The sequence below is a fragment of the Botryllus schlosseri genome, chromosome 6, assembly GCF_051294905.1.
Source record: "Botryllus schlosseri isolate E-star chromosome 6, Bs_hap1, whole genome shotgun sequence".
NCBI classification, from domain to species: Eukaryota; Metazoa; Chordata; class Ascidiacea; order Stolidobranchia; family Styelidae; genus Botryllus; species Botryllus schlosseri.
In genome coordinates, this window is record NC_137241.1 from 9,847,620 (window position 1) to 9,919,708 (window position 72,089).

The 72,089-nt window shown below is 40.0% G+C and overlaps 1 protein-coding gene across 1 annotated transcript; it reads left to right on the plus strand.

The window, feature by feature from the left end:
• Positions 1 to 3,092: 3,092 nt before the first annotated feature.
• LOC145441647 (atlastin-1-like) lies at positions 3,093 to 52,549 on the plus strand. The gene is made up of 3 exons (XM_080319557.1): positions 3,093 to 3,326; positions 5,738 to 5,887; positions 52,352 to 52,549. Exons 1-3 carry the CDS (start codon positions 3,114 to 3,116, stop codon positions 52,547 to 52,549), a joined length of 561 nt encoding a protein of 186 aa, XP_080175683.1. The 5' UTR covers positions 3,093 to 3,113.
• Positions 52,550 to 72,089: the final 19,540 nt, after the last annotated feature.

Consider the following 72,089-nt stretch of genomic DNA (forward strand, 5'->3'; position numbering starts at 1 on the left):
TGCTGAAGGTTATTGCATATATAATAGCATCTTATGAAATACGTCTAAGGCGGAGCTACCCCTCAAATAACTTGCTCCAGCTCCGGCTCCGGCTGAATTTTATGTAGAGCTCCGGCTCCGGCTCAAGGTCCGGTAAAAATGCACGGCTCCGGTTTCCGGCTCCGGCTCCTAAGCCTTTGATACAATTGTCCTGCGTGGGTGTTACAATTGCCCTGGGGTAAGGAGCGATTATAAAATTTGAGCGACGATTTTCGCGACCCAAAATTTCCATGATTGAATATTGATTAAGATCCATTTTAGTTTTTATATCAACTATCGAGTTGTTGGCTTCTTTATATAAAAGTTTGGAAATAAAATATCCACGAGAAAAACGCGTAATGTTCGAAAATACAAAAACTGTTACAATAATCCCCGGTCTCCCCTACTGAAATTAAACGCTTCTCGATACTGAAAGTTAAGTTACTAATGAGAAATATAGTTATAAATATCGTGGCATACGAAACATATAGTAAAATGCTACCATGGTTACTGGACGTAGCACATTTATGAACTCATGATTATCCCACAACATTGTCACCAAGTGGATTGAAATCGGTATGGTCGCAAAAATACCAAAGTGTCGTTTATGTGATGAATAAAAGGCATTATATTATTTGTGGCATAAACGGTACATATTCAACTTTGACATCTTACATTATGTTATGACGTCATAATGAGTGATAATCGATTACTAGACTCTGGGCATATTGCGTGATTCAAAATCGAATCATTCAGGTTCTCGATTTTGCCCAGCCCTAGTCCTTTAACCTCCAAAATTAGGCCTAAATATTGCGTTGTTACGGATTTTGGCATAGTGACGCAAGAGTCGCGAGCGGCAGTAAACAGCGCACGGTTACGGTACAACATACAGCCGATTTTGTGTATGTTGTACCATTACCATGGTGTCGAGGACAGTGACACAAACTATAGATGACTAACCTACGGATAGATACGCAACAGCCGTCGTCACACTCTCTTGCCCGGAGGAAATTAGTGCTCAGCAATCTGAACGCAGCAAAATTGCTAATCCCATAGTTGATCTTATTTGAAAGCTACTGTGGCGCTGATTCTGAAAATATACATTAAAAGTTCATGGAGGGAATGGAACCAGCTCGAAATAGCCTTCAAAGTCTGAAAATCGGCATTGTTGCTAACAATGGCAGAGACGCAGCACAATGACCATAACAATGGGCCTTGCATGGTTGCGATTGTTTACAACAATGCACATTTTCAGATTTTGAGGGGAATTTTGAGTGGGTTCCGCTGCCCTGATCAGATTTTAATGCATATTTTCGAAAACAGTGCGACAGTAGCTTTCAAATAAGATCAACTTTATTCAATTTGAGCGCTCAGGTCATCAGCTATGGGATTAGCAATTATGCTGCGTTCAGATTGCTAAGCAGTAATTTCCTCCGGGCTAGCAAGCATGACGACGGGTGTTGCGTATCTATCCGTAGGTTAGTTATCTATACAAAGGTCACGAAGGCTTCAGTTTGTCGAAAGGATGAAAAACCCACATGTTTGTGTTGAGGCTTTTGCCTTATGTATTGGAAAATAAGGTGCAAAACGATCAAGGAAAGTAAGCACATTAAAGCTCGCTACCTCATGAGTCATGATACGTTGCTCCAGCTTGTGTTCTATTTTTTTTCGATTTCCCATTTTCTGTCTCGCGAGTAAATGAGAAGAGCAAATAAACTCACGATACTGTGTGTTCTGCTCTTTAGCTCAGTGTAACTTGAGAATCATTAACAGTTTAATAACCGTAAAGCAGCTTTTTAGACTACCACATAAATCTGAGTTTTTATGGCATCCCACGACCCGAGCCTCACCTATGAAAAGGATTGGCGGCGCGTCGTAAATTATACAAGTTTTTACAATTGCGTCGCAACTACAAAAGTTACAGTGCCTTGAATTTCCTATTAGGTTTATGTGAATTATATCACGTCAGCAAAAATAACAATTGTTCCCGATTTTCATTCGCACTCATCCGGATTTTTCATTCGCACTGCAATTGTTTTTCGTTCGCACAATTGCGAACCGTCACCCGGGTATAAAAGCTAGCATATTAAAAACTATTTTCCACTTATTCACCAAAAAAATTGTTTGAAGCTGGCCCGGGATGCTAATATAGGGTTTCAAGACGTTAGTGTAATAGCGGACGGCCATAATGTACAAAACAAGTATACGATCTACAATGGCCATAACTGTCGTGCCCCAAACCCCCAATCGGAGGGAACTCTAAGGGTCTCAAATTTCTTTCGGTATCATTTGTTGGAGGAGAATTATTTGACTTGAAAATCGATGTCGGGCTTCGCACGATATCCCTATTATAGAGATAAATTAATAAATATGATTAGTAAGAGAAAAGTGCTCATATTTCAGAGAAATATAGGCATATCGGGGCCGGTGAATACCACGCATTGCACAGGACTACTACTCTACGACAAGGGTGGGCAATTATTTTTCTTCGCGGGCCAAATGAGTAACAGAAAATATGTTAGCGAGCCGAGTCGAAAAGTTTAGCTATATCATCGAGGGTGATAATTTTATTTCTAAATTGGAAGCAGTGAATTGCATAGTTAATAAATGCTGCTCAGTGGATGAGTTGATAATGAGAAAATGACGGATAACAAAAAAAAATAATCCATTTATTTGCCGTCATAATTCGAAACAATGGTAAATTTGATACATTTTGAATTCTCTACAATCTACGTTTTATATTTAGATATAAAATGTATTTGGGATACTACAAAACTTATTGTCTTGATCGCTGCCTTCCTAACAGCTTGGTGACATCGATATATATAATATATATACATCTGTCTTCATGAGGTCCAAAGTCACATTGAATAGCGCGCAGCGAGAAGAAAATTGCAAGATTTATTATAGTCTCTCGAAAATTTAGGAGTCAATTTTCACCCCCACACATACTAATTTAATTACGTGTCGACAGCCGCACAAATTTCCTTTTACGGCCGCAGGTTGCCAACCCCTGCTGGTTATGCGACATTATAATATGTGGCTATTCCGAAAATGTCATAATTTGACAGGTTATTATCGAGCAGAAAATAAACATGTCATTGCAAAACATTGGAAACGAACATCCTATTCCATTATTAGAAGACGTTGACGGAAAACTGATGTTCAGAAGAGACAACCTTGAAACGCTTTTTGAATCGGAAGCATTGAAGAACAAACAAATAGCAATAATTTCTATTGCTGGAGCGGTGCGATTGGGAAAGTCTTTTCTTTTAAACCTGTTTCTGCATTATTTTCGGATCAAAGGGGTAAGAGATATATTACATCTACCAAACAATGATCTGCTGTAATAGGTTTGTTTGTTTTGTGGTATTGATGGTGTTTGTCGACTACTATGGTCACTTACACCCGGCCGATATTATTCAACTTCATTCCGTAACTGCCGACTTACAGCACGGCTCACTTCTAGGCTTGTTGTAAGACACCGCTTACGCGGATGAGGTGTCGAGGAGGAGCCTAGATAAATCGCCAACACTTAGGTATAGGAATTCTGAAGTTGACCTCGGTTGGACTCGAACCCGCAATCCATTAGTGTTGCTGCCGCGGATTATACCACTGCCCTATCTGGTCCCACTGGTGTAATAGGTGTTTCGATCCATTTAGTGCAGTGGTTCTTGACCCCTATGGTCGCGATACAAATTCTGATCACTGAGACATTTTGATGACGAATCTAAAATTTGACTGTTTCCTGTTGGCACGATAACCAGCATATAATATGGCTACAATACGTCTTCCTTTAGAAAGATTTGTCCTCATTTTTCAGGTTTTTGAAAATGTTCTCGTTTTTGGCATGTTTTTATTGTTTTTTTGATGTACTTTTTTCTAAGTCATGACGGCACGCATATTTAATTGTGGCGTGATAGTGAATTCATATTCATAAATGAAAAATATAGGGTAACATATCTCCTTTGATTAAATACGCTTCCAAGCCCTGACATATACGGACCAAAAATATCTTTAACCAGAAGTAGATCGTCTTGCAGCATTTCTACGGTCGTTTTTCATCATCATCATCGGTGTCCACTCTGTACCAATGATGTATATCTACGAACTATAGCTGTTGGACCTACTATTTCGAAAGTTGCAACCACCCCGTATCGTATACCTTGACTATATCGGGTGGTAATCGTTGTCCATAGGCTCATACAACATGATTTTTTGAAATTATTCACTCAATTATTATTATATGGCATAATTATACAACTTGAAAGGCCTTTGTTTGAAACACCATTTAAAAATGTTTTTAACAAAGTGTTTTAAACAACCATTTGTTTTAGAAGCAAACCCACTAGCAATTTAATGGTAATGAAACTATCTTGGTTACTTTCGCACCTTATTTAACGTCCACTTGTAAAGTAATAATTATATTTATAATACGAGCTTTCGGAGCGCCACTCCTTCATCAGGTGTTAAAGTGACAATAACGCAGAAAAATATTGAATCCAAACAAATACCCATATTGTGACATCATTATTATGTAATGTTAGTAAGACCAAGTCAGATACCGGTAATTCATGCAGCGGTTATAACTAGGGCAAGTTTTTGTTGCAGTCAAATCCGTAAAATATTGCACTTATTTTTCAAAAAGGTTGCATGTATTTTTCACATAATTTGCACTAAAAAGTTGCAACTATAGACAAAGTCCTTGAAATTACTAGTGTATGAGATACTTGAATCGATCCATATCCGAGGCACTGTAGTTAAACTCAATGTTGGCGACATCAACAAAATCAATAGCCTGAACAAATTGACCCAGTGAAAATATAATTTTCAATAGCCTGAATGTACGTCAAATCAGAACGGACCTCAAATTTAGACGACAGTGAAACAATCAAGCGAATAATATACATACTATATACTTTTGTTCAGCTAACTTCGCCTAGCGTTCATTTTTATTATTGAATTTTCACGTCAAAGTTTGCCAATTTGATTATCGTTTGAATATCTTTCTAGATGCTTGTTATTATGTCCCTAATTCTTGATAAGGGGCATACGAAAAGTCTTTGAGTTAATAAATTCCATGCTGCAATGAATGAAGTTCTAAAAGAAATATTTACATATAGTGCCAAATATTTCCAGTAAAAATTATTTGGAGAAAAAATCAAAAAAAAAATGCAAAATGTTGCATGAAAAATCGGAAAAGTTGCAAAAAGTTGCATGAAAAAATGGAGAAAAGTTGCCATATAAGATTCCTCCAAACAACTGGAAACACCATACTACATAGCTTCTTAGCATATATGAGGATGACGGAAACTGTGAAAAAGTTGCACAAAAGATGCAAAGACTTGCCCTATAGTTACAACAAAGAGAACGACTGAGGATTACATTATGAGCTATACTGAAAAACGATAGACAGTCACCTATATGTATACGTCAACGAACTATTTTAAAATTTTAAAGGAACACCTCTCTTCCCTTTGTATTTATTATTGAAATTGAATCACTTACTACAATTCTCCAGTTGCGTTTTAACATGAAATTTGTTTAAATGCAGTGTAGGCTACCCTATGGAAATAGCATCCACCATACCCAATCGGAATAATATGATATGGAACTCTTATGTCGTGGTACTTCATAATATATATTCTTTGAATATCAGCCCAATTATCACATATTTTATATAATCAAAATGGTCATGAAAATTTTTTGTAAATTTTAGTGGAAGAAAAGAGACGGCGAATGGTTACGCGACTGGAGTTCACGAGAAAATCCAGGATTTGATTGGCGTAGTGGAGATGAAGGTCATACCCGCGGTATAGTGGCTTGGGGACAGGCGATTGTCGTAGAACGACCTCGTGATGGAGTTGAAGTAAGTAAATTACAGACCACGGCTGAAAGAAATGATTTGAATTCATAAAATTTGATCGGATGTTATTTGTAACCATTCGAGTCGGGTGAAAAAGTCGAATTTTTGAGTAGGCCTACTGTAATTATTCGCTTCGTGTAAGTGGCGAAATAACGCAGTGGTATAATCCGCGGTTGCAATACCGACGGTCGACTTCAAAATTCCTATACACAAGTTTTGGAGGTCAATCTAGGCTCCTCCTCGCCAGAGTTGGATCAATTACAATAATTCAGTTTAATTACAGGCTACAGGACAGTCAATGAAATGTAATCAAACGATTCTGCTACACAGAGCTGAGTGAGGATGATGAAATGTAATGTGTAAGGCGTCAGCGATAAGGATCATACCGATAAGATATGTAAAACTAAAATAAATGCAAAAGGAAAAAACTTCCTGATAACTACGAATTCCAACATTTTTGTTTGCAGTTACATTTTCACTTGCTCGGAAAATGTTAGATTGCATTTGATGGACATTAGCGTGCAAAAATGTCAAGCCTCAGTAAATTTGGCCAAGATTGGTGGTAAGATTGGGATAACATGTCAACAAATGCGTGATCAAGTTTTGATGAAGCCTTGGTTAGAAGCTTTAATTTCTTTTTGCAATTGTTGCAGCAAGCCTCGGCACTGGTCAGAGATTTAAAAATGAAACTCTAACCGTGGTGTAGGAAATGGTTCAGCACGGGTTTCAGAAGAGTTTATTTGCTGTTCATTCATTTTGATATACTAAGATGTAGTTTAGCCCATTGGTTCTCCAACTTTTTTAGACACGCCCCCTTTATGACAGTGAAATATTTCGCGCTCCCGGATCGTCATATCACACAATGAAACCAGAATGTTAGCAATCCTTACAGATAGTTTGATGGTATAGAAGGTTATGACTGTTGATGAGAGAATCCGCCAATATTAAATTCGGACTATACACAAAGCAATAACAATGAAACGGAGGTGAATCGCGCCAAGGCCGAAACATTTCAGTTTACCGGAGCTTCGCGCCCCCCATCAGATGCTTTCACGCCGTTCAAGGGGGCCACGCCCCCCAGGTTGAGAACCACTGGTTTAGCCTATATTGTAATTCAAAAAGTTTTATGTTGCTACTGAAGTATGGGGAACAGTTTTGCATAGCTAAATTATCTAGTTATAACGCAGCACACACAGAACACCGATGCAAATATAGTCTAAATCAGAAGTCTCAAACACGCGGCCAGCCAGAGCATTTTGTGCGGCCCGTGACGACATTTTAGATTTTTTCGCCACATTTCCAATTCATGATGACAAAACCTGACCCTTAGACGTCTCGGGACTGAAATTTGTGAGTTGGACTTGGACGCGACCTTTTTTAGAATTACTCAGACTCGGGCTAACTCGATGGCAAAATGAAAATGACTCGAGTGGACTTGGAGTGACTTGGAATGCCGTAAATTTGTTAGAACCATGGACGCAACAAATTAATCGCGTATCAGGGGAATAGTAGGGAAGATGTGGTACCGACGGATCAAAAATTGGAAAATGATCGCTGGCCCCGAAATGTTCAGCCGAAAACAGCAGATCTTTTGCTGGCTCAGCACTTTGATACAAGCTCTACCTATCGCGCACATATACATGAATATCCGTCTTTCCAGAAAATATTTATCGACGTTCAAAATTTGTTGCTCGACCGTGCCATTGGTCCCCACCCGGTGGGTCCGATGGCACACGACCCGGGGACCTATGAGACATACTCTCAAAAACTCAGATTTCTAGCTCAGTATTTTAATCTAAGCTACAGTAAGCCAAAGAAGAATGTTTGGTCGCAACTGGCAAAAAATAGAATAAATATTAACTCAAATGTTGCCATAAAATCACGTTTCGATTTAGGCTCGAACTTATAAATTTGACGGTACATACATATTGCCCGAAAATCGACAGTGTGACATCCAAATACCTCGTTATAGCGACAAAACATCATATGCAATTATTACATAAAGAGTTTCTCTACGTAGGCATGTTTCAGTTGTTGGATGATTAATATGATTGATTATTTTGCTTGATTTGGCTATTGTACCATCGATTCCCACCCTACGAATTTTATACATGAATCGAAAAAAATTCCACTCAAGGAAGGTATTGAAAAAATAATAGTTGCCATTATATAGCCTGATACAAGCCCTACACTTCACATTAAAAATGATTGCTGGTTTGTTCGTGTTGAAGGTTACAAAGAAAAATGTATGTGTCGATCGAAATTTAGTTTACACCCCCCAAAACAAAAAACATCTCTCAGAGACCCCTTAGCTCGCGCACGTCGAATTTTTTTGTACGCGAGGAAAGATTTTGCAAGCATGCAAGTGTAGAAAATTGCGCGGAGTGTAATCATGGAATTATCATAGAGAATTTTCAAAGTATTTTCGGTCCCAGTGATCCATCGGTACCACATCTCCCCTACTTAGTGGTACGCTCCAACGATTTAACAGCAATGGGCCGTTCAGCGTTCCGACATTTCAATCACTAGGACACATTCATTAATATCTTTATATTATATTTATATTTTTTCTGCTCCTATATTTGAAGATATTTGGCCATGAGATTTATAATCTACTTATCAGAAGTATACCCGAATCCTGGATTGGAATTACAATGCTCAACTTGAAAATGTTTTGATATCAGACCAGTCTCTATTATCAATTTGTTAGATTCAAAAATTTCATAGTAGCTGAGAATTATAACCCGATAGCTTTTATGATGGCATCATACATTTGTCCGCCCATATGGTGTCTATATCTTATAGTTAATATATATCAAGTACAACAACAATTCTATTCAAATAGTTATAAATGTGATGATTCTTTTCGTGCCAGGCCTAAATTGATACAAGAGTAAATCACATTTTGACGATGTGTGTTTACAGTCAGTCTGCTGGTTCGGCTCACTTTCAATAGGACAATTCATTCTCGCCAAATAAGGCCTACTTGGAAAGACATAGAAAACCCCTATAAATGCTGCGGCCCGCGGCGTCGTCAAAACTGGAAAATTGGCCCGCTAGCACATTTGAGTTTGAGACCTATGGTCTAAATCAGTGGTTCCCAACGTGGGCGATTTGGCGATCTAGGGGGGCGAAAATGACGAAGTGGGCGACAGGGGGGCGAAAATGCACAAAGGGGGCGACGGGGGGCGAAAATAGCGAAGGGGGCGATAGGGGGGCGATGACGCGTAAAAACGGCTGACCTTTTTTTTTTTTTTTTTTTTTTTAGTCATCCACCTAGCAATGCGGAGCGAAAAAACGTTATTTTCAGCTCTGAGCGGAGAAAGATGACCTTTTTTTTTTTTTAGTCAACCCGCCGGTGATTACAGTCTGTATGCCCAATTATCGGTGCACAAAATTTGGGGGGCGATGATCGGTGTTGACCTTGAAAAGGGGGCGATGGGTCGGAAAAGGTTGGGAACCACTGGTCTAAATATTACAGGGAGCGACTGTCTGCTAAGGCCTTAAGGCCTTGCTGCCCCTTGTCGTCACCCTGGTCCGTACCGGATTTTCATTGGAGTGACGAATAAATGATTGATTGATTATTTTATGTGATCATTGTCAGGTTTCCATACCAATGTAATCGAAATTGTAACTGAGCAAAGTTTTTATCAATTACAATTACAATTACACATAATATATATGCGGCAATTACAATTACAATTACAATTACATGAAAAAAATGTAATTATTACATTCAGTTCAATTACAAATTACAATTGATCCAACTCTGCTCTTCGCAACCTCATCCGCGTAAGCAGTGTCTTACAAAAAGCCTACAATTGGGCCGTGCTATTAGTCGATATAAAACGAAATAAAACTGAAGAATATCGGCCTGGTGTAAATATTCATAGTATTCGACAAACACAATGAATACCACGAAAACAATTTCGGTTCTTGTCGAGTGTTATATTAATTGTTGGATTTGTCGTTCTAATTCGTTCGTCGCACCGCAAATGCGTTGAAGCGAAAATCCTTCGAATTAGAGCCTCCAAATGAATCGTGTCCAACATACAAATCAACGACATTGAGATCAGCAGAGAAGGTGAAAGCGTTCATGCTCTGCATACTCAAGAGTTTTCAGGCAAAATGGACTGAAAGGTAGTGAGTCAACGAGGCAACAACGCCCACATTAAACCTCTGCATGCAACATGTTGATCCAGTCAATACCAGAATCGTATCTCTCGAAACCCGATCTCTGATCCGATATCACAACAAAACTGTGATACAATCGAAATATAGGAAGTTGACGAAACGATTTTGAGTAGTAGTAAATCATTCGCACACCGGGGTCTAGGCTCTTTAAATAGAAGGCACGAACACTGAATGAAAAATGAAGATGTTGTATTAAAAAACAAGTGACAAAATCAGGTGGCATGTGACAAAATGTGTTATGTTCTTGATCTTGTTTGAACAGTACGTCATACGACGTTGTTACAATATGAAATCATTATATTATCAACAGAATAACTTTAATACAGGCGACACGATCCAGAGTGCAGGTGAACGAAAGACCAGTAGCAGACAAGGGTATTAATTAGGGATGGTGTGAACCTCTGAAAGGTTCGGGTTCGTGGGAACGCGAACCTTTTTGAAAGGTTCTGTGTGAACGCGAACGTGAACCTCATGACGTCACGTGACGTCATATTGCTAATTTTAACCCTATATTTCAATGAAGTGATAGCCTATATCAGGGGTCGCCAACTCAAAATGGGTCGCGGGCCACTTTTCCAAATTCCTAGAGGCCGCGGGCCGCATGACTTCAATATCGAGATTAACGTATAGCCAACGCAGCTTACCAACCACGCATGATAACTCTACGTAAGTACAATGCAGTGCTCTCTTACATGGGCGATGGGCATAGCCACCACAAAATGGTTAATATTTTATTGAACACACACAAATACAACAAAAAATATCATGCTCATCAATGTCATTATATTTTCTACTATGAGCTGCGCACGATACCTGACAACACTATGTAGCAACTAAAACACGGGTGGCCAACCTTTCTGCTATTAACGGCCGCATTTTGATTAATCCTGTAGCCCGCGGTCGCATTCCGGTGCATGGTGGTAATGAACAAACTGGGGCCGAATATCCACGTTAAACTCACGTTTACTCATAACTGCTAACTATGGGCACCGAGATCGTGAATATAGTCATGTTGTGAGGAGCGACAGGGATCCGTACTGTAGTCGCGCGAAGCGCGAAAAATTTTTAATATTCATAAGGGAATTAATTTCGTCATTAAATATTAGTATAGTTTCACATATTACTATCAAATATTCTTCCTTTATCGGCCCATGTGATCAGATTCACCGGTAATAGAATTTATGCAGGGGGTGTCTTCAAAAACTTAGAGAAGTTATTGATGTGGTGCATCTTTGGGAGGGCCAATTCTCATTAGTCCCCTATGTTGCATGCAGTTATTTCTTTGCATCCCATTAGAATTGTCGTTATAGTGGAAATATATTGGATTCACCCAAACGCAGGCCAACCATAAAAGAAAATTAATTCGGGATGAGGACAACACCATTAAAAATTGGTATTTCTTTATGGGGCGCATCATTTTTCTCTGCTGTTCGCATCTGTACTGTGGGACTCAGATTACAAAGGACACTGCTGTAATAAAATCCAAAATCAACTCGTATTTAAACGCGCATAGCGCGAAGAAAATTTCAAGAATAATTCAAACATTTCATTAATTAGGGAGTCAATTCGTAAATTCAATTTGCATAATATTGACAGCCGCCAACACATCCTGATTGAATTGAATGTCGACGGCATCATGATTTTTCTTCTACTGCCGCAGATTTGCCGTCCCGGGATTAAAGAATCGATAGTGGGGTTAGTTATAGACACGGTAGCTTATTTGCTGGAAAACTATCGCCTCGTAAAGCATGGTCTCTTGGTGAGCCCGAAGTCGTTTATCAAGCCTCCCGGTCTTGGCAGTGGTGGGCCATTGCACGCTAAAGCAATATGCCCTGCCCATTCATATCAACAAATTATTCCTCCATAGAACGATATTACCATGCCGAACCGAAGGTATAGTGATATTGGGCACAGTAGAATGGATTACTTTGAACAACAACAACAATATGTTTAAACTGAAATCAATTTCGGCATTTTGAAATGGTTTACGGAGCGTTCTTCCGACATTTCTCCAAATCAAGCCGCGGGCCGCAAAATATGACTTTTGATGTTGTGCGATTGCGGGTCAAGGTCATGCAGAGAGTCACTAAATGTTCACAAACGAAAAGCTGGATATTTCGAGCAAACTTTTGCAACAAAGCAAGTTAAATTTTTGAGATTGTCAAGGTGCATGCTCGTTTAGTGTCGACTGTTTATGCTGCCAGCGCCATGCATAGAGTGGCCGGCAGTTAAAATGCAATAAATTTGAACCAAAGATGTTATAATGAAGTGAAAATTGCAATATTTGAAAAAGGTTCACAGTGCAGAACCTACGAAGGTTCTGTTGTGAACGCGAACCTCAAAATCTCCGAGGTTCACACACAGAACGCGAACGTGAACCTCACGTTCACACCATCCCTAGTATTAATACGAAGCACGGAAACACGAGGAAATAATGTTTGGCGGTAATTACTAATCCTAGACAAATAACAAACAAATGATACCAACGTAAAATGAACGAAAATAAAAGTCCTTCCCTGTAAGTTAAAGGGTACAAGGGTACTTTATGTTGGCCGATAGAAATCAGTTTGCTTCCTAATTCTAACCGGCTAACGTCTAATCGACGTTCGAGCAGGACTAGATACAGGACGTTGTGCTCTATTCCTGACCGATGGTTGCTCAGCTTGCGATTGTTGAGGCTGAGCAACTTGCTGTGTGACGGTATCATTACCAGTTGAAATCAAGCGTGGTTGGAGTTAGTTTTCATGCCTTCTCCAATACCCATGATCTGTTCTTATAATGTGCACAACACGTCCCAGTATTTCCAGCGAATTCAAATCCCGACAGGGCAATAAAAGTACTCCGAAATATAGCCGTCTAAGGTCGATAGTTTTGAAGAATGGGAGCGCGGCAACGCAATGACCATAACAATGGCCAATGGCGTCGAGCGATTGTGCCAATGACTAAGCCAATCCGTTTTACGTAAGTTACATTAGGAATATAAATACAGGCTACAGAATGAATATAATTCAAATATCTGTGATACCACTGTATTACTTTTGACGCAAAAGGTCCCCGGCATTCAAAAAAACTGTTTGGTGATTGAAAAATGCTAAACCAAATTCCAACGTCAACGTTTATAGTGATATCAGCAGTGGCGGCTCGTCCTATAGGGCAACTGGGGCATTGCCCCACCTAAAATTCTGTTCAATAACAATTCTTTACCATTTATAGACGCACCGAAATCACAGCGAAAATCGTATTCTTCTTGTCCTTTCGCTTGTAAATGCCCCTATATAGCGAAGTCTCTGCGAAAATCGAATTCTCTTCGTGTTTTCGCTTTGCGAATGCCTAGCCGGGGCATGCCCCGGTAGCGCTCATAACAAGCTTTCACTGTCTGTTCTCTCAAAGCCGCGCACAATAAAGAAACGGTGATTTACTCTCTCCTATTCATAAAATTACCGAGCAACCGGGGCAACATAGCCTAGTTGCCCTTAAGGTGTGATGTAACAATCGTATCTATATCTGAACTCGGTTACCCTCATATGCGTTGAGTCGATCTTTGCTGGTATAGGTCGATTTTGATGGTGTTTCGCTCCATGATAATTCTTGAAACTTGGTATGTCATGTCGTGATGGTGGTATTCAACACTGTCCTAAGTTTCAGGGTTTCTACTCAAAGTTTAGGGTAGTAATTCCGTTTCCGAAGTTGGGTGTGTGCTGATCCGTCATGTATTGCAAACAGATTTTACTCAAAAGCCGGTATTGGTGTCCATTGATTTTGACGATGTTCCATACCGAGATCGGTCATGACATTTGGTACGGTGAGTCTTAATGTTAGTATCAAACGCTGTACCAAGTTTCAAGTTTGTCACTGAACTATGTTAGTGGTAATTTCGTTTCCTAAGTCGAGTGAGAGCTGACTCGTCATTTATCGCAAACATATTTTACGCAAAGCCGGTATTGGTCTCCATTGATTTTAACGATGCTCCTTAGCTAGATCCGTCATGAGCTTTTGCATGGTATGTCTTGATTTTAGTATCGAACGCTTTGCCAAGTCTCAAGGTTGGTACTCAATGATTCGGGCAGCAATTTCGTTATCAAGGTCGAGTATGGTAGAGATGTGCGCTGATCTGACACTTAGCCTACCTAACGCATTGCGGATTTCACGCAAAAGCCGGTGTATCTGTGTTAACGCTAACTGTGTTCCATACTGAGATAGTTGATGAGATGATGATATCATGAAACGGTTTACTAACATCCTCGGTTTGCATTCAAATATTTAGTTTTATTTTATATTCTTCAATGTCAATTTAACCGTGCAATTGTGGCCTTCAGGCCATTTGCTTACAATTACAACCCCTGTCAAGCGCGATAGCTGTTTCGTTTTCGATGGCGGCTAACAGCTGATCGCTTGATCAACCTATTCCTCGGTAAATTTTACGCAAAATTCGATGTTGGTCTGTTCGTATTAATTTTGACAGTGTACCATACCGAAAACGGTCATGAGGCTACTTCTCGATGATTTCATGTAACAGTGTACCAAGTTTTCGGCTTTCAATCACGTATTTATTCGGTAATATATTTTCCAAAGGCGATTTTTGCAGCAGACATATAGACACTATAGACCAGCGGTTCTTAACCTTTTTTCCTCCAGCGCCCCCTTTCAAAAATTATCGTGTTCCAGCGCCCCCCCCCCTCCAACTTCATACTGTAAGGAATGTGATAAAGACAATGAGTAAGAGGGAGGGCCGTAACAGCACTTCGTCAACCCCCCTAAAAACGCTTGCCTTGCGCACCCATAGCGTGATAAACCGAACTTCTGAGGGCTTCGCCCCCAAGAACCCCATATCGTGATTTCGATGGTCAGCAAAGTTTGTGTGGCCTGGTCGCCCAAGGTACCAAAATTTTCTATAATGCATGAATGAATAGGTGGTAATTACATACATAAGTCGCTATAAACTTTTTATCCTCTCAGCTCACGTAATCAGATTTACCAGTAGCACTGAGTGAGCTGTTGTATAGGAACATGAAGGGCACGTAATTAATAATAAAACATATTCGGGTGTGCCCGCAGATACAATTATTCGTTATCAGGGCCGTAACAGCACTTCGTCAGCAGCCCCCCCCAGAAAAAACGTTGGTCCTGGGACCCCATCGGGTGATAAACCAAACTTCCGGGGGACTTCACTCCCAGACCCCCATTAGGCTGTCGGCTATTTGCTGATAGCCTATTAGGTATCTACATTGGGTGTCCATTTACTAAGGAAGCTATTCTCGCCTAGTCACGCGAAGCGCGGAAAATTTCACTAATTAATGATTTAATTGGTTAATACATCGGGAATTGCATGTAAATTGAGATTAATTTTTATCCTCTCTCTGCTCACGTAAACACATTTACCGGTAGAGCTGCGTGAGGTGCAATGTTCCCTCTAAGCTGCGCAGCACGTGCGCAGTGCTGACACGGTCTCTGCGCACAGAAAATCTACGTTGCGCACAACAAATCCGAAGTTATTACCTGTTTTTAGTCGTTACGCACTGTTGTCCAAGGGTCAGCGCAGTGAGTTGTTGAGTGTGCGCAGGCCGCAGACTCATCAAAACTTAAGCGAACATTGTGAGGTTTCTTGGAAACTGTAGGGCCCGTTACTAATAATTAAACATATTCGGGCGGGCGATCCCGTTGGTATGACTTCGTTGCATGATGTTATTTCGTGACCCCCTGTCCGCAATATCAAAAAATATAGAATCGCTCAACGGGGATATCGCCCAACAGGAATATCCCTGTCGCCCAATCGTACTAAACTAAAAGACGAACACGATTTCAGATTGGTATTTCGTCACTGACATATAATTTTTTCCCGGCCAGATGGAATTCGTCTTCTGGGGTTCATATTGCCTAGACAGGAACATTCGGTGTCAGTCATATTTAGGCGCCCATGGACAATTAAACCTATATGTATTTTGAAGGCTATATGTAACGAAGTTTTCGGTGTTAATTTGCTCTGAATACTCATTAAGGATATGTCCTATCACCACATCATCTACTGCGAAGCCATTTTTTTCCAGCGCCCCCCATTCCGCCCCCCTGAGCCCAGCGCCCCCCATATCGCCCCCTGAGAGTTTCCGCCCCCTTCAAAATCGCCAGCGCCCGCTGGGGGCAAGGTTAAGAACCACTGCTATAGACCGTAAGCCGTATGTGTCGTGTGACAGTCTCCAGCCTCAAGGCCAAAATCTCCTATGCTGTACCGGGACCGAATTTCCGAGGCTGCTATCCGTAGTTCTTCAGAATGATGTTTTGGATTCAATATGACATGTCCAATCTATGAGATAACAATTGCGTATGTGTCCGAACTCGTTGACCTTTCCAGTTAGTCTTACGCAATCTCTCGAGTTATAGTCATTTCCATTTCTGCAGATAATTAGTCTGGTGTAGTGCGAACATGAACCGTGTCGAATCTTTGTTCCGCACGCCGTTTACGCAGTTACCACACTTCAAGTCACAGCTCACCAGCAGACCTCTCGCGGCACATACGTTAAAATCACTGTTGTCGTTCGTATTACCGTACCACCAAGTTATTTGTTTACGTTGGAAAACGCCATTGTGACGTCATGTTGATGTCGTTTGCAGCCCTTGCCCCACCACCCGATATTGTCACGAGCCGCCACTGGATATCAGATATATTCCAGTGAAAAACAAAGGTATGAATTTGGTGGTAACATTTTGGAATCATTTGGCAGGTATGGCCCGCAAGATTTCTAGTAACGGATTGAATCCGGACAGCGATACCAGTTTAATTCGACACTCCTGCTGTTAAACTTTATTCAACAATCAACATTTTACCTGCTGCATTCGCGGACCAAGTCCTACCCATACGGATCAAATAAAAGCTTGTAATGTATGCTCATGCTCAATGCTCCTTGCTCATACTTACTTAACCATAAAAGCGACTATAGAAAGTATCGACACCCGTCATCAACAGCGCGACATGTCTCTGGAGCCCTACGCAACAAGCGGGCTAAGGCAATGGATATCATAATAATCTGACATATCCAATGTAGACTACTACATATCTCTATCAGCTGAAGGATATTGCGCGAAAATTGGTAGGGCCCTAATACATTCTGTGGACCCAGTTCTACCCTTACAAGTCAAGGAAAGGCTGGTGTGTTCTCGCTTGTACCGAAGCGCATAGAATACGTATCAACAGCGCAGCGTTTCTCTGTGGCGCGGTTGCACATGCACATTGTTATTGCCGCGACGTCAGCTGATCCCACTCTCGCCGCTCGGCCGCATCCTTGCTCTTGAGCTAGTCTCTCGTTTCGCCAGACAGCATTGTTGCGTCACACTGCCAATCTACACGACAATGAATAATTTGGGGCTGATTGCGGGGGTTCCAGGGCCTTGCGTGGAATAAAATTTAGATTTTCGCAAGCAGTACAGCGTCAGCTTTCGATTGATACCCGATTCATCAAATTTAATGCTAGGCAAGTCGGTCAAAAATCACCGTCAAATTGCCTGTAGCCAAATGGAAACTGTGACGTGATACAATTTCATTGAACCGTGCGATTTGCTTGTGTCGACACCATATAGGACACTATGTTTTCACACAAGCACGCATACCGGCCTGTATGCACTATATGCAGCTTGGCCATTTATTTTTATCATTTACCGACAAGCAGTGAAGACCTCACGTCTTCTCTGACTCCCTAACACCATGTTGTGACGTCACGAAAATGGCCGATATTTTTTTACCTCCAATGACCGATACCGATATTTCTTTCCAAGTGTGATATCGCAGCCTGATCTGTTTTCAATTAAAGAGGTTGCAGAAGAGACGTCAGTGTCAAAAGCTGTTGCAAAAGAATAAACTGTAGAGTCATCAGTCACGGCATCTTCTTCTGACAATTCAACAATTTGGAAAAGGGGATAGCTGAATCTATAGTGATTCACCCGTTATCGAGGGAAGCATATTTGATAGTGAAAAGCAACCGTCATTCCGATGATAAATCCATTAAATATTGTACCGGTACTTTTTTCAAGTACAGTCACTTCAACTTCTTCTTTGGCATTCCGGTGCGTTGCCTATCGTATGGATTGAATTACAGTTGTTGGACATTGAACCCAGAAGAGTATAAGTGAAGATGGGTAAATCCAGTGATGATTATGAGCCTGAGTGGAATTGGTGACAAGTTTACACACAACACTGCTTCATTCCTAATTATTCTATGCGATTACACCTTCTGTCATGCACAACTTATTGGCGAAAACAACCACTGTTTCCGGTCTGTATTACGAGCTCTCTTTTGAGTTCATAATATCCATGAACACTGTCGGATATTGAAAGGATGACGTTATTTTCGTACTTCCAACTGAAAGACTTGGAAATTAGGATTATAGACTGTGAAGCAAACGATTTCACATGACTTTAACAAAATAGGCCTTATTGTCGGTTGCTTGCTACCTGAACTCTTATTATATCAGTGGCGGCTCGTGAAAATTATTATATCAGTGGCGGCTCCTGATAATATCGGTTGGCGGGGCAAGGGGTACACGCAATTTTAATAATCTATTCCGACGTGAAAATGTGACTTCGTGGTGGTCACACACAGTTTTTATGGGGTGTAGACATTAGTAGTTAGTATGATCGGTCGTGGTGTGCCATTGTGGCTTATGGGCCCGCTGGTGACTCGTATTGAAAACTCGTGTTGGTGACTCGTACTTTCAGACCCCCCCTCTCGCTCGTGATTCGTAATGGGTTCTTATGGATGCGGTGGTGAGTCGTACTTTCGGGCATAGGCTGCGGTGATGACTCGTATTGAAAACTCATGTTGGTGACTCGTACTTTCAGGTATGGGCTGCGGCGGTGATTCGTATTGAAATACTCGTGTTGGTGAGTCGTATTTTCAGGTATAGGCGGCGATGGTGAGTCGTATTTTCGGGTATAGGCTGCGGCGGTGATTCGTCTGTCATGTATTCTTACAGGGTCTCTGCTGATTCACCATGTGTTCTTATGGGCGTGGCGGTGATTCGTACTTTCGAGTATAGGCATCTCTCGCGCGGTGTTGAATATGTATCAAGTAAATAGTCATGTGAATGAACCTTTGTCAATGTGTATATCGTAAATTATTATATATGACATCGTAGTTCAGTCGTGGCAAATGACCGATCGTGTTCTAACTCAAGTCTTTCCTCGCTATTGATTCCTACGTAACCTGAATAATACTTTCAGATCGGATTATTCACACCTTCCATATACCGCTGTTTCGCACCTACAGAATAGTCTGCTGTTCACAGTCGCAACTTCATCGCGATAGCACAATTTTCACACCGCGATCAGTAGAACAACACCGCGCTAACCCAGTTGTCGAATCACATAGGTCAAACATTGTACGCGAAAATGAATTATTGTATTGTGGTAAACAAATATGCAAACTATTCTTCCAATTCGACAAGTCTAGTTAACTGATCGATTTTCAATCTGCCGACACAGTTTTTAACACGAGTGAGTTGATATTTCTTCCCGGATACGAGCGAGGCTTTGGTCCATTGATCCAACACCACCTCTCCAGTGTCATCTTTCAATGTAAAACTATTTAATTTCAACTTGTTCCCGGTGTCAGAGTTAACCGTCTTCTCCTCTCGAGAAACACACGTAGCGGCGATCGAGACGTATTCATCTTTATTTCCGTATACCGATTCACAGGTCAATAATGGGTATTCTTCAGTCGTATGTCTCGATTTTCCATGCAGGGTTACTGACGAAGCCCGTCCCAGTAATACAGCAGGTTTTCCAGTAAATTTGTCAATTTGGACCCAACCGGATTTGACCATGAGTTTTTTTCGTATGGAGAATGCTTTCTCAATGTTCCCGAACAATTCATGATTGAAACACGTGAAAGATATCTCTTCGTTATTACCGTCGATGAATATACCTTTGAGATATTGACTAACGGCGCCTCTTTTGGGTGATGAAACGAATTTGACACCGACGTGAAAATTTGAAGTTGCTCCGACTTGCATACTGTTGACACTGTTCGATGCCATATCGTTTGGTAAAGTGAGAGTCATCAGCAAATCCTTCGAAATTTATAGAATTATGTGTAAGGTATTGAGTGAGTTAACAGTCTTTGTATAATCCTGATGACCCGTGTGAATAGACTTGGATTGGCTAAACAGGAAATTCACTAAAGCGCAGTGTGCTGTGCGATTTTGAAAAACAGATGTCCGTGGCGGCGTTTTGATCTGTGTGACACACTAAATACGTCCGGTTCTGAAATTCGGAAACGCGGCCTGGTTGCAAGAGGATTACGCAGCGCGCGACCTATATTGCACATACAATCGTAGTATTTATTACTGAGAAATCAAACGCTTAACAAAACACACACAACTGATCATTTGCCAACTCTAACATTACCAAAAAATTCCAGTATTGTTGATTGAAATTCCTTGAGACCTTATTATTAAGAATGTTATAGTGCGGTGTCGGAATCCATTCGCGGGATGTACTAAAGGTAAATTCAGATAATCCAGAATGAAATATTTGGGACTTTGACATTGTGTGAATTGAAATATGTTTGACAAACATGACTACCAACTTTCACCCAGTTACATTTCGAGATTATACGCACATTGATTTGAAACAAGTAATGAAACATTACCACTCTATTCGCGACCTGTCTTTCCGTTTGTCAAAGAGGGTTTCAGTAATTACTATCGCGATATTTTGATGTGTTACTACACCCAATCGAGTCAGTCAATGAAATACCACCTGTTGTAAATATTTCTTACTTGACAACCACTTGTGCATACCACGATCTAGTTGCGACGCGATGAGTTAAATCGGAACATTTCAATCTATTTGCCGAAACCTTGAACAAGCTGTCTGGTTATTTTTTTATCACAATTGAGTTAATGGAAATAGCATTACGCCTCGAAATTTTAACATCTCACCATACTCAAAAGAGTCAATCATGAAAACCTTGTCAAGTAAATCCGTTTGTAACATGGCCAACCAACTAGACAGTACCCGTACAGAAAGAAGACAAGATTACGCGAGTACATACAATCGCTACAATCTAAAATCCGTAGCAAGTTCGGTTGTAGTCATATACCGCCAAATCGTCTTTTTTGTTCAACTGTAACAGTCGTTACTATTCTGTAAGATAAAGTAATTACTACTCGGTATATTTTATAAACCAAAGTGAATACTACTCGGTGTGTGGTTTGAGATTAACATATTACATTTGAGTATACGAGATTTGAATGTCTGACCAACCTATGTTGAGAATTCATTTCTTACAATCGAACGCAGGCGTTATATTGAAAATTTTCACGAATTGACACATTGATTTTGACATATGAGATTTTGTAATAGTCGATCATGACTTGATTATTAAATTATGACATTATTAGACCAGGGTTGTGTTGAAGGTTATTACGATACCAACAAACTTTTTAGAAACATTGTTATTAAAATATCGATTTGTGAAACTAGATTAACATGTGTGAAATGTTTTGATTGGTGAGATTAAGCCGTGTTCGTAAAAACCACGCAGCGTATTGTGGATATCAGGAAATATTTTACAAATGTAATTGTCTCCAGTAACCAAGACTAAAGATGAAACAAAAATTTCCTTTGTTGAACAATAACCGGTACAATACTTTATCATCGTAATCTGCGGTGAGAATTGAAACACTTTCGTACATTACCCGGTGTCAAGATATCACATTAGGTGAATTGACATACCGCCGCTTGATTAATACCTAATCCGTTCGCACCATTTCACATACTTTGATCATTACAAAAGTAAATTGGAATATGTTTGCTAGATGCATTCAATTCAGTTAGAAATGTCTAGTGCACAACAATCGTAATATCAAGGAAGTACTTGCTACACCGTAATTCACTTAACATGTTTTGCATTGTTGTTCATTTGTAGTATTGATTGAAATTGTTTTTGAACCCCCAAATAATAATTCCCGACATGAAACCAAGCCGCTGAAAGTCGTTACCATCACAACGAAACAATTTGTACGATGTTTGCCAAATGTATCCTATAGTTAGGTGTACTAGAATTATTTGTCTAACACATACACCGACAATGCAATCGAAAATTTTTCCGTTGTCATTCGCTAAAGTAAATGTCATCACAATACTCTGTCACTAAAAGACGTTGCTTGTATGTGATTGAATCCCTAACAATTAACCCACTAAACCGAACTCCAAAGAAATTTTACTCACTCGACGGATATGAAACAGCGTCGCTTAATCGGTCTATATAGTTTTTCTTAAGGTAAATCATATCCATTCAAAAGAAAACAATTTTCACTCGCTTGGTAATGAAACCGAAGTCTTCATTCAATATTCTGTTTGTGTCAAATACTTTGCAATAAACATACTGGAGTTGTTAAGCTTTACATCATCAGACTGTAATCTGTAAATCAAGCTTACATCCGATTTGTAACTGTATTGTTTACCTAACCGAGTTGTATGCTCAGTGTGATATTTTGTCATTTAGTGATTGTTGAACATACCACTTCGAAATACTGCGTTGATCTTAATTTCCATCATCGTGATAATCGAAGTACATTTCTTTCGAATTCGTAACAACCGGCGTTTCTATGACATGATAAATTTTTGACAAGTTATGCTTAGAAGATTGGGTGCATATCGCGAAAAATAATATACCACTCATATTGATACTGTTACTCCATTGATCGATATTTTTCAAACGAGTAAACTTTATTACTTGAGTTTCTCCGCTTAATGTAAATGTAAACTCAGCCGTCTTTTAACATCACAAAGACATTGATAAAAAGTAGGCAATCAAACGCTACAAGTTTAACTTTTGTAGGTTGTGTATGATTACCCCACGCAACTCATTTCTTACCAAAGGGATATGAGATATATTCATAGTACACGAAAATAATCGATATTCCTATGCTACGAACCTGTACAATGATTGGTGGCGCTTTCAAACTGTTTCGATACCTCAATACCTTTATTGTCTGAATGGTTGTTCATGTATCTTAATAATCAAATAGTTCAACACAGAACTAGTACGAACAGAAACATCAGAGTTGTTTACACAAAAGTTTGTAAGTGTACAGTATGCGAATACCATGTGTAAGTCCAGCACAATTGTGGTATCCATCAGAGTTTAGTTAACACAATTTACGACACCGATGTCGCCTCATCTTTCGTAAGACAACAAACCAACCAAGGCTTCAGGATATGTCCATGTCATAGCAATAAATCAGCTACTCCAATAACAGAGTACAAATGTTTTCTAGTTACGGTGCTTACATTTTACACACAAATCAATCTACTTTGCTAACGAAAAGTGCTGAGTCATCACATGGTTGTCCTCACAACAATACTACTAAAACATACTATCATACAAAATGGTCGTTATAGTTTGCACACCAACGGTACATCGTACAAGTAACAAGTCTCCAGAATCCAGTTATTCAAAAAACGTGAAAGTGTTTCTTCGCCAAGTCGTTATGTTGACGAAAGCGTATATTTTAATATCATGATCGATTTGCATACGTTGGTTACAAAATGTCACTACTCTAAATAATTATTTTTCACTCAAAAGCATACTTGTCGCCACTTGTTTTCATCAAGCGCGAGTTCAAGAAACTTACCTACTACGTCATGAATTGTTATTTTTATTTTGTGTAAATAGGTAATAATTATTTTAGTAACACTATATCAACATCATCGAGTTGTGCGAAAAGATTTACATGTGGTCTTGGGGTTTTAATCGAAGTACACAGCACGGTCTAATGTAGAGTCATCTCTATTGTACAGCAACTCGGTAATCGAAATGCATGCATTAACATTTAAACAGCTATCTTGTTTCGTCACGCGAAAAATATGTTCACTATTGCGATACTCTGCACAGGGAGTGCAAATCCTTTTCACACTCGTAATAGTATACCAACAGCTACCAGCGACAACGTTTAACAATACCAACGACACTAAACATACGATACCTACCCAAGTAAAATTTCCATTTTCACCTGGAGGTCAACCGTTACCTGAGTGAAAATACCACTGTCCTTTGGAGATTTATTGTATACTCAGAGTAACAATACATTTTCAGTTGGGGGTCTATCGTTTCCCAGAGTAACAAACCCCTTTTCCTTTGGAAATCTATTTTGTCCCTGAACAACAAACCTTTTTTACTTGGAAATATATTTTTTTCCCTGAGCAACAAACCATTTTTACTTGGAAATATATTTTTTCTCTGAGCAACAAACTATTTTCACTTGGTGGGTCGTCGTTTACCTGAGTAAAAATATCATTTTCCATTGGAGATCTGGCGTTTTCCCAGTGTAACAATACATTTTCTCTTGGCCATCTAGCTTTTCCTAGAGTAACAAAACCATTTTCATTTTGAAGTCTGACAAACACACCTGACAATTTGGTATTTGTTGTATTGACGATAGTTTGAAATAGATTACAAGGAACAGTGACGGAAATATACACGGACTACCGGTTTCAGAGTATACCCCCATCAGTCGCATCACATCAATATCATCGGTTAACCACATACAATATGCTCTTGTACACCGAAATGCATGTTTTGGAAAATTGGACAATAGGCTTCGATAGTTCTGTGATGTCCGGGTTCGTGCTTTGGATTTTCCAGAGTCAAAATGTCTGAATAAAACACGTCCTCGACGATGGTTGGTATGTGGATAACGGTGTTCGGAAAACGGTTGGATTTATGTCACCCATCGCGATAACAATTCCAGGTCAAGTTTTCCCCCGTATGTTTACTATATTGTGTCTTTATTGGTCAATGTATGTCTCGACATTCAGTTTGAAATCGGAAACCCTGATAAGTATGTAACCGGATCCGGATATCAACTCTGAATCGATAAACCAATGAACAATATTCAAAGTAAACATGTTACACCCTGTGTTCCCACGAAAAAATACCATCCAGACATACGTCGCGCTTGTTTGCCCACACCAGTATACGCGTAAATGGAGGTGTGTGACATTGCATGCAATGTGTTGGTATACAAACATCGGGGAGTAAGCCTTCGATCCACAGACATTATCATAGCCGGTAATTTTGATGCAGATCGAATGTCATCAAGCACACCCGATAACAATGTCATACCAATAAGCCACATTGCAATGACTCCGAGTCAATCTGAAGTATGACATACAGAGACACAAACATGGAACCGTAACATGGGTTATTCGCACGACGGTGAAAGTGAACTGTACAACATATACCAATTAGAGCGTTCACAGTCGAATATGCGAACCATGCACAATCATCAGGGCCGTAACAGCACTTCGCCAGGCCCCCCCAAAAAACTTTGGTCGTGGGCCCCCCATAGGGTTATAGACCGAACGTCTGGGGGGCTTCGCCCCCAAGACCCCCCTCCAGCGATACCCTGTTTACCGCTATTTGTGTTATGCGTTGGGAGTTTGTTTAGTGAATAACCTTTTGTCGCCTAAGCGCGCGAAGCGCGGGAAATTTCTAGAATTCATGACTAAATCGGTCAGTATGACCGGGAATTGCATATATATTGTTATCAATTTTTATCTTCTCTCTGCTCACGTAATCAGATTTTCCGGTAGAGCTGAGTGAGGTGTGTTTGAAAAGGTAGGACCACTCAATAATAATAAAACATCTTCGGGCGTATACCCGTTGGAAGGGACGAAACAGCACCTCGTCAGGCCCCAAAAAACGTGGGTCTTGGGCTCCCATAGGGTGATGAAACGACCCCTCCATCACGTTGTTCGCGTTTGTCACGAAATCATCTGTACTGTATTGTGAGTCAGCGCGAAGCGCGAAAATTTTCGATAATTTATGATAAAATCGGTCAATCAGATCGGCAATTGCATATATATTATGCTATCAATTTATTGCCCTCTCTACTCACGTAATTAGATTTACCGGTAGAGCTGAGTGAAGTGTCTTGAAAACGGGAGGGCCCATAACTAATAATCAAACATCTTCGAGCGGGCGGACCCGTTGATATGACTTCGTTACATGATGTTATTTCGTGATTTCCAGTCTGCTATATCAAAAAATATAGAATCGCCCAAACGTAGGCTTCTAAACTAAGAGACGCACACGATTTCAAATTGGTATTTCTTCACTGGCATAAAATTTTTCCCAGCGGGATGGTATTTGTCTTGTGAGGTTCAGATTGCAAAGACAGGAACATTCGGCGCCAGTCACTTAGGCGCCTATGGACAATTGAACCTATATTTATTTTGTATATATAACGAAGTCTTTGGTCAGCATAAGGGCATAGACCCTTTCGGCCAAGGTTTTCTCGCTGCCGGTCGTTCTGGCACACTTCCTGGAGTCGCATGTTATATGGCCTAAAACTTGCTTGTATGTCTTGGTGGGTCGTGGCGCGGTAATGGCCCAATACCCAATAATACAGACACATGGCTACTTGAATTCGCGCGCAGCGCGAAACATTTCTGAAAAAATTGCATGAATTTTCAAAAAATACTCTATGATTTATGCTAATTCACGAAATAATTTTGGGCCCCCTTCGAGCTCGGGCCCCCCCCAATTGGGGGGTTTGGGGTGCGGCAGTTACGGTGCTGACAATCATATACCCAGATTTTTGTTGGATATGTACGAAACCGATAAATCGATACATTTCTGTTCCTTCGACATCAATAATACAACCGTCATTCCAATGCATCGCTCGAATGTGAGGTTCACGGGTGTAAAATCCATGTCAAATAGCACCAAAGTGTGCCTTCCGTGTTTGATTATTTCCACCGTCGCATCATGTCTGTGTCGTAACACTATGGTGCAGGGACTTGAAAAACGATGCATTGTAAAACGGATTGACATGTTCTTCGATATGACCAATTGAATCCACGTCAATAGCCTTGTGGTTATACCGTTTCAAAATGTTCGTCGATGCGACGAGAGCAACCCCGATCTTTTGTGGCGATGGCCGTTTCGAAATGTCACCGGACGAACTGGACCCTTACGAAGGTGTGTTTTATGATTGCATGTGAAATCACGAAAGGTAGTGTTCTATTGTGGTGCACGATCACAGTCTTCAATCCACAGAAACACACCTTATTGGATCGCAGTATCAGTTCGAGATTTGCAGAATCACTGTTCACGATATTTATCCGGAGTCGTTATGTAGGAGTAGCGACATCCATGCATCATGAGTGAAAGACTGGTCGCAATCATTTCGAGCACCGTACTTCGATAGTTCACCTAGCCTAGATCAAACGCTGCAGTCTCAGCAGAGAACTTCGGTGTCGACAACACGACGGATATTGACCGATGTATCCAGTCACTAGCGATCTGGATGGTCCGTCTGCAGATAAAGTCATGACTAGGGCAATTTTTTTTTGACATGTCAAAATTTGTCAAAATTAGGTCAAAATTGTAGCGTTAGGTCAAAATTTGTCAAAATTTTTTACAAAGTCAAACATTTTTTGACCTCTGCATTTCGTTTGTATCGTAGATTTTGCGCTGTCGATGAACTCATCATTTGATATTTTACAGCTTGTAGCCTACTTTATAGGCCTACCGTTGTAAACGGACCATCGTCTGCTCATTGTGAATCATAAATGGTCAAATGAAACAAATTGTGACATGGTTTTAGGGTCAACGTACGTTACGTACCGCAATATCCTAGCTGCAGCAAGACTGCTTGGACATTGCATGGTTCTTATATCAAGAAGCGCAAGCTGAAAAATTGTGATATAGACAACATTGTCAGAATGAAGCAACACGGTTTGTCACCAGCAGTGTGCACACAACTTGAGTGTTGTCAGCCAACAAATGCTGCTGTTGAACGTTCTTTCTCCGTTCTTGGCATGCTACGTAGCAAGGACAGACACTTTCTACCCGAGAATGTAGGAAAGGATCTTTCGTTGTACTACAACAAAATTTTAATTATTTCCACCAGAATACGTAATGTAACTACTGGAATTCTTCATAGGGCCAGATTTCGTTAAAATACTAGTTTTTCATGTAAAAATCTGTCAGTTTTTGAGTCAAAAACGTTTTTTTAGGCCAATCTACTTTGTAAGGACAGACAGTTCCAACCAGAAATGAAGATAAGTAGTACAATTTTAACAATATATGCGAAAACACCTAATTTGCATACGTGAGGTCAAAATTTGGTCAAATTTCAGTTTTTTTAGGTCAAAAAAAGTCAAAATTTAGATTTTTTAGGTCAAAATCTTCCGTTTTTTAGGTCAAAAAAAATTGCCCTAGTCATGACTATCTTGTAATGTTACAACGCGATAAAGTCATCGAATAAATTAGTGAACGGGGTCGAAATATCGATGTAATAGCGCGGACTCAGAGTCATTGCAATGTGACTTATTGGTATGACATTGTTATCGGGTGTGCTTGATGACATTCGATCTGCATCAAAATTACCGGCTATGATAATGTCTGTGGATCGAAGGCCTACTCCCCGATGTTTGTATACCAACACATTGCATGCAATGTCACACACCTCCATTTACGCCAGGGGTGGGCAAACTTTTGAGCTCGCGGGCCGCATTCAACATCTGAATCCATTCGCGGGCCGCACTATATAAAATTGGGACTATAAACCGAAACGCAATATTGGTATTTGATTATATAGTGAGGACAGGGAGATAATATATATGCTCATTTACACCTATCCACACATTGCTTTGATGATACCGTACAAGCCTCAGAAACAGTGGCGAGATTTCATAGGCTGGTCGGCCTCAATAATAAATTTGTCAAAACTATAGCGATGAAAGTCGGTTGTTCCGATTCTTAGAACAGGATAGAATTTTAAATCTCAGAGCAGGGATCTGTTCAAAGATTTACAAATTCAACCTTTGGTTCAGTTCCAGGACACACAACGCTGACAGCATCATAACCATGTTAGCTGATGCATCACGGTTCTACTATGTGCAGATAAAATATAAATACCCTAATTCTACGCATACATAGAACGAATCTACCTAAGACTCGCGCGAATCGTTTTTTTTTAAGCACATCACTGAAATAAGTAAAACTGGAGTGACCATTCTGAAATCGCACTCGTGATCCGAATTATGTCAATCTCGTTTTGGATTTCTATCATGTTTACCAGATGAAACCTTTCAAACTGCGTGGGCCGATAGATTGATGGCATGGAAGGTCACAGCTGTGGATGAGAGATTTCGAAGTATGAAATTCAGACTAAATAGTTGGAAATAATTATGAATGTGATATCAATCGCGCGAAGCGCGAAAATTTTTTTCATTCGAGCTCAGCTTCGGGTCCCCTGCCCTTAGAATTATCATTGTGAAATATGGTGAAAAAGTTTAATTAAATGTCTGTATTAATTTTGTACGCATTTTAACAATATTTTTAATAAGATTCTTTATACTCTCGCGGGCCGCACAGAACGGTGTGGTGGGCCGCATGCGGCCCGTGGGCCGTAGTTTGCCCACCCCTGATTTACGCGTATACTGGTGTGGGCAAACAAGCGCGACGTATGTCTGGATGGTATTTTTTCGTGGGAACACAGGGTGTAACATGTTTACTTTGAATATTGTTCATTGGTTTATCGATTCAGAGTTGATATCCGGATCCGGTTACATACTTATCAGGGTTTCCGATTTCAAACTGAATGTCGAGACATACATTGACCAATAAAGACACAATATAGTAAACATGCGGGGGAAAACTCGACCTGGAATTTTTATCGCCGTGGGTGACATAAATCCAACCGTTTTCCGAACACCGTTATCCACATACCAACCATCGTCGAGGACGTGTTTTATTCAGACATTTTGACTCTGGAAAATCCAAAGCACGAACCCGGACATCACAGAACTATCGAAGCCTATTGTCCAATTTTCCAAAACATGCATTTCGGTGTACAAGAGCATATTGTATATGGTTAACCGATGATATTGATGTGATGCGACTGATGGGGGTATACTCTGAAACCGGTAGTCCGTGTATATTTCCGTCACTGTTCGTTGTAATCTATTTCAAACTATCGTCAATACAACAAATACCAAATTGTCAGGTGTGTTTGTCAGACTTCAAAATGAAAATGGTTTTGTTACTCTAGGAAAAGCTAGATGGCCAAGAGAAAATGTATTGTTACACTGGGTAAACGCCAGATCTCCAAAGAAAAATGATATTTTTACTCAGGTAAACGATGACCCACCAAGTGAAAATGGTTTGTTGCTCAGGGAAAAAATATATTTCCAAGTGAAAATGGTTTGTTGCTCAGGGAAAAAATATATTTCCAAGTGAAAAAGGTTTGTTGTTCGGGGTAAAAATATATTTCCAAGTGAAAAAGGTTTGTTACCCAGAAAAAATAGATTTCCAAAGGAAAAGTGGTTTGTTACCCAGGGACAAAATAGATTTCCAAAGGAAAGGGGTTTGTTACTCTGGGAAACGATAGACCCCCAAGTGAAAATGTATTGTTACTCTGAGTAAACGATAAGTCTCCAAAGGACAGTGGTATTTTTACTCAGGTAACGGTTGACCTCCAGGTAAAAATGGAAATTTTACTTGGGTAGGTATCGTATGTTTAGTGTCGTTGGTATTGTTAAACGTTGTCGCTGGTAGCTGTTGGTATACTATTACGAGCGTGAAAAGGATTTGCACTCCCTGTGCAGAGTATCGCAATAGTGAACATATTTTTCGCGTGACGAAACAAGATCGCTGTTTGAATGTTAATGCATGCATTTCGATTACCGAGTTGCTGTACAATAGAGATGACTCTACATTAGACCGTGCTGTGTACTTCGATTAAAACCACAAGACCACATGTAAATCTTTTCGCACAACTCGATGATGTTGATATAGTGTTACTAAAATTAATTATCACCTATTTCCACAAAAAAAAATAACAATTCATGTCGTAGTAGGTAAGTTTCTTGAACTCGCGCTTGATGAAAACGAATGGCGACAAGTATGCTTTTGAGTGAAAAATAATTATTTAGAGTAGTGACATTTTGTAACCAACGAATGCAAATCGATCATGATATTACAATATACGCTTTCGTCAACATAGCGACTTGGCGTAGAAACACTTTCACGTTTTTTGAATAACAGATTCTGGAGACTTGTTACTTGTACGATGTACCGTTGGTGTGCAAACTATAACGACCATTTTGTATGATAGTATGTTTTAGTAGTATTGTTGTGAGGACAACCATGTGATGACTCAGCACTTTTCGTTAGCAAAGTAGATTGATTTGTGTGTAAAATGTAAGCACCGTAACTAGAAAACATTTGTACTCTGTTATTGGAGTAGCTGATTTATTGCTATGACATGGACATATCCTGAAGCCTTGTTTGGTTTGTTGTCCTACGAAAGATGAGGCGACCTCGGTGTCGTAAATTGTGTTAACTAAACTCGGATGGATACCACAATTGTGCTGGACTTACACATGGTATTCGCATACATATATGGGCATTTACAAGCGAAAGCACAAGAATAATGCGGGTTCCGCTGTGATTTCGGTATATATTGACTGCTGTGCGTCTATAAATGGTATATAAGTGTTATTGAACAGAATTTTAGGAGGGGCAATATCCCAGTTGCCCTATACGACGAGCCGCCACTGTATTATATGTATCTGATACATATGTTGATAGCGCAATGAACTTTGCTAAAAGTTTCAAGTTTTCAAGTTCAAACTCGATGATAAAAAATGACTAAGGCATAGAAGCTCATTTGTGTTTTGCAATCTACAATTTCACATTAGTATATTCTCGTTGAATGTTCTTGGATATGGTGATGCTATTTGTGTCAATTGGGTTTACACCGTAGTATTTTGTCTTGTGTCTTAATGCAGTCCCATACATGTGTTTCTCTAAATAACAGGTTGACATCCCTTCTTCCTAAGAATTATGTAATAGCGTAATAAATGAGCTCAAGTTTCTTAGAATTTATCATCCAAAGTTTATGTTCTTACCATACAATTTATTTTCGCGGTCGGGCAAAAAATATTCGAAAACCTTTGCTTTATAGTTTATACACGCTTTGTGACTTCATTTTATAACTGTTCCATTTTATTTAACAAGATAACTGCAACAATACTACTGGAACATCGTTTATTGTCAATCATCCAGAGAGGATGAGATCTAGTTGGTATTATTAGTATTTGATTATTTAACTATGCTTACAGCAACAGATAGTAATGAGATTAAACAATGGGACTCGGGCTTGAAATGACATGAATATATCTAGAAGGGTTTTTGTTGAATCTTGTCCAACCTGGTGTAGTATTGGCCGCTAAATGGAGTAAATAATGATGATAGAACCATTGCAGTAGGTGATAAGGATAAAATCATAATTCCGCACTTCCAATCACGAGGACAAGACGCCAAGAAATAGCATTATTTTCGTCGGCTAACAGCTATTTGATATCCATATGGATGATTGATATTGATATGGATACTTTCACCATCCTCGTCGCACGTTTAGACGCCAAATTAAGTCCATGTTTAGCCCAGTCCCATAGTAAAGCATATTAGGTCGAGTTATCTTCATCGCGACCGCGTGTTCAAAATGAAGTGGAGCTCCCCCATTTAGACGTATATCGGACATCTCTATTCGGACTCGGAATAAAAGAATTTTCCAAACTCAACGGTGCACCAAACGATTCTAAACAACTATAACAGAATAAACTAGCATTGAAACCGAGGGCCGCTAAGCACCAAACTTTGCTTCAGACGAAACGTATTTTTAACAGGGATTCAAGATACAGTGTCGCTATCAAAGTACATTTTTGGCCTTTTCCGCGGTATTTACTTGTAGCAATTTCTGATAAGTTCTGGATACCTATACTGGTACTCTTCAAAAAAAGTGTTACTTTCAGCAAGGTTTACACTAATCGACAGATCCCGCTTATAAGATTACACATAACGACCTGAAACAGGTCGAAACCAAATTTCAGAGCAGATACAGACTAAGAAAGACTTAAAACTCCCGATCGTTCGCATATGAGCGAAAGCATCGTCTGGGACTGACACGACAATGCAAATTGGTTTTTCTGATGGTCTAGAGTCGGAGACAGACAATCGGCTTGATTGTTTAGACAAGTTTCTTTTGTTTCTATATGCCCAGACAAGTAAGCACTAAATCCAGCGGTCGCGAATACCGTTCTCAGAACATAGCAGTGTTGGGATCAAGAGTAGTATAGTAGATCTCTCGTGATGTGCCTGGGGCTCTTATGGGCCCGCTGGTGAGGTGCCGCGAGACTCGTGTTGGTGATGGCACCCTTTTGACCCCCCCTTCCGCTGGTGAGGTGCCATGTGTTCTTATGGGATCTCTGGTGATGGTACCCTTTCGGGTATAGGCTGCGTCGGTGATGTGCCGTGAAAACTCGTATTGGTGATGGTACCCTTTCAGACCCCCTATCGCTCATGATGTGCCTGTCATGTATTTTTCCGCGATCTCTGGTGATGTGCTATTGTTTCTTACGGGATCTCTGGTGATGTATCATTGTTTCTTACGAGATCTCTAGTGATGTGGCATTGTTTATCATGGGATCTCTGGTGATACCACCCTTTCAGGTATACGTTGTGCCGATGACCTACCTGATAACGTTACGGGTATAGGGATCTCTGGTGAAGTGGTGTTGAATATCAAGTATAGTAAACAGTGACGCCATTACTTAGTATTATATTCAAAAATATTATATATGACCAATTTGAAGTAATCCCAATGTTTACGGTGAGTGCGACAATGATATATCGTTATTCTTATGGATGCGGTGACACGGTGACGTAGCTGATATACACATGATAACGTTACAGGTATAGGGATCGCTCACAGGATTCTACTTAATGACGTCATAGTTGAGACGCGACAAATGACCGATCGTGTTCTAACTCAAGTCTTTTCACGCTGTGCCTATTGATTCCTACGTAACCTGAATAGCACGCCGACTTTCAGATTGGATTATTCGCACCTTCCGTACCGCTGTTTCGCACCTACAGAATAGTATGCTGTTCACAGTCGCAACAAGAATCACAAGTATACACATTATACATTCGTTGAATTTATTACTCTGAAATCAAACTCTTCACAAAAGCACGTACAATCGTATCATTCACTTTTTTATCATCGCCAAAATTATCCAAGTATTCCTCGGCTGAAAACCCTTGAGCTCTTTTTATCAAGAATGCTATAGCATGATCTCCACACACATCCGAAGTTTTACTCTGTAACTGTTTCCCAGTCACGGAAAATTCATCCGGCTCCAGGAATTCGATTATCTGAGGTTTTAGTGGTCCGAAACCTAGTGAATCATGAAAATGAGTATCGTCATCTCTGTATATACACACCCAGTGAGACCCAGGCAAACTCGATTCGTCGTAATTAATGGTGATAGCGAATTTTCCGCTAGTTGGTTTCTTTGGTAATTGGCCTACTGGATAAGTCCCTAGATATAGACTTCGTGTATCAGGGTGGTTATAGAGAATATCATTGATCTCGCTTATTCAAAAAGGTGTGAAATAATTTTAAAATCCTACGACCGCTCACAGGGTAATGCTCCAGACATAGCGATCGCTCATGATTTGGTGTTACAGACATACCGATCGACAACAAGGTAATATTTCCGTAATTAGTTTGTCACAGATTCGTCGCAGACGGTGATTCGTAAACCAACAATTTGACACTTTCTGGTGGTCGCTATATGTTTGACACTTCGGAACGTGGTTGACTTTAATTGTATGATAAGAATCATGCGAAAATACAAGTAATGTGTCAATTTGTCAACTTGAAATGAAACTTACTACACAGCTCAAGTTGATTCGTATCTGAATGTATTAATTCGGTACAATTCTAATTATTTCGAGAAATCTTTTTAACGTGATCTTTTGATTCGACTGTAACCTGAATATTACTGACGCCGACTTTCAGCCACATTGAATTATTCGCACATTCCGCGCCGCTGTTTTCACACCTATAGAATCAATACCAACTATAACCCTACAAGAATCAAGAATCACAAGTATGTGCATTATACAGTTATTGTCTTTATCAACATGAAATCAAACTCTTAACAAAACACGCAACTAATCATTTGCCAACTCTACCATTACCAAAAAATTCAGGTATTGTTAATTGAAAATCCTTGAGTCCTTATTATCAAAAATGTTATAGTCCCGCATCCGAATCCATTTGCAGGATGTACTAAAGGTAAATCCAGATAATCAAAAATGAAATATTTGGACTTTGACATAGTTTGAATTGAAATAGATTGACAAACATGACTACCAACTTTCAACCCAGTCATAGTTAGAGATTATACGCACATTGATTCGAAACAAGTAATGAAACATTACAACTCTATTCGCGACCTGTCTTTACGTTTGTCAAAGAGAGTTTCAGAAATATTATCACTATGACATCTCAACATTTTAACATCTTGCCATCAGCAAAAGAGTAAAATACAAAAACCTTGTCAAGTCAATCCGTTTGTAACTCACCGAACCAAAGCAAAAAGTGTCCATACGAAAAGTAGACAAGACTACGCAAGTAATCACTACAACCCACAAACATATCAAGTTCGGTTTTAGGCATATACCACCAACTCGTCTTTTTTGTTCAACTGTAAAAGTCGTTACTATGCCGCAAGACCAAGAAATTACTATGTGGTATATTTTGTAAGACAAAAGTAATTACTTCTCGGCGTCGGCGACTTGAGATTAACATAATATATTTGAGTATACGACATTTGAAAGTATGACCATCGTAGTTTCTTATAATCGAACGCAGGTGTTATATCGAAAATTATCGTGATGTAAACATAAGGATTGTCACATCGATTTAACATATGAGATTTTGTAATGGTCTATCATGACTTGATTATTAAATTATTCGCGTTAATTAGACCCGGCGTTGTGGTAAAGGTTATTATGACAGCAACAAACTTTTCAGTACCGTTGTTATTAACATATTGAGTTTCTGAGTGTCTGAAATGTTCTTGAATGGAAAATTATTCCACCTTGGTACATATCACCCTGCGTATCGCGGATATCAGAAGATATTTTACATATGTAATTGTCTCCACTAACCAAGACTAAAGATGAAACAACAATTTCCTTTGTTAAACAATAACCGGTACAATACTTTATCATCGTAATCAACAGTGAGAATTGAAACACTTTCGCACATTATCCGGTGTCAAGATATCACACTAGGTGAATTGACATACCGCCGCTTGATTAATACCTAATCCATTCGCACCATTTCACATACTTTGATCATTACAAAAGTAAATTGGAATATGTTTGCTAGATGCATTCAATTCAGTTAGAAATGTCTGGTTCACAACAATCGTAATATCAAGGAAGTACTTGCTACGCTGTAATTCACTTAACGTGTTTTGTATTGTTGTTCATTTGTAGTATTGATTGTTTTTGAACCCCCAAATAATAATTCCCGACATGAAACCAAACCGCCGAAAGTCGTTACCATCACAACGAAACAATTTGTACGATGTTTGCCAAATGTATCCTATAGTTAGGTGTACTAGAATTATTTGTCTAACACATACGCCGACAATGCAACCGAAAATTTTTCCGTTATCATTCGCTAAAGTAAATGTCATCACAATACTCATCAAGCTGTCATCTGTAAATCAAGATTACATCCAACTTGTAACTGTATCGTTTAACTACCGGGTTGCATCAGTTTGCTATTTTTGTCATTTAGTGACTGCCGAACATACCAAACGATACACATTCACTTACGAAATACTGTGTTGATCGTAATTTCCATCATCGTGATAATCGAAGTACATTTGTTTCGAGTTCATAATAACCCACTACTTCTCTATGACATGACGAATTTTTGAAAAGTTATGCTTAGAAGATTGGTGCATCTCGCGAAAAATAATATACCACTCATATTGATACTGTTACTCCATTGACCGGTATTTTCAAACGAGTCGATTTTCAACCGAGCAAAATTTATTACTTGAGTTGTCCCGCTTACTATATTTAAATGTAAACTCACCCGTCTTTCAACAACAAACAATGATAAAAAGTACACAAGCAAACACAACAAGTTTTACTTTTGTTGGACACTAATTATTATTCCACACATCTCATTTCATACTAAGTGTATATGAAAGATATTCACGGCACACGAAAATATTCGATATTCCATGCTACGAACATACGCAATGATTGGTGACGCTTTCACACTATTTCGATTTAGTGTAACAAAAACAACAACAACAATTTTCACTCTCTTGACTTATGAAAACAACAGACGAACCTTCATTCAATATTTTGTTTTTGTCAACTAGTTACTTTTTCATGAGACCCCCACAACTCTTACAAAAGTACGAAAGATATTTACATCGCACAAAGTAATCAACTTTACTCGATATTCTCACATTACGAAACTAAAGAATGGTTGGTTTGACTCTACAAACTGTTTCGTTACCTCAAGAACTTTATTGTCTGAATGGTTGTTCATGTGTCTTAAGAACCAAATAGTTCAACACAGCACTAGTACCAACAGAAACACCAGAGTTGTTAACACAAAAGTTTGCATGTGCGCAGTATGCGAATACCGCGTGTAAGTCCAGCACAATTGCAGTATCCAACCGAGATTAGTTAACACCAATTTATTACAACGGAGCCACGTAAACTTTCGTGAATGTAAGGCGTACTCACTTCTCGAGATTCTGTCAATGTCATAGCAATAAACCAGCTACTTCAACAACAGAGTACATACGTTTTCTAGTGACGACTCTCGAATCTTACACACAGATCAATCTACTTTGCTAACGAAAAGTGCTGAGTCATCACATGACTATCCTCACAACAACCAGTAGATGGAGCTGTATTAAAATGTTCCTAACCCTCTGCACACTAGTGACAAATTGTTTTGTGAATCGAGTTGTTGTTCCACGTCAAGTCTCCGTGTTGAAGCGTACATTAAACAGCACAATCCAATTAAAACCATGAATCTATTTTCATTTCCTCACAAACTGTCACATACAGAAAAATAAATTTTATTCCGCCAAAAACATACTTGTAACCGATCGCTTTCATTAAACACACAACACCATAAAAGTATTTACTTTCTACAACATAGACATTCCGATGTAGTCAAGATATATTTTTATTAATCAAAATCATCGACTTCTGTTTACGGTGTTGGTGTGTGCATGGCATACATGTGGGGCCCGTATTGAAATGGACACGACACGACTGAATGTAAGGAGATAGAAGTCTATCGCATAGATTTACATGTGGTCTTCGCTACGGTTTCAAAAACGAATCATCTCTTTTGCATTGATCGAGACCGAACAAGTTAGTTACATGTATTCGCGGTCATGATTGTGTTTGTCATATGCGAATGATGGGGTTACTGTCAAATCTACATACAACAACCTCCTGACACTCATAATAGTGTTTTCATTCTCTCCCTTCTTAATTGTAGACTCACGACAAGTATATTGTACAACTGGACAACTACGTTTAACAAGACCAACGACACTGAGCACACGCCTCTTACCCTAGTAACAATATCGTTTTCGTTTGGAAATATATTTTTTCCTAGAGTAGCAAACTATTTTCGTTTAGAAATATATTTTTCCCTTGAGTAACAAGCCCTTTTTTACTTGGAAATATATTTTTTCTCTGGGTAACAAACCTTTTTCACTTGGAAATATATTTTTTCCCTGAGCAACAAAACATTTTCACTTGACGATCCACCGTTTACCTGAGTAAAAATATCATTTTCTTTTGGAGATCCGGCGTTTACCCAGTGTAGGAAACCATTTTCACTTGGAAAAATACTTTTACCTAGAGTAACTAATCATTTTCTTTTGGAAATATATTTTCTCCTAGGTAACAAACCCTTTTCGTCTGGAAAACTATCATTTACCTGAGTACCAATACCGTTTTCACTTGGAAATCTATCTTTTCCCTAGGTAATAATACCATTTTCGTTTTGAAAACTGACACACACACACCGGACAATTTGATATTTTTGTATATTGTTACAACAGACGGCGACAAAATATACACCAACAACGACTCCATACATTTGTGTAATCAAATATTCAGTTGCTCTGATGCATCCCATCAAAATCATTGGTTACTCGCATGCAATAGCAATGTGCTGTTGCACATCGACATGTATGTTTCCGGAATTGGCGAATAAAGGGGTTTCCGATATGTCCGTGATGTCCGGGTTCGTGCTTTGGATTTTCCAGAGTCAAAATATCTGAATAAAACACCTCCTCGACTTTGGTAACTGGTTGGTACACGGATAATGGCGTTCGGAAAACGGATGAATTTAAGTTCCCCATCGCGCTAACAACTCCGGGTTATTTGCGAGTTTCCTCAGGTCTGTTTACTATATTGTGTCTTTACTGGTCAATACATGTCGCTCCAGTCAGCTGCAACCGGATCACTAATATGAGAAAGTGTGTGGGCCTGATCCGGATATTCACTCATGAACCAACGACCAATATTCAAGTCAATTCACCTAGTGTGATATCTTGACACCGGATAATGTGCGAAAGTGTTTCAATTCTCACTGTTGATTACGATGATAAAGTATTGTACCGGTTATTGTTTAACAAAGGAAATTGTTGTTTCATCTTTAGTCTTGGTTTGTGGAGACAATTACATTTGTAAAATATCTTCTGATATCCGCGATACGCAGGGTGATATGTACCAAGGTGGAATAATTTTCCATTCAAGAACATTTCAGACACTCAGAAACTCAATATGTTAATAACAACGTTACTGAAAAGTTTGTTGCTGTCATAATAACCTTTACCACAACGCCGGGTCTAATTAACGCGAATAATTTAATAATCAAGTCATGATAGACCATTACAAAATCTCATATGTTAAATCGATGTGACAATCCTTATGTTTACATCACGATAATTTTCGATATAACACCTGCGTTCGATTGTAAGAAACTACGATGGTCATACTTTCAAATGTCGTATACTCAAATATATTATGTTAATCTCAAGTCGCCGACGCCGAGAAGTAATTACTTTTGTCTTACAAAATATACCACATAGTAATTTCTTGGTCTTGCGGCATAGTAACGACTTTTACAGTTGAACAAAAAAGACGAGTTGGTGGTATATGCCTAAAACCGAACTTGATATGTTTGTGGGTTGTAGTGATTACTTGCGTAGTCTTGTCTACTTTTCGTATGGACACTTTTTGCTTTGGTTCGGTGAGTTACAAACGGATTGACTTGACAAGGTTTTTGTATTTTACTCTTTTGCTGATGGCAAGATGTTAAAATGTTGAGATGTCATAGTGATAATATTTCTGAAACTCTCTTTGACAAACGTAAAGACAGGTCGCGAATAGAGTTGTAATGTTTCATTACTTGTTTCGAATCAATGTGCGTATAATCTCTAACTATGACTGGGTTGAAAGTTGTTAGTCATGTTTGTCAATCTATTTCAATTCAAACTATGTCAAAGTCCAAATATTTCATTTTTGATTATCTGGATTTACCTTTAGTACATCCTGCAAATGGATTCGGATGCGGGACTATAACATTTTTGATAATGAGGACTTAAGGATTTTCAATTAACAATACCTGAATTTTTTGGTAATGGTAGAGTTGGCAAATGATTAGTTGCGTGTTTTGTTAAGAGTTTGATTTCATGTTGATAAAGACAATAACTGTATAATGCACATACTTGTGATTCTTGATTCTTGTAGGGTTATAGTTGGTATTCTATAGGTGTGAAAACAGCGGCGCGGAATGTGCGAATAATTCAATGTGGCTGAAAGTCGGCGTCAGTAATATTCAGGTTACAGTCGAATCAAAAGATCACGTTAAAAAGATTTCTCGAAATAATTAGAATTGTACCGAATTAATACATTCAGATACGAATCAACTTGAGCTGTGTAGTAAGTTTCATTTCAAGTTGACAAATTGACACATTACTTGTATTTTCGCATGATTCTTATCATACAACTAAAGTCAACCACGTTCCGAAGTGTCAAACATATAGCGACCACCAGAAAGTGTCAAATTGTTGGTTTACGAATCTCCGTCTGCGACGACTCTGTGACAAACTAATTACGGAAATATTACCTTGTTGTCGATCGGTATGTCTGTAACACCAAATCATGAGCGATCGCTATGTCTGGAGCATTACCCTGTGAGCGGTCGTAGGATTTAAAAATTATTTCACACCTTTTTGAATAAGCGAGATCAATGATATTCTCTATAACCACCCTGATACACGAAGTCTATATCTAGGGACTTATCCAGTAGACCAATTACCAAAGAAACCAACTAGCGGAAAATTCACTATCACCATTAATTACGACGAATCGAGTTTGCCTGGGTCTCACTGGGTGTACAGAGATGACGATCGTCATTTTCATGATTCACTAGGTTTCGGACCACTAAAACCTCAGATAATCGAATTTCTGGAGCCGGATGAATTTTCTGTGACTGGGACACAGCTACAGAGTAAAACTTCGGATGTGTGTGGAGATCATGCTATAGCTTTCTTGATAAAAAGAGCTCAAGGATTTTCAGCCAAGGAATACGTGAATAATTTTGGGGATGATAAAAAAGTTAATGATATGATTGTGCGTGCTTTTGTGAAGAGTTTGATTTCACAGTAATAAATTCAACGAATGTATAATATGTATACTTGTGATTCTTGTTGCGACTGTGAACAGCAGACTATTCTGTAGGTGCGAAACAGCGGTACGGAAGGTGCGAATAATCCAATCTGAAAGTCGGCGTGCTATTCAGGTTACGTAGGAATCAATAGGCACAGCGCGAAAAGACTTGAGTTAGAACACGATCGGTCATTTGTCGCGACTCAACTATGACGTCTTTAAGTAGAATCCTGTGAGCGATCCCTATACCTGTAACGTTATCATGTCTATATCAGCTACGTCACCGTGTCACCGCATCCATAAGAATAACGATATATCATTGTCGCACTCACCGTAAACATTGGGATTACTTCAAATTGGTCATATATAATATTTTTGAATATAATACTAAGTAATGGCGTCACTGTTTACTATACTTGATATTCAACACCACTTCACCAGAGATCCCTATACCCGTAACGTTATCAGGTAGGTCATCGGCACAACGTATACCTGAAAGGGTGGTATCACCAGAGATCCCATGATAAACAATGCCACATCACTAGAGATCTCGTAAGAAACAATGATACATCACCAGAGATCCCGTAAGAAACAATAGCACATCACCAGAGATCGCGGAAAAATACATGACAGGCACATCATGAGCGATAGGGGGTCTGAAAGGGTACCATCACCAATACGAGTTTTCACGGCACATCACCGACGCAGCCTATACCCGAAAGGGTACCATCACCAGAGATCCCATAAGAACACATGGCACCTCACCAGCGGAAGGGGGGGTCAAAAGGGTGCCATCACCAACACGAGTTTCGCGGCACCTCACCAGCGGGCCCATAAGAGCCCCAGGCACATCACGAGAGATCTACTATACTACTATAAAGTCACTACCTTCGAGTCACGAGTCAATTCGAGTCATTGCAGATTTTGACTGGAGTCAAGTCAAGTCAATCAATTGTCGAAGGTGACTCGAGTCAAGTCAAGTCACTCGATTTTTGGAGGTGACTCGAGTCAAGTCGAGTCAAGTCAAGTCAAGTCAAGTCACGAGTCAAGTCACAATTCAAGTCAAATTGAATCTTCGACCTATGAGTGATGATTCAAAGTCATAACATTTTGCCAGCTGCGTGAAAGAGATTAATTGGTCATTTTGCTTCAATAAAATATCGAATATGAAGTTAAATATACAAGCAAAAAGGCGATGTATCGCACGGGCACACGTAGAACTGCTAATAAAATACGTGATTAACTATAGTTACATGCTACAGTATGTTATTATCAGCCAAAATAGAGGCTCGAATACGAAGCTTCGAGAAGTTTAAACAAATTGATATGGTACAATACGCTACCCATCTACATACATCCGTGAGAATATAAACGCATAAACTATATTCATTCGATTTAAATCATAGAGGAGGGTTGGTAAAGGTGAGCACTGCTCAATGTAAGCGCTGAGTCGACTAAGGGATACGTTTCTATGAATCTACTACTACTACGATAACGTAAGCCGTTATTATTTCGTTTGCGGTCAATTTATTTGTGATGTAAGAATGGAGGACCAGTGAAACGTACAATAAGCGAATGACTAATGGTTGCTCTCACAAGTGTCAGCGCCGTATCGCGATTAATCCGAATGTACACATGATACAATGATTTAGTCGACACAGTTTATTGCTTATTGATGACTTGAAATTGACTCGTAAATTTTGCTCCGAGTCACAACTCAATCCACATTTTTGAAGCGTCGAGTCAAGTCAAGTCAAGTCATTTTTGCAAAGTGACTCGAGTCAAGTCAAGTCATACGAAAAAGTTGACTCGAGTCAGACTCGAGTCATCCCAACACTGGAACATAGCATTATAACTAGAGCCCGATCGATTATCGGCTCGACGATAATATCGAGTCGATATCACGCTTGGAGAGAAATATCGGTATCGGCCATAGAAGTTTACAAAATATCGCCCATTTTTGTGACGTCACAGCATGGTGGCAGGGAGTCAGAAAAGTCGATAGAAGACGTAAGGACGGTAAATTATAAAAATAAATGGCTAAGCTGCATAAAGTGCATACAGCATTCAGGGCAGTAGGCGTACCTATCTGAAAATTATTATAGATAACTAACCACCGTTATGCCCCTGCACTGCTGCAGTAATCGATCGCCAAAGACAGAGAGCAGCTGGATGGAGGGTTGTCTGCAGAAGATTTCAATCAGTAAGAGAAGTAAGAACTCAACTCCAATCATGCTGGACTGATCCTCGTGATGATAGAGAAAAGCGTCGCGTCGAAACATTTCTCTGAAGATAGTGCTATTGGTTCGGTACCAACAGAGCTAATTATACCAGTAATGTATGAAGTCGTCTGACTGAGGCCTGTGGGGCCACCATGATAGGAAATATGCGAGCATAGAGGGCAAGAAAATCAAGCAAACGTGGAGTAAAGCCAAATCATTGATACGGAAATTTTTGATTTAGTGATAACATTGGCCAATTCTGACAAAAGAGCGTAAAATATTGATCAATTTATTGTGGAAAGGCTGGTCATGGTTAAGGCCCAAGGGGAATGGGTGAAGCAGTTGCAGACGTGGACAATTTGAGTTGCTTTGCACATTCTCTTCTGGACAATTTGAGTTGTTTTGCACATTCTCTTAGCTATTTGTTAATGATGTGCTGAAGGCTCCAGGTGCACTGCGAGAAGAATATCAATATTAATATCAATATTTGGTGAAACCATTGAAGGAAAGATCCCCTGCAAGGGAGTGGTGGAACCGAAATGAAGAAAGAATTTCAATTCTTGCTGTGTCACTAACTATGGTACCAAGTGAAAGACTGCGCACTGTATTCAGTATTATATACATCATTTATGGAAGACCACGGATGTTCACTCCTTGGAGAAAGGGCCGAAAAATTGTGCTTCGGGAACTGTAAACTGTAATTGCTGGATTGGTGCTTTTGATATATTTTGAAAGCTCGTAGATCAGAGGTCTCAAACACGCGGCCCGTGAGATCATTTTGTGCGGCCCGCGTGGGCATTTTGGATTCTGAAAAATTTTCGACAAAATCCAACTGCCACATATCTTTTTATTGATTCGAGAACTTAAAAATCGTTTAAAACTACTCCAAAAACCTGAAACTACCATCAAACTTCACTTTTAAAAGTTACCATGCGGTGAAAGATCATCATTACGCCACATTACCTGGTTATGATGGTAATAAATTACCCGTTGATGATTTGTGACTGAAAATGGTGATTTGGACTTGTACGCGACCTCTTTTGTAGAATTACTCGAACTCGGACTAAAGGGGTGATAAAATAAAAATGAATCCATTCGGGTTAGGTCAAACGTTACAATCAGAGACGCCGCAGACGCAACAAACCATCAGATTGTTATGAGAAATAGTAATATATCAAAAGGCCGTAGCTTGCGTTTCGTATCGTATTGTATATTTAGCTATCTAAGCAGGGTGGTATGCTAACCATTGACACTCTGTAGAGATAGTTGCATCCCGCGTCATCTTGGGTCTCTTTATCCATCGCTAATCAAAGGTGGCGAGTGAAGTAGTGGCAGTGTGGTGTGCTTCCCAGCTGTATCACAAATGGATTCTTCTGCGATTGGACATTTCAATTGCTGTGGCACATTAATCATTATAGGGGAGATGTGGTACCCATGGATCAAACGTTGCAAAATAATCTCTGGCCCTCACATCTTCAGCCGGGAATAGCGGGTCTTTTGCCGTCTCAACACTTTGATACAAGCTCTAACACTTTGATACAAGCTCTAACTATCGCGGGCATTTACATGGATATCCTCCTTTTCAAAAAATATTTATAAACGTTTAAAATTTGTTGCTCGAACGTGTCATCGGTCCTCGCCCGCTGGGTACAATGGCACACGACCATGGGATCTATGAGACATACGCTCAAAACTCAAATTTTTCAACTTGTTTTGTTGTGTACTATAATCTAAGCCACAGCATGCCAATGAATAATGTTTTGTCACCACCTACAAGAATAAAATAGATTATATCAACTCAAATGTTGGGATAAAAGAACGTTTTGATTTCCGCCGAAACTTACAAAATTAAAGCAACGTGCATATTACCGGAAAATCGACCTTCTGACTTTAAAATGCCTCCTAATAGCGATGAAACACCACAGGCGACTATGATTTACAGCCTCTATATATGTGGCGTGTTTCTGTTGTTGAGTGATTAGTTTAGGGTTGCCATACGTCCGGAATTTCCCGGACATGTCCGGAATTTCACTGAAAAATCCGCGTCCGGGAGGAATTTCTAAAATATGCCTAAATGTCCGGAATTTTGAAGGCTGGAAGTAGTCTCGAAAGTTTTTCGTAAATCAACATAAACAATATTATTTTTAAGCAGATTTAGGAGAGAGAGAGAGAGAGATGTATGGTATTCTTTTTCGCCTGCACCATCGAGATGCTTTGACGACGGAGGTGCGATACGGCCTTTTAAGTAAGGTCATCTAGTCTGCACCCCCATTTTTTCTCCTCCATGCTATCCGTGATTGCTGAGCACCTAGCAGGATAGCTGCGGATACCAATTTTCGAGTCTTTGGTATGACCCGGCCGGTGATCAAACCCACAACCTACCGATCAAGAAGCCGGACGCATCACCATTACGCTATCTCGCTCAGCTAGGCAATTTGAAATTCTTCTTCGCGCTGCGCGCGAGGTAATGCAACGTATATTGATATTAGTATGAGCACCAGGCACCACCCTTGCCAAAATGCAATCGAAAATAAACATGAATAACCATCATTTACTGAAATAAGTCTAATCGTAATCGCAATTATAAGCTAACGGTATATTCCTAGAGTTGGTTAAGGCCGATTGGATGTTTCAGTCATAGATAGTGGCTCCAAATCTTGGGGTCGTTTGCCTTTATCTGGGGATCGCGATGAAGTTGGACATAATCACCTTCCTAGGCCGGGAGTAAGTTTGAGCAAGCTGAATTTTTTAGTAATCAGCTTATCAAGTTTTCGGCTGGGCCACGGAACATTTTCAAGTTAGAAATGAGGTCGCGACCATAAAAGGTTGGAAATCACCGGATGTGCAACCTGCTGGTTCATTTCATAGTAGCCTAATGGAAGAATCAAAACAGAATTCAATAAAAATATTTAACAGCCAAACGCATATAGTAATTGCCCGAGAAGCTACATCGATTACCCTATCGTGAGCTCAATTTCAGTGCATTTTTTCAGGCGGAAGGAGGCAGAAAAAAATGTTGTTTCGGACCCGATTAAAAAAACACACAATCAGATAGCCGCCCCGACCTAACAGTATAGCAGGGCTGTCAAACACAATCCCGACAGGCCAGACATGGCCCGCCAGACGATTTCATCCGGCCAATAGAGAAATCTATTGCAGACCCTAGCAAGTATCAATCACCATCATATTACAGATGGTCCAATTTATGACCCATGTTCCACCCCATTCCTGTATACAGTCCTTTGGCAATGTTTTGCTAGTGTGACGTCATATTGACAGACGGTGTGTTATATCTAATTTTAAGATCCACTAGTGGGCGCTAGAGAGTGTCCGGAATCTGCTTCCCAGAAATATGGTAACCCTAGATTAGTTGGTCCAACTATTTTGCTTGATTTGGCTCTGGTATCAAAGGTCCCCCACCCTATAAATATGGTAATTGAATTAAAAATAGTCCACTCGAGGATGGTATTGATTCAAAAAATATGTGCCAATATATACCCTATTACATACCCTATAATTCACATCAAAAATTATTGCGGGTTCGTTAGTCTTGAAGGTGATATAGAAAATTGTATATGTCGATCCCAATTTACTTTGCACCCCCTAAAACGTAAATCATTTGCCACAGACCCCATAACTCATGCATGTCGAAGTTTTTTGCATGTGAGGAAAGATTTTGCCAGCATGCCATTGTAGACGAAGTCGCGCACTGTAATCAAATCATGGGATTATCACTTGGAATTTCCAAAGTATTTTCGGTCCCAATTTCTCATCGGTACCACATCTCCCCTATTGAAATACTTATTGATCTGATTTGTGATCTGCTCCAATATTCGAAGGTAAATCTAACGCTGATTCAATTTGACTTTGGTAATGTTATGATCAATATCATAGTTATCAGGATTAGGCTGTAGGCCCACTGTTCCAATGCTCTAATATCAGATCAACTTTGTTAAATTCTAAAATATTCCACCTATTGTTGTGGCACGTCAAATGTCCGCCAGTTGCAATATTATAACGCGGCAGCTTTTAGGATGTTACGAAGCATTTGCACTCTCGCATGGTGTCTAACTGTCTATAACTAATTATTTTGACGAACTAGGCCTAGTAGCCTACAGCAATTCTTTTCGCGCCAGGCGTGAATTCATAATAGTAATCACATTTACGCGATGTGCGTGGAATGTCAAGTCTGCTAGGTGCCGTCAAATACGGCCTGCTTCGAAATACGTTGAATACCCATATTATTGGTGCTGCGGCCCGCGACGCCATCAGAAACTTGGAAATTGACCCGCGAGCACATTTGAGATTGAGACCTCTGCCTTAGATCATTTATTTCATGTTCAAGCATGTCAATGGCTGTAAAGTTGTTGAAATAATTGCTCCGAGGTGTTGAATATGGCCTTTGAGCTAGATTCCATATCTTTTGAATATCGGCCGAATATATAGGGGTTATCGGTGGAGGTAGGCTACTGGATATCGGTCTTATCGGTATCCGCTCAAAAATCCAATATCGTTCGGGCTCTAATTATAACTGGTGTGAGATAAGGAAAAATGAGAGCTAGATCAAAATCTTTGGATCTAGTCTTCTTGACAAACATCAGTTACACAGAAGTAGTCGAAATAATTCGGAACGAGCAAACACTGGAAAAATATGCGAGCGAAATAGTAAGTGTGTTCCAAATAGGCTTACGAACCTTCAACATCACATACAAAGATGAGGAAACGAGGCAGAAAATATATAAGGAAACAGTTGGTATGATTAAGGGAAAATATTCCTACCCAAAAAGAACGATTGGTTTTACATCGACATCAGAGCTGTACCAACTGAAGTTGAGGATGGGGAAATGGAACGAACAACTATTGCGAAATTTTAACTGTGGCAATATTGTACGAATAGAAACGGTCAAACACCACGAAACAGGTTACTATAACGCAGGGGTCACCAAAACGCGGCCCGCGGCCTGATTTGGAAAAAATTCGAAGAACACTTAGTGAAGCATTTTGAAATGCTGAAATTGATATTTTTGTTGTTGTTCAAAGTAAGCCATTCTACTGTGCCCAATATCACTATTCCACACTAGCTGATATACGACTTATATATGTAAATACCACCTATCCATTCGTGCATTATAGAAAATTTTGGTACCTAGGGCGACCAGGCTACACAAACTTTGCTGACAATCGAAATCACGCTACGGGGTTCTTGAGGGCGCAGCCCTCAGAAGTTTGGTTTATCACGCTGTGGGTGCGCAAGGCAATCGTTTTTAGGGGGTTGACGAAGTGCTGCTACGGCCCTCCCTCTTACTCATTGTATTTATTACATTCCTTACAATATGAGGTTGGGGGGCGCTGGAGCATGATAATTTTTGAAAGGGGGCGCTGGAGGAAAAAAGGTTAAGAACCACTGTGTTAGACAATGCCGTCTCACATCCGCGTGCGGCGTTCTTTAATGATGAGATCACGCATTAGCTCATCAACGTAGCTCTGATTACAACCTTCACGTGAGCATGCGAAGTTGGAATCTTCAGAGATTTCGCGTATAGTAGCGATCCAATGGACATTCGACTGACCCGGTTGCATTTTGCAATTGTAAAATTCGTCCCTGGCTGTATACATGAATTGAGTCCTTGAAGTGTGTATGCAACTAAGTCAATTCGTCGAAGGTTTGCGCACTGACATCAGCAGATACAAACAAATCAGACAGGAACGAGTACGTTTCAGGTCCAACCCATGAGAGTATACATGTTCTCCTATATTGCTGTACTATATAAATTTATTACAGGCGACACGATCCAGATCGCAGGTAAACGAAATACCCGTAACAAGTAAGTCAACAGAACACGAGGGCAGTGATGGCGGCTCGTGACAATATCGGGTGGTGGGGCAAGGGCTGCAAGCGACTTTTTATCAAGATGACGTCACAATGGCGTTTTCCAAAGTAAACAATTAACTTGGTGGTACGGTAACACGAACGACAACAGTAATTTTAACGTATGTGCCGCGGGAGGTCTGCTGGTGAGCTGTGACTTGAAGTGTGGTAACTGCGTAAATGGCGTGCGGAACAAAGATTCGACACGGTTCATGTTCGCACTACACCTGACTAATTATCTGCAGAAATGGAAATGACTATAAATCGAGAGATTGCGTAAGCCTGACTGGAAAGTTCAACGAGTTCGGACACATACGCAATTGTTATCTCATAGATTGGACATGTCATATTGAATACAAAACATCATTCTGAAGAACTACGGATAGCAGCCTCGGAAATTCGGTCCCGGTACAGCATAGGAGATTTTCGCCTTGAGGCTGGAGACTGTCACACGGACATACGGCTTACGGTCTATAGTGTCTATATGTCTGCTGCAAAATCGCCTTTGGAAAATATATTACCGAATAAATACGTGATTGAAAGCCGGAAACTTGGTACACTGTTACATGAAATCATCGAGAAGTAGCCTCATGACCGTTTTCGGTATGGTACACTGTCAAAATTAATACGACAGATCAACACCGAATTTTGCGTAAAATTTACTGAAGAATAGGCTGATCAAGCGATCAGCTGTTAGCCGCCATCGAAAACGAAACAGCTATCGCGCTTGACAGGGGTTGTAATTGTAAGCAAATGGCCTGAAGGCCACAATTTCACGGTGAAATTGACATTGAAGAATATAAAATAAGACTAAATATTTGAATGCAAACCGAGGATGTTAGTAAACTGTTTCATGATATCATCATCTCATCAACTATCTCAGTATGGAACACAGTTAGCGTTAACACAGATACACCGGCTTTTGCGTGAAATCCGCAATGCGTTAGGTAGGCTAAGTGTCAGATCAGCGCACATCTCTACCATACTCGACCTTGATAACGAAATTGCTACCCGAATCATTGAGTACTAACCTTGAGACTTGGCACAGCGTTCGATACTAAAATCAAGACATACCTTGCAAAAGCTCATGACGGATCTAGCTAAGGAGCATCGTCAAAATCAATGGAGACCAATATCAGCTTTGCGTAAAATATGTTTGCGATAAATGACGAGTCAGCTCTCACTCGACTCGACGAAATTACAACTAACATAGTTCAGTGACAAACTTGAAACTTGGTACAGCGTTCGATACTAACATTAAGACTTACCGTACCAAATGTCATGACCGATCTCGGTATGGAACATCGTCAAAATCAATGGACACCAATACCGACTCTTGAGTAAAATCTGTTTGCGATACATGACGGATCATCACACACTCAACTTCGGAAACGGAATTACTACCCTAAAATTTGAGTAGAAACCCTAAAACTTGAGACAGTGGTAAATACCACCATCACGACATGACATACCAAGTTTCAACAATTATCATGGAGTGAAACACCATCAAAATCGACCTATACCAGCAAAGATCGACTCAACGCATACGACGGTAACCGAGTTCAGATATAGATACGATTGTTACATCACACCTTAAGGGCAACTTGGCTATGTTGCCCCGGTTGCTCGGTAATTTTATGAATAGGAGAGAGTAAATCACCGTTTCTTTATTGTGCGCGGCTTTGAGAGAATAGACAGTGAAAGCTTGTTATGAGCGCTACCGGGGCATGTCCCGGCTAGGCATTCGCAAAGCGAAAGCACGGAAGAGAATTCGATTTTCGCAGAGACTTCGCTATATATGGGCATTTACAAGCGAAAGGACAAGAAGAATACGATTTTCGCTGTGATTTCGGTATATATAGATTGCTGTGCGTCTATAAATGGTAAAGAATTGTTATTGAACATAATTTTAGGTGGGGCAATGCCGTAGTTGCCCTATAGGACGAGCCGCCACTGCACGAGGGTATAAGTACGAAGCACGACACACGAGGAAATAATGATTGGCGCTAATTACTAATCCTAGAAAAATAAGAGACATACGATACCAACGTAAAATGCTCGAACAGAACAGAATGAGAGATGGATATGTTAGGTCGTGCTCCAATAAACTCGGTTTTTTTTTCAATTTTTGTAGTTTAGAATAAAAATGATGCAAGGATATAGCTCATATATGACAGGTAGCCTTATGCAATGAATATAGGCTTGATAATGTATCATTACACTGAAAGACAAGGGTCTGATTTTGATATCATTAAATTAGACGAGCCTGCAAGCGATCAAAAGGTTTAAATTAGGTTCAATATCCAACTAAGTTTGACACCCGCACATGATCTTTACTATGGTATATAATTGTCATCATTTTATTTGTTGTTGAATAAAGGATAGATCTTCAAAATTATCGAATCTTTCATATTTTATACCATCCTCATGAATGGTACTGGATATTCCAGACTCGACTCCAAGCCTGATACTCGATTCGGAATTGAATCTCTCGGACATTCCACCCCCGCCTAATTGGCAATACCCAGCGTTCTGTGCGATAAAAGATGACGATCGCGAATGAGTTTCACTTTTACAGATAGCGGTTTTACTGCTGGATACTCAAGGAAGTTTCGAGAATGGCCGGGCAATGAAAGAGAATATACGGATTTTCGCATTGAGTACGCTCTTCAGCTCGTTGCAATTCGTCAACCTCCATAAGCAAATACTGACGAGCGACATGGAATACCTCCAGGCAAGTTATTTTACGCAACTTATGATTTTTCTGCCCAATTAAACCTTTCGTGTCGTTTGGAGTAGATGTATCAACTTAGGATCTTCTAGAGCAGGGCTCTTCAACCGGGTGTGTCGTACACCCAGTGGTGTACCATACTTAATAAAGGGTATACCACTCGGTTAGGGTGTGCTGGGGTCCAGATCCGCAATACTACATTACATCTACATTACGACCTATCATAATAAATACGCAGGTTTATGCTTCAGAACAGGTTGACCGTATAATGTGCAATATCATGCAATGTTCGTATCAATTGTTCCCCGATGGTAAGTTATACATCCCTCTGTGATATGATAAACAAGTAGCTTTTCTCATTTAACAGTTGGTAATGGACTCATTGGCTTCTATTCGAGTAGATCACGGTAGAGTTGTGTTGAGCTTGCGATATCTGTCTATAACGATTCTCGATGAATTCGTCGAGAGGGCTCGGAAATTTTGAATGCACTTCCTGCAAGATGCGTATAAATAGCGCAGTGAACATAATTGCAGACAGGTCCGTAACAGCACTTCGTCAGACCCACCCCCAACAAAAAAAAACGTTGGTCTTGCCCCCCCCCCCATAGCATGGGAAACCTAACTTATGGTGGGCTTCGCCCCGCAGTCCCCATCCTCCCAGGCTATAAGCTGTTTACCGCTACTTGATATCTTCTACATTGGGTGTCCGTTTAGTGAGTCAGCTTTTCTCTCCTGAACGCGCAAAGCACGAGAAATTTTCATAATTCATGACTGAATCGGTCAAATTGATCGGGAAATGCATGTATATTGCTATCAGTTTTTATCCTCTCTCTGCTCACGTAATCTGATTTACCGGTACAGCTGAGTGAGGTGTGTTTGAAAAGGTAGGCCCCCAAATACTTGAGTCTTAGGCTCCTATAGGATGATAAACCGACCCCCCATCACGTTGTTCGCTTTTGCCACACAATTATGCTTGTACTGTTTAGTGATCAAGCGCGAAACGCCAAAGTTATCGCTCAGTCATGATAAAATCAGCCAATACGATCGGCAATTGCATATATATTGCTATCAGTTCACGATTTCTTTGTTACTCGACTCGACTCGACTTGACTCGAGTAATTTTTGATATGACTCAAACCAAGTCATATGACTCGAGACTAGGACGGTGAAGACGGACTTTTTATTGCAACTTCAAAGAATAGTATTGTTATCACATGATTGGTATTTCGTGTATCAGTTCTGATTCTCGGGGAAGCGAGTGGCACAGTTGGTTGAGCGCCAGCGTCACGACACCAATGGTAGTGGTTTGAATGCCGGTTCGGACAAATTACTATGTGTCGGAGGTTATATGGGCTCCTTATCGCCGACCTCACTGCAATTGCAGTGACTTGAAATACCCAGAAACGACAGTGGGTCGAGCTATAAGTCGACGACAAAAGAACCGATGAAATCCTTGAAGATGCAGAGACTGCTGATGTAGTGCAAAAGGCAATTGAACATGAAGAAATGCATCGAACTGTGTGATAAATGTGATGTCGTGGAGCACAAAGCGTTAATCCGGCTACAAGCACCACTGTTGTGTGTTGTAATAATAATAATAATAATAAAGTTCTGATTCTTGAAAAATAGGGCCGGCGAAAAACTGTTTTAAGACTGTGGGAAATTACTATAATATGAATGCGAGCCAATTCTTTATCACTCGAGCAGAGTTGAAACACTATGACTTGGATTCGAACCTGTACTAGCTGAGATAGACACTGACTTGACTCGGTGGTGATTTGAAAATGTCTCGACTTGACTCGAGTCAAAACTATAAAAGTGAGATTGACTTATGACTCGGAATACTAGTCAGCCTGCACCATTTACGGCACCACAACCTGACATATCGATCTCGCCTTCCGTCACTTGCAACCTGATTTTGTCGATTGTTATTTTATCCTATCATCTTTTACTTTTCATCCAGCGTACAGGCCTCCTCTTTACATCGCCTATAGGCCAAGGTGGATGTGTGATCTGAAAGGCTACTCCAAGTCGTTTCGTACATTTCATTTTATCGCAGTATTGTGATGTTTTGAAATGATGAAATTTTATGAATGAACTTGAACTTGAACTCGAGCCTTGTGATTAGGTTCAACCTTGCGAAGTAGCAACACACAACAAACTGAATAATAAAACCGGACTATGAATCATCATCAATTTTTTTAGAGCTTCTTTGGGGTACAGAACTTCAATTTACCATTGAATAATATATTCATATTAAAAAGAAACCTAATATTTTCGGCTGACACTCGTTGGGTGGTAATCGTCAGCAACTAGTAGAGAATTGGTAAGAGCATTGTATATCAACAATCTTACCACAAAATATAACGTCACATGAACATGAAATTTCGAATGAGAGTGCGTTACGTGTACTATTTTAGGTGGTACTTGAACTCTTTTTGTTAACAGAGTTTTGGTTGGTGTATTGTGATAAAAATCGACTCCAAGGCACACAAATGGAAGTGTGAACGGCCACTCCCGACGACGCGAAATCAGTAGTCTCGGTAATTTTTCGCACAAATCGGTTTATCCAACAGATGTTGGCCGATGGCAGAATTAATGGCATCTGATCGTCAGCATCAAGCTTATGCAGATAAATTAAGGGTGAGCTTTTCACCGAGCGTGATGCACGTGCTGTGATGAATCTGGGGATATGTTGGTTTATGCATTCCTGCAAACGCTTTGACCGAAATTTTCGAAGATATAGGCTACCCTCCTTCATCTTTACCGGTTAATCTGATCGCGTGGAATGAGAATGCATAAGTATTTCACAGTAACATGTAAAACTACCCCGATAATATCGACACAATTCATTGATAAGGTTGAAAAGGTTAACTGAAACCCAATATATTTGCTTATCATTTATACCCGCGATTTTGTATAGAGTAAACCTGCGGGGACGTGCTGCTTGTAGAACTAGCAGCTTTAATGTGCAAGGTATCTCAAGAATTCAGTGATGTCACAGAATAGCACACAGGTCTCTTCGCCGTACGGCGTACGGCGTTCCTGGTAGCCAATTTAACATGCGTATTTGTCGTCCAGACGGTTCCTGACGATTATATATGTAATTTATGTCATGTCTTGGATCACAAACAAGCTCAAGGCACCACTGCTGTGTATTATAATATTATTTATAGTAATAATGGTAGCGACTCAAAATGTTGATTTGAAAATGCTCCGCGACACATCTCGAGAGTTTGGTAAGCTGATTACTAAAATAAATTGTCACTATACCTTCGCCTAAACCAGTGGTTCCCAACGTGGGCGATTTGGCGATCTAGGGGGGCGAAAATGACGAAGGGGGCGACAGGGGGGCGAAAATGAACAAAGGGGGCGACGGGGGGCGAAAATAGCGAAGGGGGCGATAGGGGGGCGATGACGCCTAAAAATGGCTGACCTTTTTTTTTTTTTTTAGTCATCCACCTAGCACTGCGAAGCGAAAAAACGTTATTTTCAGCTCTGAGCGGAGAAAGATGACCTTTTTTTATTTTTTTTTAGTCAACCCGCCGGTGATTACAGTCAGTATGCCCAATTATCGGTGCACAAAATTTGGGGGGCGATGATCGGTGTTGACCTTGAAAAGGGGGCGATTGGTCGAAAAAGGTTGGGAACCACTGGCCTAAACGTAGGCTGTACTCGTGACCTATATGCAAGAAGATGGCGACTATGTGTGCAGAAATAGCAATTATGCAATTATGAACTTATCACCTCTATCTATCAAGATTGTAGCAATAAATATAGGTCTTTTGAAATGATTTATATATATATATATATATTCAGTCACTAATCATGCAGTACTACGTGCTGCATCCATCCATCAACACAAATACAGAAGCAATCTATAAGTTATTCGGCCGCGCCGGCCGTGAGTCAATGTATGTTGCATATACAATGTATTCTGCTAACTAGCGTTGAGTTTGAAACAGAAATCAACTTATAATTTAATTAAGATTGATTTTTTCTATTTTGTAAAATGAACTGCAATTTTCAGAATTAGTCCGTCGATAGCATCCGGTTAATTGACATTTTGTCTTTTCATAATTTCCAACTGTTTCATGGGGATAAGTAAATGTAGCTGAAACGAAAGACTTCCGGTACATTTCTCTGGATGGATTTTATATTTATAGAGTCAAAACTGAACAATTATACTTGATGTTACGACGACTTTTATTATTACGTCTCTCATCAGAGACTGGCATAGTGCCTCATGTGTCATGTTAACAAATTCAATCCCTTCTAGTTATATTTGAACAGATGGGGAGAACGAAACAGCGACCGTATATTGCATGGATTATTTATGCTTATCTACACATATCTAAATTTTTGTCGGATCAGAAAATAATGTTTTGTTACTTTATTTTGACCAACAATTATTGAACTATTACCAAAATTTTATTTGCAGCAATATTTCACATAAATTCGAAAGCTAATTTGAATAATCCACACCAAACATTACGTATTGACCCAAATCTCCTCCATGAATGCCGAGTGGAAATTTAAAAGTTAGTACAGGTCGACTTGGGAAATTTCTACGCAGAGTAATATTTTTAATGTGTGAATATTGTCTGCTCCTACTCAAATGCTAGACCCTAAAACTCACACCCGTGCAACTCTAGTGTCCAGGGTTTTGCATGCTTATAAGCTCGCATAATTCTCCCAGTGTGTACTAGCAGCAATGTAAGAAACTGTTCATCGAATCACATTCTTGATATCATCCAATGCCCGTCATTCATGACCATTGACAATCATATGCCTTGGTATGTTGTGGCGCGGCAATGGTCGGCACCGAAAGAACTATATTTCTGTAAATTGTGCTTTTTATTAGGGAGAGCGGTACCCCTATTAAACCCAAGACATCCGACGATATTAAATGTACTGGATTGGTTCGATTTTTTTGAAATAACGTCAGTTTTGTTTGAAATATAGTAGGTCTAATGCTTGAAATGAGGATAGTCATGTTAAAAATATGGTCAGTCTTATGTTTAAAATATGGTCAGTCTTATGTTTAAAATAAGGTCAGTCACCATAATCACTGTGAGGTTAGTTGCAGTACCAACATATCCAAGGCACGATTTCCTAATGTTAACCCAATCCGAGCACATCCCACACTTGATTTCCGACCACATCCCAGTCTTGATGTCCGAACACGCCCCAGGCACTATTTCTGAGTGACAAAACATGCCGAACACAGCTCAGACATTATGTCCGAACACGCCCAAGACACGATGTCTGAGTGTCAACACAGTCCAACTCCAAACGCAGCCCAGACACCATGTCTGAATAGCAACACAGGCCAAACACACCTGAGACACCATGTCCGAGTGGCAGTACAGGTCGAAAACACTCCATACATGATGTCCGAACACGCCGCAGACACGATGTCCGAGTGTCAACACACTCCGAACACACCCCAGATACCATGTCTGAATGACAACATAGGCCGAACATACCTCAGACACCATGTCCGAATGACAGCAGACACCATGTCCTAATGCATGGCAGCACAGGCCGAATACACCCAAGACATGACGTCCGTACACGCCCCAGACACGACGTCCGAATGTCAATACAGTCCAAACACACTTCATACATCATGTTGGCAAGGCAGCACAGGACGAACACACCCCAGCCATAATGCCCGAACACACCCCAGACACGATGTCCTAGTGTCAACACATAACGCACCGGTTGGGAAGAACTTTTCTAAACGATAGTCTTGTTGGCGTCCGTCATTGGTTTCTACTGCTGGAACATACTCATCGATAGAATATATATAAAATGAGATTGAAGACCCGATAACAAGTAATTAATGGTGTCGTCTTGCATTTCAAACAAATTGCCGTGTTTCAAAACAGAATCGTTTAAAACAGGTATTGAAACATGCCGCAAACCAATGGTTCCCAACCTTTTCGACTAATCGCCCTCTTATCAAGCTCGACACAAATTTACACCCGCATATTACCGGATCCGAAAAAGAGGACATATAAACGGGGAATTTATCGATCTAATACCGACCACTGATGAATTGATTAAAAAAAAACAGATTTGTTTTCCAAGACTGTGCTCCGAAAACCGGTTTCCGCGACTACTCTCCCTTGAGTTGACCCATTTATTTAAAGTCAACTTTCTCATCATATACAGAATAAGCCGTCTTCACGGGCATATTTAGCTGTGGTAATAAAAATGGATCTCAATGGACGTTTTGTCATTTTAGCCCCCTATCGCCCAGCCACGGCCGCCCCCTTTGGTTTTTTCACCCGTTTATTTCTCAAAATTGCCACTATCCTAAACCAAAGCCAGCGCGAAAGAAACATTGAGTGTGAATATGTCATAATTGCTTAATATTATTTAAAAAGAAAAACGATGTAGAATGAAGTCTAACGATATATTTCGTGACATATGGAGTTGGTCATCAAATTGGAATAAATAGTCGTATCCGATAATTTGGCTCTAGATATGTCTCACAATAAATTTTAAATATTCTAGTGCTTCGTAGAGTTCGGAAAAGCCTCCGGGCGGCAGGTTGAAACTGATATTGACACTGGGAATAATATGCCTTGTCCACACCGATACTTCCAGGTAAACAATCTAGTAGTTGAAGTGTATCATAGGCCTCCACTAAATCAGGGAGGAATTTATGTGCAGGACATTGGATTCTTAATAAGAGATTGGTCGAATCCAAGAAAGTACGATTTTGGCGCTAACGGCGGACGTAGATACATCAACAATTTCATGTCAAAAGCAACCGAAAGTCAAAATGAAGTTCAAAATTACCTTCGTGGTACTTTTCGGAATGTCTATTGTTTCTTGATGCCAGAGCCTGGGGAAAATGTGCGAGTTCAAAACGAGGAAAGACCGGAAATAACAGCTGAAGGTATAAAATTATCGCAGTCCTCCATCAGTTGTCTGCGTGCTAAATCGACATAAATTTTACGATAAATGCCCAGCTACTTCAGCTACCCACGTACACCCTAGCCGCGGCTACTGGTAAACAAGGAATTTTGTCCGCGAGTAAGTAAGCTATAGCTTATGCAGAGATGGTCAAAGTAGTCAAGAAAGTTACTCAAGTAGAAGTAGCGACGGAAAAATCTACTCAAGTACGAGTAGAAGTACTTCCTGCATAAGCCCCCTAAAACTACTTGAAGTGGAAGTAGAATTGACTTACTTTAAATCTACTCAAGTAAGTAAGTAGTTTTGAAAACAGTCTTAATAAAGGCATTACTACAATTGCTTTTATACTTCAACAATGTATCTGCTGTGGACGAAAGACCAATTAGAACCCATAGTATGATACTTCGAATATCACACTAGGAATTGAAAGTGAAATACAAGTACCACTTCTAAAAATCGGAAGATATATTTCATGTCTTCTGTCCTTAAAACTTCAAAGGTGATCTGCTAAAACGTTCCAAAAAGTCGTTTTTTCAAGATATGCAGGACACGTTATGGGCTGCTAGATAACGATAGGATATGTAATTGCTAGATTGCGAAACGGTAGTTTCGAACGCTATGGTGGGCCATGTTTACTGTGATGAAATATTTGATATGGGCGACAACGCGGTGTTAGCGGAACCATAAGCAATCCGGTACCAACATTATATTCACTGGTACTTTCGTGAAAACATATTTGTCACTCCATAACTACTGTCCACGAAGCGCAACAAAATGTATGGGCTTCACTTGACTTTTATGAATATTAAATGTTGGTACTCCGTGAAAACAGCCCCAAAATTCTTCAAGCTATCTTTCGTATTGGGGGATTAACTACTTCTACTTGACAAACTGAAAATAGCGAAAAGTAAGTAAGTAGATCACAAAATATTACGAAGTAGAAGTACAGAAAGTCAGATCCACTTGAGTAAGTACCAGAAGTAGAGGAAAACTACTTGAGTACCTCCAAAACGTAGTAGTACTTCGTTACTGACCACCTCTGAGCTTATGGCAGTTTACCATTCTTAAATACGATTGGAAGAATGCGATGCCTGAATTAAGTCAAGCCACGCTAATCTCAATTTTGGTTGCCGGCAGAATTTGATAAACTTCCGATCACGTGCGGGCCAGACCAGTCAAATGATATGTTTCAATAGAAAAATTGCACATCTGCACGACACACTTTCGACGTTCCGCGACCCAGGTTTTGATTGTCATAGGGGGGCCGTCTGCTGTATTATATCGAATTAGTAAGCCTAATAACTTGACCTCATTTTGTCATCGCGCAGACCTTGGTGAGAAATTCTGTACATACTTGACTGCTTTTGCCAATGAATATCTGCACCCTAACGAAATCAACGTCAAAAGCATCGGGCAAATTCCAAATACGACGTTGAGAGACGTTTTCAACTACATGGAGGAGGTCGCGAAAAATATGCCAGACGGAGACGATCAAGACATACCAACCTGGATGAATGTGAGTAATGTAGCATTTCCTTTTAATAATACCGGCGTAATGATTTTGGACAATCAAATCCTGCTTTGCATTTATGGAAAGCTCGTGGCTGTATTCACGAAGAACATGGCTCACGACAAGGCAATTGCGCGATTCGAACGTGATGTGGATAAGGTAAAATTACTTGTGCACTGTGTATTTCGCTAATTCAATGCAGTAGCTGCCATTTGCGTGGTAACCGTGTGATCAATTATTATCACAACGATCGAAAGGAAGGACGAGAAGCTTACATGCCGTCAATGCGCGCAACATCCTTCAGTATGCGTAATGGTACAGCAGTGTCTTACCAAGTGTGTCGCAACAACCAAATGAAACGGCTCATTGCGTTTGGGTAACGGCTTTCTCGCCGTTTGACTATAGATCAGGGCTCTTCGACCGGGTGTATCGTACACCCTAGCAGACTTGGACAACTAAATAATTTCACTAAATTAGAGCGAAATTTCAGTATTCTAATTCCAATCTAATTTGGGAAAGGTTGTGTAGCTCTAGTTCTAATTCTAATCTAATTTGGAAAAGCTGAAAATTTTCTAGTAGTTCAAGTCTGCACCCTAGGTTGTACCAAAACTTCTAAAGAGTGTACCACTGGAATCGGGTGTACTGGTGTGTACCAGATCTGCATTATACAACGGACCCATGACTACACATGTTTATGCTGCAGAATAGGTTGACCGGATTCGCAATATCGTACAATGTTCAATGTTCATCTTGTTCATATCAACTGTACGCAGCTTGTAAATTTCATTCCTTTTCTGATGTCGTAAGCAAATGTCTCTCCTGATCATTTGACTGTTGGTAATGGACTAGTTCGTCTTGGAGCAGATCAGGGTGGAGTTAACATGTGTTCGGCTTGCGATATCTGTCTATTAAAATACAGGAGGAAACCGTTGGGATAGCTCGGACATGTTGACTTGGTACTTCCTGCGAAATACCTATAGGCCTACTAGGGATGGTGTGAACCTCAGAAAGGTTCAGGTTTGTATGAACGCAAACCTTTTTGAAAGGTTCTGTGTGAACGCGAACGTGAACCTCATGACATCACATTTCTAATTCCAGCCCTACATTTCAGTTAAGTGATATATATTAATGTACATGTACACGATACCTATAGCGACGACTCGGGCCACATAATGCCACAATGCTGAAGTACATATACTGACTTTTTGAACGTTGTTAAATGTATCAACCGGAGGAATCAAATGCTATAATAATGCCATAAAATCAATATTTTCCGTCGCTTTGCCAACAATTTCAACGAGGACTTGCAATGGAATAAAAGCCTAGGCCTCAACGGTCTAGACCAGACCGGACTAATTATTTGTAGCCAACAATGATAGCCAACAATGTAGCCAACAATGATATGATGAACATATGAAATCGAGATGGGCCCGTACGCTTGCTAGATTTTTTACATCAGACCGCGATATCGATTTCATTGATTGGTTGAATAAGCATCATTGGCTGACTACCTATACATGTAGTGTATATCGGACTTGATGTTCCGTGATTGCGGGTCAAGCTCGCAGCAGAGAGTCATTAAATATTTACAGACCGACAGCCAGATATTTCGAGCAAACTAAATGTTTCATCTCCTTTCCTAATAATTCTGTTATTGATGAACAAATAAACATTTAACTGTAATCTTGTTGTTTTTATACAGTCTATATGGCCATAGAAATACATTGTAGTGTCAACTAGGCGTCGTAAATCCAGCGTCCTCCGTTGTTGCGCCGTATCCATGGCCATTGTCTCTCGACCAATCAGCGTAAAGTTAGGTTTACGGCCATATAAGGCAGGTAAAATTGTTAAGGTTGTCAAGGTGCATGCTCGTTTAGTGCTGATTTTTTATGCTGCCCGCGCCAAAAATAGAGTGCATGGCCCGCAGTTTAAATGCAATAAATTTCAACCGAAGACGCTCTAATAACGTGAAAATTGTAATATATGAAAAAGGTTTACAGTGCAGAACCTACCAGGGTTCGTTTGTGAACGTGAACCTTTAAATTTTCGAGGATCACACACAGAACGCGAACGTGAACCTCACGTTCACACCATTCCTAACCTATAGGGATGGTGTGAACGTGAGGTTCACGTTCGCGTTCTGTGTGTGAGCCTCGGAAATTTAGAGGTTCGCGTTCACAACAGAACCTTGGTAGGTTCTGCACTGTGAACCTTTTGGTAAATTGTAATTTTCACTCCATTATAAGATCTTTGGCTCAAATTCATTGCATTTCAACTTCGGGCCACTCCATGCATGGTGCTGGCAGCATAAAAAATCAACGCTAAACGAGCATGCACCATGCACCTCGACAACCTTAAAAGTTTTATTTGCTTTGTTGCAAAAATTTTCTCGGAATATCCAGCTTTCCGTTTATGAATATTTAGTGACTCTCTGCTGTGAGCTTGACCCGCAATCGATATACGTAGTCAGCGAATGATGCTTATTCAACCAATCAATGACATTGATATCGTCTTCTGATGTAAAAAATCGAACGTTCGTACTGGGTCAATCTTGACTTCATATCTTTACTGTATCATTAAAACCAAATCCGTGCGATTGAGGTGCTTGCTACTGCTGCATAACTTGTTGTTTGTGGTATCGGTAGAGAGTATAGAAACCCGTTGTACACTCTGCTCAATATCAATGTAGCAGTCCATAGGTGGTCAAAGTAGTCAAGAAAGCTACTCAAGTAGAAGTAGAAGTAGCAACGAAAAAATCTACTCAAGTACAAGTAGAAGTACTTCTTCCATAAGCAACCTAAAACTACTAGAAGTAGAAGTAGAATTGACTGACTTTAAAAGTACTCAAGTAAGTAAGTAGTTGTGAAAACGATTCTGATTGGATGGATTATAAAAAGGTGCAAATTGAGCTATGTGAAAGGTGACGAGCTTGATTCATATTGATGCATACCCGCAGGTATCCAATTTTCGATAGCATAAGCATTCGTCCGCATCATGGGATGAAAATATTAGTATTGACAAGGAAACACGATACTAATCCTCTGTTTTCTGGAACATCACGTATTAGAAAATAGCATGGTATAGCGCCATCCCCAATATTATAAGGCCGAAGTTTAGTCGAAGAGCAATACGGAGAAGTTGCATAGGATACGGTGTAAACACTTTGCGCTAATAGTAAACGTTAATAAAAAAGGTGGTGGACCGTAAAAATGTCATATTGTGTAGCTTTATTTCCAGAAATTAAAGGCATTACTGCACTTGCTTTTATACTTCAACATGTATGTTATCCAAACAAAAGAACTGAAAATTCTGTGCTTTACTAAACTTTTATGAAAATTAAATGGTAATACTCCGTGAAAACAGCTCCGAAATTCCTCAGGCTATCTTCCTGATTGAAAGACTGAACTACTTCTACTTGACAAACTAAAAATAGCGAAAAGTAAGTGAGTAGATCACCAAATCTTAAGAAGTAGAAGTAGAAGTAGCGAAAATCAGATCTACTTGAGTAAGTACCAGAAGTAGAGGAAAACTACTTGAGTACTTCGAAAAAGTAGAAGTACTTCGTTACTGACCACCTCTGAGCAATACTCAGACTCCGAACACATTGTCCGGTCTGGCTAAGACCGTTAAGGCGTAAGCTTATATTCCTTGGTAAGTCCTCGTCGAAATTGTTGGCAAAGCGACGGAATGTACTGATTTTATGCAATTACTATATCCTTTGATTACCGCGGTTGATACATTTAGCGACGTTTAAAACGCCGATATGTACTTCAGCATTGTGGCATTATGTGGGCCGAATCTTCGCCAGGTATCGTGTACATTAACATAGGGCATAGGCTATCACTTCATTGAAAGAAAGGGTTGGAATTAGCAATATGACGTCACGTGACGTCACGAGGTTCACGTTCGTGTTCACACAGAACCTTTAAAAAAGGTTCGCGTTCACACGAACCTGAACCTTTCAGAGGTTCACACCATCCCTACTAACCCATACCTTCTACTCCTATTTAAATTATGTCAATACGCAATTTGAATTCACGAATTGGTTGCCAAATCGTTGAGGGTTTTAATTCAGACTAAAATTTCCCATCGCGGATTCGGGGTGACTTGGATTTTTCGTTGTCAATATAATTGAGTCCTTGCAATCTGAGCCCTACCGTACAAATGCGAACCGCAGAGGGAGATGATGAGCCATATAAAGAAACACCAAGTTGGAATCGCATGCGTCTCATGAATAAAGGTTTTTCTGGTACGTTTAGGCCAGGGCCGGCCAACCCGTGGCCCGCGAGGTAATTTCCGAAATTTCAAATATTATCAAAAATGGATTGCACAGATTGTGAACTTGTAAGGCCAACCAAAAATTTTGATTAGTTTGGCCGCAACACTTCAGATGTGATGCCTCAAATATCAGTTCCGACGCATTGGCAGATCCATGAGCCAGTCACATTTTGGTAGATCTTCGTACACTACAATAAAGCAGAATAATTTGAGATAGATTTATCAAAAGTAAAAATTTCTACACGCTTCGCGCAACATGTTGTCACTTGATTTGTTGCTTTTTATATTGCTGCTCCTTTGTGAAAATGAAAAAAACGCCTAATTTATCAGATTGAATCCAACTATATTCGCGATTACGAGACAAAGTGTCGTTCAATGTATGCGACCTTGCGTTTGCACTCGCCGAAAGACCGTCGACTATAAAACCTATAGGCACAAAATGATTGAAGCATATCGGTCGAAGCTTTCGATATCGATGTGTCCAGGCCCCGAATAGTCCAGTCCTTGCAAACTGAGCCCAGCGATATACAGCAGGCCCACAATATATTGAAGTGATAATATTATTGACCTATGATCTTCAAAAAATTTTCCCGCTTCGGGCGGCTAGTGGCGCGCGCAATAGTTCGTCATTCGAATGTGGCCCTTTGGCTGAAAACGTTGGTCACCTCTGGTTTAGGCTATATATATTAGGCTATACGTTTGACTATACCGACAATCCTGATGGGCAGGCCGTGTTATTTTTGGCATATGCCAGAACTGCCAAAAATAACTTATTTTTGGCATTTTTCGATTTTTATTTTTGGCAGTTTTGGCATCGTCCTCTAAATAGATAGTTTCAGCCTCGAATTAGTCACAAAAACGCTTTATTTGGGCTAGTTTGTCAAAAGACACCACAAAATGTGCAGCATCCACGTATAATCAGTGCCAACGAACAATAACAAGAAGAAAAAACCTAACGATTTCATAGGTTAATAATATCAAACAAAACCACAAAATGTGCAGTATCCATCGGAATCGGTGCCAATGAGCAAAAAAAGAAAGAAAAGCCTAACAAACACGCTCAACAGCTGATTGTTACAGCTGTTGAATAGACTTAAATCGTTTTCACTGTAACCGTGCTTCCAAACTCATGTCAGCTAAGTTTCTCCTAAATTCCTTTCTCGCCCAGCGAATCTGGGAAATATCGGCTTCAACAGTAGCCGTTGCGGGAAAGAATGCTGCCAGTCATCCACAAAAGGTTTTCAGAGCTTCAAAATCTTTGGAGGGCCGAACCGGCTTCCATGCATCATGAAAAGAGATCACTACGCCGGTGCCATCGATCTCATCGCGGGATGAATTTTCTTCCCGATCCTTTTCCAGTAGTTTCCTGTGTTGTCTCTCAACACATTCTATTTAGTAGCCCGACTATCATTTCTCCTTCTTCTTCTCCGATTTATTTTCGGAAGACTTTTGTCACTTCAGGTGGCTTTAATATTACCAACTCGCATGGAAGAGTCCTGGGAAGGTTAGATTGTTTAAGAACATTGACGCCACAAGACTGTCTGGCAAAACGAGACTATGCAGCTCAGAAATAGCCAGACAGTTTGTTGCGTGGCCATGTTCAACTCGATCACGATGCAAAAGTCGTGGTTGATTTTGGGGATTCCAGTTCCATGAGCAGAATATAATTTATATTTTAATAATCAGTACTGCATCAGCTTCTCATTGATACCCGTTTTATCAAATTTAGCGCTCGACAAGCCGGTCAAAAATGGTCGTAAAATTGCCTTTGGACGAATGGAAAGTATGCCGTAAACCAAATGCAGTCAGCCGTTCAATCTCGCTGTACCCACACCATTTAGGACACCATGCTTTCACCCCTAATGGGCGGGCTGGGCCCAGATTAAGAAACCTGCCTTTCACAAACGCTCTTCTCGCTTGTAAGCGGTACTGTTAACACAACATCATGAACGAAATGCACTATTTAGCAGGCCGTGTTATTTTTGGCATATGCCAAAAATTGCTTATTTTTGGCATTTTCAAATTTTTATTGTTGGCAGTTTTGGCATCTGGCTCCTGAAATGCCAAAAATAACACGGCCTGCTGATGGGGGTAGGTCAAGAAATAACAACATGCAACAACATGATTAATAAAAACCGGACGATGCATCATCATTAATTTTGTGGCCCAATTTTTCGAAGACACCCCTCCATCAGTTCTAACGTGATCGCGTGGGCAGAGAATTGGTCAATATTAAGCAATAATATGTGAAACAACCAACATTATCGACGAAATCCCTTCGAAATCTTGAAAAAGTTTTCCCGCTTCGCGTGACTAGAAACCGAATTTTAATAATTTTTTTACTAGTTTTATGCCAACATCTACACTCGCGATTTTGGTGCATAAGCCTGTGGGCATGTCCCGCTTCTACAATTAGAAACTTTGAGCCGCAAGGGGATCAAGAAATCCGTGAAAGCACCGAACGCCACGAGGGCTATCAGCGGTACAGTCGTGTAATCAATTTAATATGTCGTCCGGGGAGGCTAGTGGTGCAGTGTGTAAAACGATTGCGCTAAGACACCAATGGTGACTGATTCGACAGTGTCTTGGAAAGACCAGAAACACCGTAAGCCACACTGTAAAAAGTTGGCACCAGAGACCCGACGTTTTGGAGGCATGCAAAAGAGTCTGTGACTAATTAATGGACGTGAAAGATTGAAGCGAATGAAGAGGATGCGAAAGATTCAGAGTCATTGAATTGATCTGCATTATGTGGTCAGGGGTGTACGAGTTTTGAGTATTCGTCAAAAAGGTGTACCACGACGAAAAAGGTTGAAGAGCACTGCTATAGATAACTAACCTACGGAGGTTAGTTATTTATAGTTTGACCAGTGTGCACTCGAACTCAAAGGTGGTGTGGATTGTTGAAATTCGGAAAATGACGTGACTGTCACGCACAGTTTACTTTTATTACTTTGTTATTGTCGATCTGCCTGTAGCAATAATTCAAGTAAAAGTCGCTATTGGTCTTTATGAATTTTGACTGTTTTCCATAACATAATAGGCGGCATGATTTTAACGGAATATTTTGATGTTGTCATCAAACACTGTGCCAAGTTTCAAGGCTCAATGACTCAATGGTTAGCGTAGTCATTTCTCTGTCGAAGTCGAGTATCTGGTAGATCAGCGCGCACCGAGTCCACCGACACATTGCCACTTCAGTAACGGCATTACCAATATAATCATCGAGTGACAATCCAGAAACGTACCACAAGGATATATCATACCAAATTGCGTCGTCCCCCTCGGTATGGAGCACTTTCGAAATTTGCATATACCAATATCGACTTTTGCGAAAAATTCTTTAATAGCTTGTTCGTGGTACAGAACTTGAATATAGCTTTCAATATAATATCCATTGTAGAATAATATTTATTAACTCGAAGACTTTTCGGGTGCCCCTTTTCAAGAGTTATCGGCACACTAAAGGGATATAAACAGATTTAAAAGCAAAACCAAAAAGGCAAAGTATGACGCAAAGTATGCGTTAGGCTGAATGCGACATGGAATGGAATACGCGCCTATGATAACGTACTGTAATTATGGAGTCACAGCCTTGAAACTTCCTACATTGTTAGATGCATTCATCCAGAAATTTAAAAGGAAATTTCGTCATCCATCGCCGTATAAAATGGATTCAAAATCTTCATGTACCAATACTTTCTTTTGCGAAACATGTGCTATAGCTATGCGGCAGGATGGATGGCAGATCAGCGCGCACACTGACATAATCGACTTTGATAACGAAATTGCTACCGTAACCTTTGAGTCACAGCTTTGAAACTTGGTACATTGATGGATGTCTTCATAAAGATCTCCAATATGAAATTTCGTTATCCATCGTGGTATCAAACAGATTCAAAATTTATATGTAGCAATTCTGGCTTTTTCGAAAAATCTGTGACGCGCTGACTAGATGCCAGATCACTGCGTGCCCTGATATACTCGACTATGATATCGAAATAATATCATAATCATCGAGTCACAGCTTCTCCAATTGATATAGCGTAAGGTCGCTTCATCGGGCATTCAGCCCACCGCATAACTGATTTCGAGGTGAAGCGTATGATATGTGTTGATTTTGAAGGTTTTCCATTAGATTAGAACATTGGTGGCCAACCTGCGACCGCAGAAGGAAATTTGTGCGGCCGTGTACATGTAGATCAATTAGTGAAAATTAGTGAAATTGGTGACAATAACTATATTACCAATCAAACATTAGAAGCTGACTCACCATCTCTCACATCAGGGGTGTCAAACTCAAATTACGTCATGGGCCGGATTCAAGTTATCTAATCGCTCGCGGGCCGGACCATTCAAATGATTGAAATTCCATACCTTTGTTTTTTACTTGAATACAGAATTGTTAAGCCTACACACTAATAGATTACATCAGTGCTTATCAACCTGTGTGACGGTTCGCACTTGTGCGAATGAAAATATTGCAGTGCGAATGACGAAGGTGGTGCAAATAGTGCGAATGAAATTCCGGATAAAGTGCGAATGAAAATCAGGATCAAGTGCGAATGACGAAGGTGGTGCGAATGAAATTCCGGATAAAGTGCGAATGAAAATCGTGATTAATTGTTAAGTTTTCAGACGTGGAACAATTCAAATGAACCTAATAGGAAATTTCGGATCAGTGTAACGTTTGTAGTTGCGACGCAATTGTAAAAACTTAATACGACGCACCAATAATCGTATAGCTCTCACAAGCTGTATTAGTGAGTGAATTACTATTCCCGCACGTTAATTATTACGTAACCAAAAGCCTGGTTTGGAAGCTGGTGCAGTCGCACTATAGAGATCTATACAATCTCTATAGTGGCAGACATACAGTATATCAGCCCATCTGAGCCTGCGACAGGCTGGAAAAAATGACGTCAAATTGACTTTCTGCTTTCTTTCGCTAAACAATCATCATATTTTCGTAATAACTTTTCGATTAGCGCGAGGCACGAGGGTAGTGGTAAATACCATCATTACAGGCTCACATTTTCAAGTAACTGTAACGAAAATTTTTACCCCTTCAAGGGTTATTAAAGTTTGGACCGCAAAGGGTATAATTTTGGGTCGACACGATGCTAGAGCTATCTGTTGAATTTTATGTAATATTTATTGAATTTATTGCAAAAAATCCTGCGATCGTTTTACATATCCAAGATCGCTGTGTTGGGTACTGTAGCCAACAAGCGAGACACGCATTAAATACGGCTTCATCATGAGAATTCATGATGAGATTGGTTCGACTGTTTTTCTGGAAAACATGGTCGAAGACCATTAAAATGAACTAGTGAAGATGTGTGCAACAAGCGAATTCAGGCCCATGAGACTCATTCATTGCGAGGCCAACCGTTTCTGCGTCGGGGCACATGAAGACTTAAAGTTACGGCGAACAAACCGCTGATTAAATGCGGTGTTAAAAAGATAAGCGCCGACAAAACCTCGGTCTAAAAATGACCGATGCTAGATGGCCAAATATTTCGAGATGGATTGGATATGCTCCGTTGCCGGCACGGAATAGTCCCGTTCTTGCATCTGAGCAGACAGTATAGTGCAACTGCGATACGCAGAGGAATTTGATTCGCTCTAATTCGAAATCGCGTGCGTCAGACATATTTTGTAGAGCTGTGAATTATGGTGAGCGCGTTCTGTATGTCATACATCTGTAATATTAAAAATAAATTCCTTTTCATGGGTGAGGCTCGGGTCGCGAGATGCCACAAAAACTCAGCTTTTGGTGGTAGTCTAATAGTTGCTTTACCGTCATAAACTTTCATGCATTCTCAAGTTAGATTCAGCTAAAGAGTAGAACACACAGTACCGTGAGTTATTTGCTATTCTCATAAACTTGCGAGACAGAAGTTGGAGCAACGTATCTTAAGGTAGCGAGCTCTAATGTGCCTACTCTCCCTGATCGTTTTGCACCTAATGTTCCAAAGACATAAGGCAAAATCCTCAACACAAACATGTTGGTTTTTCATCCTTTCGACAAACTGGAGCCTCGCGGGACTTTTGTGTCAGTTCTCATAAACGATTTATGCCAGCAAGCATTTCTCACTCGCGAAAAATACGCTATATTTTGGATAGGAGTGCAGAACAGATTTCAAGACCTGACCATCCAATCACTAATAGACGTTGTTGTACAGATTCCCAAAAACATTGTTTGGCTGAGAAGGGTTTTAGTGAAATAATTGAAAGCAATACCAGCGAAAAGAGTTGCCTTTTTAATGAGACACTTGATAGCTTGAGCTATATAGTAGCCAGTTTGTTCCTCATCTGAACAAAATGTTGTTAAGTAGGCCTATCTTCAACTTTATTTTTATAACAATTTTCGATTAGTTTGTGCGAATGAAATATATTTTACAAAAAAAAGTGCGAACGGAGCTCAAAAAGGTTGAAAAGCACTGGATTACACTATAACAGATCATAGGTAGGGTTGGATTATCCGGATAACGGTTAACCGGTTAACCGCAGGTGTTTTTATTATCCGATATCTGGATATAAATCTGCCGGTTAACCGGATAAAATAGTATTGGTAATAATGTGTTTTAAACTTTTAGGAAGCTTCAATAAGTCAGTGTTTCGCGCGGCCAATTAGCGAGAAGCGTGTCGGCAAATAGCGGAATACTATAGGGATGGTGTGAACGCGAGGTTCGCGCTCGCGTTCTGTGTGTGAACCTCGGAGATTTAAAGGTTCACGTTCACAAACGAACCTTGGTAGCTTCTGCACTGTGAACCTTTTTCATATATATGACAATTTTCATGACATTGTAGCATCTTTGGTTGAAATTCTTTGTATTTCAACTTCGGACCACTCTATGCATG

Excerpts from the sequence above, each read along its gene's own strand:
- LOC145441647 (XM_080319557.1), top strand. The coding sequence starts at position 3,114 with ATGTCATTGCAAAACATTGGAAACGAACATCCTATTCCATTATTAGAA. Across the intron at positions 3,327-5,737 it reads ATTATTTTCGGATCAAAGGG|TGGAAGAAAAGAGACGGCGA; the intron begins GTAAGAGATATA and ends TGTAAATTTTAG. Across the intron at positions 5,888-52,351 it reads GACCTCGTGATGGAGTTGAA|ATAGCGGTTTTACTGCTGGA; the intron begins GTAAGTAAATTA and ends TCACTTTTACAG.